The following is a 72,089-nucleotide window of genomic DNA, read 5'->3' as shown; positions in this document are numbered from 1 at the left end:
TTCTAAAGAGGTATTCTTTCAGTAAAATGTGCAGAATATATTATTTGTAAACTATTATTAAAAAAAAGCAAAATACGGTTACTTTCGTACAAATTTATTCTTTTGTTTAGACATAACCATCCAACTTGTGCCAGAATTAAATATTCTTCTCTAAAATTTCTGGCTATTTCTTCAACGTCATTCGAAAACCACCTAATAATCCTAAATTTTTTTTTTACATATCAAGCAAATATATCTTTCCAGTAAGATATATTTGCTCCTTCCTTCTATATTTTATCTTGTTAAGAGAGCAACAAAGCGTGTGCGAGGAAACGTTCTTAATTGCCAATCTTCATACTCGCTAAGCGGATCCTATCACACGATGATTTAAAATTACGCTTTCCGATAGCTTTACGTGATCAGATTAACAAAAGTTTTTAACAGTTAATTCCATCAAATTAAAGCGAAACTTTTTTTAGAATCATTTGGCAGGATGCTGCTGCTCGAAGTCAACTCCTGATAGTCAAAATTTACCACCATCAAGTGATTTTCTCAGATACTTATCCCTTTAAAGACATCGAAAAAACTTTTTTTTCACAGTATCTACATTAAAGCTTCCCAGTATTGATGCCCAATATACAGTTCATTCACCAGGAATTGGCACTTTACTCCAACTCCTCGGACGCAGAGTTCATTTCAGCGAGGGAGTTAGAAGAGAAGCATTTCCGCCCTTGAAATTGAGACAACCCTTCATGCTTGCCAAATACAAATTGTGACTTCTTTTTCTGTCACTTACTTCGCTTTATCATCTGCTAATATACGTTTCTCTAGCTATTTAAATATATTTTAAACTTAAAAACTGCTGTTTTTCCAGCAAAATGTCTCAAAAAGGACCAACTCTCTTCACTCAAAAGAGAGAAATACCATAAAAATGGCGCAAAATATCAAATTAATGAAATATACAACGTTAAAAAAATGCAGATAAAGTTTTCGAAACAAATATTTTTGCCATACGATCGCCAAATAGCAACCTTGTTCAGGATTGCTAAAAACCTCCCAAAAATAGCAAGTATAGTAGCATACCACACGATGAAGGCGTAGCCAAGGGCCAACTCCAGGTGAACGAGCTATGTTTATATAACTATTAAAATTGCATAAATTACCATATTACCAGCAGTGTCTATAATTAAAATGAAGCATCATTGGTGTCAATAATAATATTGCGATTGTTTTGAACTTCTCCTAAATCAATTAGTGGCATTTCTCTACTAATTTTGCAATAGTTCTTAAAATATGTAGCTATTTTTTTTTTCAATTTCATTTAGTTCTTATTACCAAAATTAAGTAGTATTGGCGTCATTAATAGTTGGATTTTTTACGTTTCTCTTAAACGAGCTACTACAATTTCTCCATTAATTTTTCATTTTAGTACACCGCTTATTTTTTTTTTTTTTAATTTGTACAGATTACCAAATTTAAGCTTCATTTTAGTCGATAATAGTATGGCAATTTTTCACCGTTCTCCTAAAAGTACAAGTACCCTTTCTTCATTTTGCGTCTTAGGACATACTTTTTTTATTTTAATAAAAACCTATTACCAAGTGCATCATGGTATTATTGGTGTCAGTAATAGTATGGAAATTTTTTAAGCTTTTCCTACATAAATTAGTACTATTTCTCCATTAATTTAGCCTTTCATAACTTAATATTTTTATTTCAGTTACTGTAGATTTTAAATTATTTAGTTTTATAGATTCAAGTCTTAAAAACATTGCTATAAATAAAATAAGCATAAATTAATTTTAAAACTTGTAGTTTATTATTCAAGGTTTAAGAAAAACATATTTTGACCATGCCTTTGTTAGCACTATCATTGGAAGTAATATTGAAATTTTTGTGGAAAAAAGTAGGTTAAAAATTATTTTGACTGTTTCTCTTTTTCTAGTTGGTTAACTAACGAAAATTTTTGTTGGGCTCCATATTTCTTGTAATGGTTTAAAAATTGGTGGCGAAATTTAAGATTGTGGTTTCCAAGCAATGAATTAGCTAAAATCTATTTTACCCAGTTTATTTTTGGTGGGTGAGCTAACGTACTCTAACGATTTTCTTCGATATGTTAATGTTAGACTGAAACATATTTTGGCTCGTGCATTTTTAGGTTGACTTTTTTTGCTCATTCAAAATCTGTTGGGGGGTTAAATTTTACCGTGTGGTCTTATAAGTCAAAAATTAGCTGAAATTTGTTTCGGAGGTCACTGTTTTTTTCGCATGTAAGCTGTCGAAAAAATATCTCAGATTATTGTGAATTTTCGATTTCTTACAATAAACTTTCTTATATTAACTTTCAAGGTTCAATGTAAGCTGAAACTTATTTCCATAACTCTTTATCGGGAATTTAAATAATGGAAAGTTTTTTTAGGCTAGCGTATGCTAGTGATTTCCAACAATGTGCTAAAATTGGTAACCTATTGAAAAGTTTCAAACTTTTTTTTATACGTCATTGAGTTGCTAATATTGCTTTTGCCATAACTATTTTTTTGGTGGCTGGGCTAACAACTTGCTAACATAGTCTAATGTATTTAAACAATATTTGAAATTTATGGTTTCCAGGTCAAAAATTTGCTAAGAGATATTTCTGCTTCAAACTTTTTTGCCGCTTATTTAAATAAAGTTTTATGGGACCATTCACATTCCTTTAGCTATTTGTAATTTCACAATTATCATAGATTATTTATATTCTGAAATTATATAATAAAAACCAGATTATATAATTAAATTTATATTTAAATTGAGTGGAAAGTTTAATTTCAAAAATTTAATAAATTCTAAAATAAATTAATTTTAAATTTTCATTATTTGTAATAATTAACACAATAAAGAACATAATTTAAAAATATTCAAATTACCTACTTCAACAAATATTTTTGAACTTTTTTATTCTCTGAAATTAATTGGAGAAATACTTACGTAACTATATTCTTTTAATATCTGAAATTATATTTAACAAAATTCCTGAAACAAAACCCAAACGCAAAGTAAAATTTTTTCTAGGGAATTAAACCAGGAAAGCATCTAATATTATGAAAATTGCCAGTAAATTTTTTAAATGCAGAAATAACTTAGAGGTATTATGTACTGAACCAACAATCTTAGCCAAATAAATTACATAATATTTTAATTTCAAAACCAAAAAAAGTAGTAAATATGTTTTATCTAAATTAAATTTGCACAAACATATAATTGCATAAGAGAATGAGACGAAAAAATATAAAATTTCCTATATTATCTTAAACAGCTGAATTTAGTATGAATGATCAAAATTTGACTACAATCAATTACTCCTTGAGAACGTTTCTATGATAAAATAGATTTTTGTTTAAAACAATTCCATTGGCGGTATTTCCCTGATAGTAGATAATGCATTATGAACATAAATAGGTTTAAGAAAAAGTGGGTTTAATATGTAAACATTTTAAACAAAGCTTTTCATTCAAAGAAAATTTTTTAAAAATTTAGAAGAGACTATTCAAGCTCCTGATATTGATGAATTAGTCATAAAAAAAACTATATTATGCTTTAAAAAAACCTTGTCTTTGAAAAAAATATACAGGACTTTACAGATGAAAATTTGAACAAGATTCTTTAATACATCAATTTAAATTTTTTGCACAATAATGTAAATGTTCTTCGTCCCGCAGTGGACTGATCATTAAGACACGGTTCCCAGCAGATCACCGAAGTCAAGCATCACTGTCTGCGGTCAGTGTGCGGGTGGGTGACCACTTGGATCAGTCTGCGAAGGGACCGAGAGTGTGCGGTATTGGTCCTCGTTAAACTGTGCTACCGTAAAGTGCTCGACTTCGCGCGCAGGTCGTCGGGCTACCGAAGCGGGGGTGCCATCCCCTCCACAGAGGATCAAAATTGCGATGGCATGTCTTCGGATCATCCTCCGGGATGTTTCCCAGACCCAATCGACTTCGCGCGCAGGTCGTCGGGCTACCGAAGCGGGGGTGCCATCCCCTCCACAGAGGATCAAAATTGCGATGGCATGTCTTCGGATCATCCTCCGGGATGTTTCCCAGACCGTCGCCAATAGCCCATTGTGCAGCTCTAGTGCGACGTAAATTAACAACAACAACAACAACAATAAATGTTCTTCAGTTAAATTTCAAATGTTGAGCAAAAGAAATTTTACTATTATCATTATTTTACTATTATCATTATTTTACTATTATTTTAAACATGATAAAAATAATATATATATAGATATTACTTATCTCAAATTCTCAAAGTTTAACTAAATAAATCAAAATTAAAGTAATAAATACTAGTAGTAATAAATATACTTTTAAACTAGAGTTAAAGTTTAACGACAATGTTAAAATGAAATTGCTCTCAGATATCTTGAAAATTTAAAAGTAACCAAATTTTAAATATACCCGTTTTCATGATACCTAAACATCACTCTAAAAAATTTTCAAACATTATATCTTATTATGTTTTATTAATGAAATTATCATATCTGCCAAACCCCACTTTCAAAAATTCTGAAGATGTTTAATGAAATTGCAGAATAAACTACACACTGCAGTAGTTAAGAATCAAAAAATAATTCAAGACCAACATTACTTCACAACATAATTATTTTACTTTAAAACAAAACACAAGATAAAAATAAACTTCATTTATTCTAAAGTCAATATATTCTTACCGTCATTGTTTAAGATTACCATATCGATAATCTTTTGGTAAAATGCAAGTTAAAAACGCATATTTGCTTTTAAATAAAATAAGTTTTATTCTTTAATATAAAAGGAAACAGTTGTACTATGTGCTTTTATTTTATTATTATTTTAAATGATAACATTTTCCGAGACTTTACCACCATTTCATGCAGTTTTATTCCATCAATGCAAGTTATTGCTTAGAGTTATTGTTACAAGTATTACGATTATCGTTACAAGTATTAACTATTATCGTTACAAGTATGTGTTGTAGCTATTGTTACAAGTATTGTTAATTCAATTTATTGTTATATTTCCGAGCGTTAATCTAAGGCACTGTTTCCCAAAGTGTGGTACGCAGATACCTCCTAGATGGGAAGAAAGCCGAAGGACGCAAAACGATGACTCATACAGTTAGGCCCAGATTCGCTGATCACTTCTGACGATGACGGGTTTTTTTTTCTTCCGTTTCTCGACACTTTTTCGTTACTCTTCTACTAATTTTTACTTGCTACAAATTATTATATATTTTCTTTTTGTCTAGATTAAATGTTCTTAAATTGTGCAAAAATGCTTAATTTATTTGTTTTCGGAAATGATTAACAATAAAAATAAAGCAACTCTAACAAAAATAACTGATGTGTGAATGAAAAAAAATATATTTTTAAGCATTAAATACCAGTTTTATTTTATAAATTGGAAAATTTTATCTAGCTTTTTGTTTTAAAATGTATGGATTAAAAACAAAGAAATATATTTTTCAAGGGATTTTGCGCATTTATTATTATTATAGTTTTGACATAAAACTAAGAAGGGATCTAATTTTTATAATACGATACTTAAATTTTTAGTAGATGATTATTTCGGATTTTAATGATTATGTTTTGCATGTTATTAGAACTAGAAATTGTATCTAAACAATGACATAAAATGAGCTTAGGAAAATTTAGAAAATCAAATGCAGTCTTCAAACAAGGTTTAGATAGAAAAAAAAAAACATATCAAAAGCATGATTATAATTTGTATTTTTTTCCTGTGGAAGTGTGATTGTTAGAAGTGATAAATTAAAATAAAGTAAGCAACCTTAGATAACAAATATTTTATTAAGTAGCAAATTCAAAAATCATAAATAAAAATGTAAACACAAATTTTACTGAAATATGTTAAACTTTGAGTAACATTTAAAAAAAGTATAATTTTTACCCATCACACTGATAAATTAAAATAAAGTAAGCAACCTTTGACAAATATTTTATTAAGTAGCAAATTCAAAAAATGATTAATAAAATGTAAACACAAATTTTACTGAAATATGTTAAACTTTGAGTAACATTTAAAAAAGTATAATTTTTACCCATCACAACCTTAGATAACAAATATTTTATTAAGTAGCAAATTCAAAAAATGATTAATAAAATGTAAACACAAATTTTACCGAAATATGTTAAACTTAGAGTAACATTTAAAAAAGAATAATTTTTACCCATCACAACCTTACATAACAAATATTTTATTAAGTAGCAAATTCAAAAAATGATAAATAAGATGTAAACACAAATTTTACTGAAATATGTTAAACTTTGAGTAACATTTAAAAAAGTATAATTTTTACCTATCAACTTAGATTTTTAGTGGATTTCATAAGTGTTTTTAATTTTCTTTCTTTAGCTTTTGAATGGGAGGCATAACAAATGCTATCATTTTTCAATTTACAATAGTTATTTAATAAGATGTTTACAAATTTCTTTACAATACAATGAATGACAACATCTGAAGAATGTTCATTATCACAATAATCAAAATTTAAGTGTTTCTCTTCATCATTCAATACAGCTTTGATTATGTTTAAAGAAATAATTCTCTGATTATTAACTTTTAAAAAATTTTCTTCAAATTCAGTTAATAGTTTTGAAATAATTACATAAGAGTACAAACCAATAGTTATAACTTCCTCCACAGGGTACTTTAGTCCACCACGATCTTGATGGTGAATCAAAATGTTATTTTCATGATAAAGAATTTCTTCATCTCTTGTTAATAATAACTTACAAAAAGGGCAATTTTTAAGGAATTTTAATGTTGAATGAACGGCATAACCAGCAAGGTAAACAATAACAGGCATAATTCTATTAGATTGTTGCAAATCCTCTTCTGTTACATTTATTTCAAATTTGTTATTGCATAGTAAATTACTGTTAAGAAATTCAGATTCGTTCTCAATATTGTTTAAATCTATTTTAACATAGCCAAAAACATTTGATTTTAAAATCAATGGCAAAGTAGATTGAAGCCTCAGCTTCATTTCTGATTCATATAATTGAGTTATTGATATATCATACTGGCCGCCAGCTAATTGTCTATATTTACCGAATCTTGCTTCTAAACTATCAGTTTGAAATTTACCTGCCAGTATAAATTTTAAACCTAACTCTTCAGTGCAATAGCGACAAATTTTTTGTATGCCTTGTGTTGTTAAAGATAAGGCTAAGTGAGTTTCAGAGGTTAATCTACCAGTATCAGAAATAGCTTTGCCCCATAATGATAACCATTCAAGAAATGCGCTTAAATATCTAAAAGAAAAATCGTTTAATCTCAAGGGCTTTTGATATTCATTCCTTTTATGAAATCCTTTAGTTACTGTTCTAACATTCATAATATCCCACCAATTTACAAAAATTTCTATATATTCTGCTGTTGATATTAGATCTAAAATATTACATTTTTCCTTAACTGACTTTATAGCTCCTATTAACTGTCTATTGAATATATTTAAAGCAAGTTTTACGTTTTGTCTTTCAATGTTAGAAGGAAAAAGAGATTTTGTAATCAATGTGGGTGCATACTTAACCAAATTAGACCTTTCAAATTCGTGTAACTTACGTAAAGCTTGAAATGAAGCAGTTTTTAATGGTACATTTTTTACATTATCATTAGTGTCAATATCATTAGTAACATTTACCTGAAATTCTGGATAAAACATACAAGAATTATAATTTTTTTGATTTAGCCAATTGTTCCTAACACACTTAATTATATGAACACTATCAATAATAAAAAATAATTTTCTACTGCTATCAAATGGGTGTGGATATTCAACCTGAACTTTAGGAGGTGTTGAAAATTTGGACATTGCCTTGCGGTTTATAGAATTATTATCACTTATGACACAAAATGTATGAAAACCTATAGTTTCAAGACCAATTAATGTCTTTTTAATAAACTCATAGAGTGCATCAGCATTCACGGTTTTTACTGGCATTATTGCTACAACATCTTTGAAACTTGATTCCACACTCTGCACCATATAAACATAGGCAGAGTTAGCAGCCTCAATAGAATTATATGATGCTCCTAATATATCGCCACCCTTAAAGTCAAAAAAAGGTTTTAAATGGACTTCATCTATCATAACAGTAACGGTTTTATCTGCATCAGTTAAATAATCAAATTTCTGTTTAATGTAAGATAAGAAGTTTTCCTCAGTGGATTCATTTTTAGGACTAATATCATATGACATAATCAATTTTTTTATAGTTGAATGATGCGGTAGAATAACATAACCACTGCTTCTCAAAAAATTATATGCATGAGGAGATATAGATAAAAACAATGAAGAAAAAATGAGAAAGTCTGTAGAGTATCGGTTTTGATTTTCTTGAGTAAAAAGTAAAGATAGCTGCTCTTTTAGAAAGTTAATACCTAATTTTTGATTATCTGAGCTTAAGTTTTCTAATTCTGTAAGTTGGACAGTTATAGAGTTAATAAGATTTGGAATATTATCAAACTTTAGATCATTAGACTTATTTAAATAACATAAAACATTTGAAATTTGCTGAGCATTACTGATGATTAGAGGAAATGTTAAATCATGAAGTTTCTTAATCTTTACATTATCAATAAAAACACTTAAAGATAGATTTTGATCAACTATTACAGTAATATATGTGGGAACCTGATCAACAAATTTGATTTTCACAAAAGAAAAACTATTTTCAATACTTACCGGATTAAAAACACCATTTAAATCCACTAAACTAGATTTTTCTATCAGTTCAATTAGAGTATCTACTTTAAATTTTACATTATGCTGTTCATAAAGTTCTAAACTTTCAGCAAGGACGCTTTCCAACTGGCACATTTCTATTCTTTTTCTCTTTGCCTCTGGCTCTTCTCGAATTGGCTCATTTTTGGTCATATATTCTGGACATCCAGGAAATATAGATGGAATAGCCTCCTTTGTTAACCTTGGTTGTTCATAGGGCACAACTGTTTTCTTTCCAGTTTTTTCACAAACGAATTCCACAGCTTTCCTAATGTCATTTTCCTTGAAATGCATCTCACATACCTATAACAAAATGAATACATTATTTATGTGTGCATTTAAAATAAATATTATATACTATATTCATGCATGAAAAATTAATAGATTTTTGTAGAAAAATTAAGAGATTTAAATTTCAAAATCAAATATAAAAAAAATTTGCTTTAAGCAGTTACATTATATTACGGTCAAACAAAAATGTTTTAAAGTTTGAGCAAAAATTTAATAAAATACTAAAATTATTAATATTTTTGTAAAATAAAACTCTATAAAAATAACTATATATATATATAAAAATAGCTATATAGTTATTTTGTCATTATACACAAAATTTATTACAATAGTTTCGATATGATTGATAAGAACAACTTAATTATTACGATTAATTTATCCACAATTTAAAATAATTTACTCTAAGTAAAAATATAATAAAGAATCATAATTACATTTTTAAAAATAAAAACAAATATTACTCACTTTAGAATTCTTTGTAACTTCAAAATCTCTTGGTATGGCGGCAAGCCATTTCTTACGTAATTCTTCATCTTTGGGAAATCCGAAAACAGATACTTTTGTACCATCAACTTTGTAATTTCCTCTACAGTTTGGTACACAACATTTAAATACCATTATTCATAACACTAAGAATTAAATTACTGCTGAAATTTATAACATTTGTAGAATAAATATAAATTTTACGAAGAACGTTTACATCATAACACCGACGGTTGTTTACAAATTCTAATCAAAAATATTCGCCAATTGGCTGAATGCGTACACAGGTTACAATACTTCAGAATATCGCCAATGGCTCGTTTGATCAGATTCGGATTTTTTCGAAAAAATAGCTACCCCGACTGGTTTTCCTCTGGGCCTAACTAACTCTACTACGTCATCATCGCCTATAGTAACCTGTTGTGGGGGCTTGATTCCTCTAGGAGGTATTGGGTACGCGTACCCCCAGGGGTATGGGAGCAGATTAGCAGGGGTACGCGTTCTTATGCGAAATATCTTGCAACAAACAAAAATTTCAAAAAATTTTATTTAAAAACAAAGCTAGCCATGAAAATTTACGATTACGTATTTTCTATTGGATATTTTTTGCAGAGTTAACTGTTAATAATTAGCGGTGTCAACAGCCAGTTGTGATTTTTACTCTTTGTGCTATTTTTCATAGTAAAAAATTCATTCATTTTTATATTAGGGGTACTCAGCGTTACGAAAAATTTAGGAAGGGTACACAAAAGTCATAAGTTTGGGAAACACTGATCTAAGGAATCTTTCAAGGTTTTCTGAAAGATTTCATAAAATGATCAGCAACAGTGATTATTGTGTAAATCACACACAAAGTAGGGATGAATCACGCAAGTATGTGCCTTTCTTCATACTTCTACACAACAACCAATAAAAGGACTTTAAGCTACAAGAGATTTAAACTACACAGTTGTTTTGTTTTCTGTCAGGATCGAACTTGCATCCCCCAATGCAGTGTCCTGAAGTACATCTCAAAATTAGATTATTCCTTTCTGGTAGATTAGCTTGCAAAACCCGCAGACGAAGCTAAAATTATAAGAGAAAAAAAAATAAAACACTAAATTGAAAACACATACATTGAAAACACTAAATTTAAAAAATATTAAGCATTTAATATTTATTTAAAACTTTGATTATTTGTTTTGAAAATATCTTTAAGAAATTGTGATATTCTTTATAATAAAATTCAATGGATAGATATTCCTATCAATACCTGTGCCAAAAAATCTCAGTATCACCCCACAAGAGTTGGAAAAGTAACAGAGGGAAAGTGATTAACTGAAAAAGTTCAATTTATAACCACTCTCAAATAAAAATTTCATTCATTCTCTTTTTAAATATATATATATATATATATATATATATATATATATATATATATATATATATATATATATATATATAGTACAAAACCCCTTTTATAGTATAAGCCCTTTTTATTGGAAATTAAGTTCTTTTTATTAAGTCCTTCTTATTTGCTGCAAATACGCACCAGTTTTGTTTTGTATCAGGATTGAACTTACAGTTTTTATCAGATTTCCATTTGCAGTATCCAGCATCTCAAAATTAAACTATTCCTTTCTGGTAGATCAGCTTGATTAAAAAAAAAGTGAAACTTTACATCGAAAACACTAAATTTAAAAATATTAAGCATTGAATATTTATTAAAACTTTGATTATTTAACTTGAAAATATCAAGAAATTATATCCTTTGTAATGAAATTCAAAGAGTAGATATCCCTAAGTCAAAAAAATAGGTATTTAGCTAAAAGAGTTTAAATTTATAACCACTCAAGTAAAAATTTTATTTTTTCTCTTTTTAAAAAATATATAGTACAAAATCCTTAAGCTCTTTTTATTTGAAATGAACATTCGAGCATATACTGATACAAGAATATCTCAAATTCAACACTTTAAAAAAAAAATTTTTTTAAAGATAAAACACCATGACGCTTAGCTATCAAAATATTTCTACACATTGCATAAACCCCTAGAGGCAATAGGAAATGTTCGCACTTTTTTTTTCAAACTTCCTGAATAAAATTTTTAACTCTTTTTTAGCACTGTTTTCATTCAACGAAAACACACTTTGATTAGACCTTATTGTTGTTTATATTTTAATAAGTCGCTGTCATTTACAAATTAATAGAAGTAATGATGTATCACAAACACGCAAATCAGTCTATATTCAAGAAAGTTAAATAAAGATCTTTAACTCATTATTTTACAATATTGTAAACAATAAGTTTTAACAAAGTAACAATATTGTCCGTCTTATGAATAAAATTTAAAACATTATAAAATGTAATGGTTTTAATTTCAAAAAAATCGATTAATTAATATTTACTTTATCATGCCAAACTTGTTTACAGAAAATATTTTTCATCTTTATCATTGTTCCAAAGAAATTTTATCAAATGCGAATAACTAAGTAAACGAGCATATTCTGAATTAATTACTTGTTTATAGTTAGACAATGCGTTTTAACAGAAAATTCAACTTAGTACGCAAAAACTACTCATTGTCAATAAGGAACACAATATTAATATTTATTGAATATTAAATACATGATCATTAAATTAATTCTTAAATGTTTTGATTAAGCAGTCAAGATTATTAAGTACCCTGAATGTTTCTACAGCATCATCCTCTCTAACACATCATGATTTGAAGTGTTTTATATTACTTTTCCAGCTGAATTTCAACCAAAGAAAAACCACTACATATGATACTACTTTAATTTTTTATGAAACTATCATTAAAATTTAAAAAGTTTACTAAATTATCAATGCCTTCGAAAATAAAGTTATTCATTCTAGCTGTCGACCACGAATAATATGGCGACTTTAAAAAGCGTGAACTCAACAGTTTAAAAGTTTTTCCAGTTTTATATCGCTCGTGGACAGAATTTATTTTCACTAATATTTTCTTACGTTTTCTGGCATAAAGTTGAATTGACTTAAAATGACATTTAACGTAATATTTAATTTATTGTTTTCTTTGTAAAAAAAAAGTTTATTTATTGATAATATGGAATGCCCTTTAAAAAAAATTGGTGCTGGACCAAAATTAATGGAATAGATGATAATATTAAAAATGTTAGATTGAACTCTATCTAATCATATATAATATAAGCTCTAATATTAGAAGATAGGTTTCGGGAGTCTAGCGTTTTCTAGCACGGCAGTATTATATTGTATCTTTCTAGTGTTAGAGAATATCTTTTTACTATCGAATTTCGAAATTTCAATTTTCCAGTAGAAACGAAATTTAAAGTTTCTTGGTCAAAAATTACCAAGAACTTGTTGTTCCCAAACCTTTTTTTGGTATGTTGGAGGACAAACTTTTTCTGGGCTAGCAATTTTCTACAATGAACTAACGTTTTATGATAAAATTCAAACTTGTTTATACTTAACTAAGACTTAGGCCATATTTTTCGATAAATGAATTTGCTTAAAAATTTTTTTGATTCGGTCTACAATTTCCTTTTATGGGTTAATGTATAAAAGCGAAGGTCAAACTTGCAGTTTCTAGGTCATAAACTAACTAAAACTTGATTCAGTCATGACTTTTTTGGAGGGTGGACTCCAAAAAAATTCTCGATTTCGGAGTTCCTATTTGGAATAAAAACGAATTTTTCTAAATCAAAAGTATGCTAAAAATTTATTTGGCATAACTCTTCTTTGATGGGTGTTCTAATGGGTGAAATTTTTGATTCAGCTACTGATTTCATATAATGGCTTAAAAATCGACAATTTTGAACATAAAATTTTGATAGGCTAGCATAGTACTAACGTTTTTGTGCAATGCTTGAACCTTTAAAGAAATATCAAACTTGAGGCTTTCAGATCATAAATTAGCTTTATTGTTGAATTATATAATTTGTAAAATGTTTTAGACTTAACTTCTTTTGGTGTTTAACTAATGAAAATGCTTACTGGACTAACGTTTGGTAGAATAATTTAAATCTGTGCTTTCTTGCTCGAAACTTAGCACCCAGGTTCTTTACAACACAATAGCACAATATGCTCTTAAAAAAGAAAAGAAAAAATGTGATTTTAAAAAATTTCAGACTAACAATTTTCTACTATGGGATACGTGTGTAAAAAGAATTCGTTGGATTCTTAGGTCAAACGGTGTTTAAAACTTGATTTAGTTTCAATTTTGTTTAGTTTGATAGGTTAATATTATTTATTAGCACTAACGTGTGCTGAAAAATTTATTAAGTATACTAGCGTTTGAATTCAAATTTCAAACTCTCTAACTTATAAGTTAGATCTGACTTTTTTTGGTGGGTAGGCTAACAGAAATATATTTTTAGGTTAACTATCGAAGATAAATTTTAATGCTTCTTATTATGCCATAAATTAACTGAAACTTATTTTTCTTAGTGAGCTAATTTTGATAATCAGAAACATGGGAGTGTAAGTGCTTCATATAATTCGTATATTCCTTCCTAACTTATAAATGATACTTACAGTCATTGCGTAAATTAACAGTGATTCTTTCTATTTAAATGTCTCTTTAGAAACGTTAATTTGTTTGGATTCTTATTTTTTATTTTTGCAATTTGCAGGACAGATTGCGCTGGTTTTCGTGAACATTCATGGCATTGACTTCATCTATATTTTGTGATACACCACTACTTCTGGTAAGAATTTTATTATGCTTTAGCAATTGTAATGATTTTCAAATATACAGAGCAATTCAAAATGAATCTAGCGTTTACAAAAGACTATAACTATTTAATGAAAAAGAATTTATCTATAAACTTAACTCAGAATGTAGAAGGAACTTCAAAAATTTGTATACACGAGTCACAGATTTTCTGTGTGACTTACCCTGGTCACACGAACAACATATAGGTTGTGATCCAATTCAAGCCCCACATTCTAAAGCATTTAGGCAGTTGCCGATGAAAGCACATTACAAATGAGTTTTTTTAGTGCTTCAATTGTTTTGGACATAAGAAGCTCATGCACCCTGTCTATCACATAACCTCATTGATAGAAATAGCGGGTTGTAAGTTGCGGTGATCTTGGTGGCCTTAACTCTTTTGTATTGGTGGGCGAATTAATGCAATTTTTGTTGAGCTACTAGTGCTTTTCTAAAACAATTTAACGTTTGTAAGCAAATTTAAAATTTGTCGTTTTCATCTCGCCCAACGGAAATTTAGTATGAACTCCGAGAGTTTGAAACGCAAGGAAACATTCGGACGTCTATAACTGTTCAAATGCCGGGGCTAAAACAAATGTTTAAGAAAAGATAAAAAGTACTTTCCACTATGAATTTTATCGAACAACGTGGAATTACGATTTTTACAGAGCACTCTCATTAGGAAGAAACATTACATTCTCTGGGCCAAAAGTAAATTTAATTAAAATTGTTTTGCAAGTTACTCATATTTGGTTGCTTTTCCAACAATTTTACTTGCTTTTGGGCTATATCTATTTTACATCTGTTGTTTGTGGGGAAAAGTTTGCTAAAACTTGTTTTAGCCATGACTTTAATGGATTAGTGGTCTAAATTAAATTTCTTTGCCGATGATGACTTTCGGAGACAAAAAGGAAAATTTAGGTTTGATAAAAGTTAGTTTTGACCTTTTCTTTTAATTGATGAAGGTAGAGGCGAAATTGTTTGTTGGGCTAACAAATTTCCACACTGGACTAGCGTTTGGAAGTGAAATTCAAACTTGTAATTAGGTTAGAATATCGTGCAAATGCTTTAACTGTTAGGGTAACAAAAGATTATTCCTCTAACATGGGGCTAACATTTTCTTACAATAAATTAACATTTGAAGGAAAATATGAACCTTGTGTTTTCTCGAGCATTAAGGAAAAAAATTTTTGAGCTAATGATTCATTAGACTAAGTTAATGTTTAGTGGAAAAATTAAAGCTTTTCATTTCTTGGTAAAAGTAAGCCAATTCAAGATTTGGATGCAACTTTTTTTTCAGGTGGAGTACTAACAATGATTTTTCTTGGATTAACGTATAATTACAATGACCTAACTTTTGAAAAGTTCAAATTTGCTATTTTCAAGTCATAAATTAGCTGAAATTTTTTTGACGGTAAAACTTTTTTTAGCTGTGTACAATCGAAAAAAAATTGATATTGTCATTGTAACGATATGATTTCGAGCTTACGATTCCAAAATTTGTGGGCTGATCTTTTGGAGGAAAAATTTTAACGTTCATGGTTAAAAAAGGCTGAAATTCTATAAAATGAACTTCAGCCCAACAGAGTTTAGTCACGTTTGAAATTGATCTAAAGTATTTTAGTGTTGAAAGGAGACGGTATACAGATATGAATTTTTAAAACAACGGAATTTATGTCTTCAATTCCTTGCAATCAATCAAAGATTTAAAGGATTTTTTTGTCTGATTTTTTTTAATTTTTTAACTTCCGACACTTTAGTTTTCCGGTTGCTGTGCCATTGCTTAAAACTAATGCTAAGCCTGACTCTACGAAGAGTGTTTCTATAAATTCAATTTATATTAATAACTAAATTTCAGAATTTAAAACAATAATGTATGGCATAAATTTGTGAAAAAATTTAATTCGCACTTGGTTAACAAGCTAATGTTTATTTTGGTTTCCAATTAAACATCTGAGATAGATTTAACACTTATTATTATGTAGTCTCAAGTCATGTAAGTTTCATGTTTGTGGTTATCTTATAACTTAGTTGTCTCAGGTCATGGTACTCTGAAGTATGAAAACTTGGAAATCTCAGGTAGTCTCGGGTTGGTCTCAGGCTTTGTTCGCAAGTCGAATCAGTCTCAGTTTGTGTTAGTCTCAAGTTACGGTAGTTTCAGGTCGTCTGAAACTCAAGTCATGAAAGTTTCAAGTGAAGGTAGTCTCAATGCGTAGTAATCTCAAAGAGTGGAAGTCTTTAGTTTTGTTACTCTCACTACGTGTCTGATCACATATTGAGATAGTCTCAACTCTATGTACAGTTTTGATCAAATACTGGAACTCTTGTGTCTTATATGGTCAATGTGCTTTTAGTAAGTAAAATCACAATTTTCGAAGGCTTGTTGTATGGACACCAACGAATTTTAAAACAGTAAAAAAAAGTTTTAGTATTTTTTTAGTTGTAATAAATTTCTTCTTATTCTTTTTTTGTATATTGCTCAGCTAATCAATAGAAAAACGTATTTCCCTAAAAAGCATGTTTGTCGTAATTTTATCAGTAACTTGGAAATGTATCGTAATAGCGACTTTCTTGTTACATGCCGTACTTGTTTTATCGAACTTTTCCTGTACTTAACACTTTATTTACCAAATTATCAAAAAATTATGAGAAGTGTGAAGAAAAAAATTTCCCTTTAAATATAGCCTATTTTACACGTTAACAAATGTTCTTTTTTAAAAATTAAATGTCATTTTCTAATTTTCCTAACATTTTTAATATGGATTTGATACCACGTAATAAAATTTTAATTAAGTCGAACATTTAATACTTTGTTTTATAACTATTGTAGTTGAAAATCTAAATGAATCAAAGAAAATATGAAGGATTTACTTGTAAAATTGATCGAGATAGAAAGCTGAGAGCTGAGGAATGAAATTCAGGAAACATAAAATAGTGTCCTAGAGCGAATTATCTACATCTAAGTGGATACATTAGTGATGTTCACCTTTAAATAATCGTGTGTTGTTCACTTACTTACTTAAATTCTTATCCTCTACGTGCCTTTGGGCACTTAAGGCCTCTAGCATATCCCTCCAACTCCTCCTGTCTCTAGCAATAGATCTCGCTTCCTCCCAGCCAGATATTCTACATTCTTTTAATTCGTCCAAAAACATGCCCTGGATGGTAAGTCTTCCTCTTGTTCTTTTACCATCAGGGGCCCATGTAAGCGCAACTGATGTAATTTTTTCTTTGGGCATTCTAAGGATATGTTGTTCACTAGTAATCATAAATGAAAAGTCGTATTACAGAGAGAGACAAGTTCCAATGGGATAATTTGCTCCATTTTTTTAATGATTTATGGAAATAGTATTAGTTGAACGAGCAGCCTTTATGTCCCATTGGCACATAAAGGCTTATACAGTGTCAAACATTTATAAATATTATTTTTTAAATTATTTAATATGATATGATGATAACTTCATTCAAATCTTATTACTTTTTTTCAGTTTTACTGATCAGATTCTTGTCCTTATGATGAGGAAGATTTAGGCATGAAAGTCTTTGTGATGAGGATGGCTTATCATCGGTAGATATTTTGCGATGCACCATAGTTCAGGTAATAATGTGATTCGCTAATTATTTTCAGACATATTGGGTGGTGGGGTTATAAACAAGGCTAACGTATGACATTGTAATAGCCTACGGCAGGGAAGATTCATACTTTGAAGTTTCTGAGTCATAAATTGTAATTTGTGTCAAAAGTTAAGTAAAACTAGTTTTGGTGGCATTTTGACACGTTTGCTAACGAAAATAAATTGTGGGTCTCGCGATTTCTTACGATGAACTATCGCTTGAAGGCGAAATTCAAACCTCTTAATCGTAAGAAAACTAAAAATTGCTTTCTCTGCAGCTTTTTTTGATGGTTTAGAGGGGTGGAGCCTTTGAATGAGGTGAACCGGCTCGAATCCCAGCAATGGCTGGTTGATACGAATTCCGCATCCGGCTTTGCTCCGACAACAGTGCTGAAGTAAAATATCCTCAGTGGTAAACGGATTATGGGTTAGAGTCCCCTTGCCGGCAGATTAACCGTGGAGGTTTTCCTGTTCATGTAACGGAAATGCAGGTTTATTCAACCATAAAGTCCTCCACGAATGCAAATTTCTTCCAATACTCAATCCTGGAGTTCCCTTGTTTTCTGGATTGAGTTCAAAATTACAAGGCTACGAAGCTGAACATTAATAGCCGTAAACCCGAAAAGTGGGTCGGCTGTTCAACGACTCTTATAACATATAAAATGAAATAAATATAAAATCTCTTTTTTGATGATAAAATAGCATATACTAGGGTTAACAATTTCCTACAAAAGGCAAACGTTCAGTCGTAAAATTCAAACTTGTTGCTGACATGAGATATAACATGAAATAATCACATGAGATATGTGCAGAGATAAAAGTGTAACGTTTTGGTAGAAGAAAACATCAATTTTATATTGTTTTACACAATGTTTAACTATTTATTTTTTTTACTTACAATTTGTTCTGCAGAAGTCTTAAGAGTCCACGTTGAGAACCTAATTGCTAAAGATTGGTGGCAAGGTTCAAACTTTTTCCTACTTCATCAAGTAGTTTTTTTTTTTGGGGGGGGGGGGGGAGGCTATATCTTTTTCTGTGGCTTGCCGTACGAAACTTTTGGACGAATTCTAATACGAGTTTTGGACGAATAATAAGCTAACATTTCGTAGTAGGGTAAACTAACCAGTGAAGGAACACTTAAGCTTCGCTTGCCTTTTAAAAAATCATATTAATTTCAAAATTCGTAATTTTAGTTAAATGACAGTGTCAACATTTTTCTTACTAATTGAAAATTATGTAAAAAAAAATTTAAAGAACTTACATAATATTGTTTTAAAGTTTTGGAGGTTCAAATAACAAGTAGTAAGAATACCCAGTGAAGGAACAGCTTTTACCAGTGAATGAACACCCAGTAAAGGAATACTTAATTTTGGTTATTTTTAATGCTCTTTATGAATTTATAAGTCATACAAATATTTAAAAACAAGCCTATTCTTGAAATTTAAACAAATGAATACTTGGAAAATGTTAACTTTTTTTTCTAATTATGAATTGAAAATTAAAGTGTCAACATACGAACACATACTGTTCATTCACTGGGAAATCTATGCCCAGTAAAGGAACATGCCTGTTCCCTCACTGGTTAGAAGTTGTTTTTCGTATTTTTAACATACTTTTGATGAGGAACATCACTAAAGGTACAAGAAAATTAAAGTTTATCTTTTATTTTCATTAACTTAGAAAGAAAACAGTAAAGGAACAATTGTTCTTTCACTGGTTTTTCATCGTTTGGTGATCCAGTGAATAAACACCCCCTTATCTCTGCACTTTATTATGCTATGACGCTTTAAAAAAATAAAACGTAACTTCAATAACTGTATTTTGAATTCTCTTTTTCACAGTGAGAAAAATAAAACTATTACATGTAATTAATTCCACTTCAAACATATAAATACAAACACTCACCTTATAATTTTTTCAAAGAAACAAGGTGTTGCAGAGATAATAACAAATTCAAAACTTTTTCCAGAGAAGTCTATTTGACCAGGTAATCCAAAACATTACTAGATGACTTCCTATTGTTTGGAAGTAAGCTATTGTTACCAATCTATCTAAAGAAAAACTTTCAAATTCTTATTTTTAATCAATATATATCAAATGCTCCTTCACTGGTTGGTTTACCCTAAAATTCAAAATTGGAGATTCGATGACAAAATTTAACCAAAAGTAATATTTGGCTTAAACTTTATGCATTTTTGGCTGAGCGAAATAGGACGAAATTAGTAATACTTTGTTACCAGCTAGAGTATTTGTAGAGGGGCCACTTTTTTTCAAAAATTGAAAAATTGAAACAAGTAAAATAGTTATTTCGAGAATTTTTTTACATAAATAATATGTATATCATATGCACTACACAACTTAGTACTAAAATGCAGAAAAATGTTTCTGTACTTTTTCAGTAATATTATGTAAATTTTAAGTAGAGTATAAATAACGTTTTTATCTTACGATATTTATGGTTTTACCTTTTAAACCAATAATGCTAGATGAAATTTGTGTTAGTTTAGAATTTCAAAATTTATTAGATATTAAACAAAACTGATATTATTGGGGCTAATATAGCGAATTATTTTGTGTAATTATTCTTAAATATTATCAACCATAACTTAAAAATTAAATTTAATATGAAATTAACTTGATTTTAAAATGAATGTTTGATAATGAAATTCAGTTTCCTTAAAATACTGATCCATAGTAAAATAAAGCTGTTCAGAGTTTAGTTATTCAAAAATAAAACTAATAAGTAGACTCCAAACTGACAGGAAACTGTAACGTATCATAAGCTATATCAAGAACTATTCAGTTTTTTTATTATAAAAAAACTTTTATTAACAAACACAAACATTAAGAAATATGCAATACCCGTAACGGGATAGTGAAAACATCATAAACAACTGGAAAACCCGTAACGGGATATAAGGAAACTCAAATTCCACAATAAAACTAATCTAAAAAGAATCAACAACTCTGTCGTTCTAAATATTGACTTCTAATTTAATCGTCTGCTTTTATTTTAAGTTTATCTCTTTATGCGTTTACTTTATTTTAATTATGATTTTGCAAACCCATTATTTCTTTAATATTTTTAGACTTTACAATCGTCTGCTTTTATAAATTCTTTAATATTTTTAAACTTTACAAAACTTATAATAGATCATTGCAAATAAAACATGTAAGAGAAAGAAAGACGATCAGATATCCATATTACAGTAAAAACTCCTTAATCCGTTATAAGCTGTAATCTGCAAATTCCAGACATGCAAAAGGTTTCGAAAAATGTAAATCTCGTTTCTTTAACGTTACTCAATTTTCCGAAGAAAAAAGAATGTTGCACTAACACAATTTACGCTTATAAAAAATTGTAACGATCGAGATAGAAAAAACTATAATAGTAGTCTTTAAATATTAAGTTAATTATAAGAATTGAAATCATTAAATGCAGGGAAAAAAGTAGAATATACACATAATACCTTACAAAACTTTCATCTATTTTTATTAAAAAATTTCGAGCAAATTATCAGCGTTTCATGTTAGCATACGTATGTACAGGAAAAAAAAGTTTATATATTTATAAGAAAAAAATGAAATGGCAAAATGAAAAAAAAACTCAAAAAAATAGAAAATATATATATCAGAATCGTGACTTACAGCAAAATAATAAAGATAGGAAGGAATAAAATGAGTATGAAACAAATATAAAAACAGTTGCTAACAGTATTTCTGACAGTTATAAAAGAAGCAAACAGAAAAATAGATCGTTTTGAATTCAAAGGAAAATTTTGTTTCTCCATATTATCTAGGAAAAAAGAGGCGATAAAAGAATAAATCATCGGAAATGCTCTTAAAAAATACCGCGTCGTAATAAAAACGTCTATGGAAACAAAAAATTACAAATAAAAAATAACAGGAAAAAAAAACAGTTCTAAAAATCGCGGTTTTTCATATTAGTACAATTTTTGTAAAAACTAACCATAAAAAAAAATTTCTAGTAGAAACAGTTAAAAAATATCGCGCCCTTTCATAAACAAAGGTAAAAAAAATTATAGAAAAAGAAAAAATGGAAGCAAATTGTTCTTAATTCTCAAAGCAAAGCTTTAAAACCTAATATTTTTGTAAAAAGCAACGATAGAATAAGTCTTTCAAAAAAACACCTAAACTATGCGCCTGAATAAAATCGCCGTTGAAAACAATAATTTAGAATTTAATTCTTATAAGAAAAATGTTTTAAATTCTCAAAGGAACCATTATCACTACAAATTTCTCTTTTTCGTATTGCATTTGGATAAGAGAAAACAAATAGTTTTATTCATAATTAAAATCTTATTTAGTAATCTTGTAACGTAAACGAATGAAGGAATGCGTGTGAGGCTGGCGTAGTCTGGTTGGCCCCTGTGCTACACGTCGTGAGTTCCCTTTCACGCAGACCGAAGACTCCCCGTGTAGTAAATGGTGACTGGTGCACGTTAAATCTGTCGGAGCACAAAATCCTCCAAACTTCCAGAATAAACCATACTTTTGGGGGAACTGAATTAGAATAGATCGTTCTCTGGTGCAAGTCAAAATTATAATTTGTGGATGTATGAATGGGACCAATTTTTAAACAGACTGTGACGTGTGTGTGTCTGAAGTCGCACTCTTGGTCATAGATGGCGCCACTGAAAAACAAGAAACGCACTCTCTGCTTATTCATACATATTCATATGTGTCGTAAATTTATTATTATTTTAAAAGGCTTACATTTTATTCATATCTTATGATCTTAGGATGTTGTCTTCATGGTGGAGAATAGTATTTTGTGATTCATCATAGCTCTGGTAAGAATTATACTCTTGTGCTTAAATGAATTTTTAGGCTGCTCAATTGTAACGAAAGCACCTAAAGTAGGAAAGACATTTGGGATTTGATCACTTTTTCGGGCAAAGAGGGAGGAGGGTTATGAGTGATAACAAAAATTGAAATCATTTCAAGTTCAAATTTACTCATATATCATAATTTACTTATGAGTATTTCATGCGCATCTTGTATATAAATAACGTTTAAATTTGGTTTAAAGTTCCGAGAGGAAAACCCCCTGCCAGTTCCTACAGATTTCTAACTCAGTCCTTAATTATAAGCTTTGTTAACATGCGGCATTGAAATCCCATTATTTTTAGTTGGGATACTACAATGGACTTACGTTTAGAGGTCAAATTCCAATGTGTCGTTTCTAGGTCACAATTTAGCTAAAACATTTTAGTCGAAATATTTTGGTGGAAATATTAAAGGAACTTTTTCTCTTGTTACCTCTCATTTGATACCAACTGTATATATATCCTACAACTTTTGAACCTTTATAGTTTTAAAGAGGAAAGTTACCTAAAACTTGTGTTGCAAAGCTTTATTCTTTTAGGACTACAAACGTTTTCCCAAAATGGTCAAAGTTTTTGGTCGTATTTGCAGTTTCGTACACATTAATTTGTAGAGCCACGATAGCTCAGGAGACAGAGCGTTCACCTTCCAAGCAATGGCTGGTCGGAACGAATTCCACATCCAGCTTGCACCGACCTCAGTGCTGGCAAAAAACAACCTTATTGGTAGACGGATCATGGGTTAGAGTCCCCTTGTCTTATGACTAACATTGCGAGGTTTTGTGGCTTTCCTCTCGATGTAAAGAAAATATCGGTTAGATCCATCAAAAAGTCTTCCACGAAAGGCAAATTTCTCCCAATACTGGATCCAGGAGTTCCCTTGTCTTCTGGATCAAAAAAATTACAAGACTACGGAGTTGAACATTTGTTGTTTAAAGATTCGAAATAAACACTATGGAAATTTATAAAATGAAAACGCTTTAATTGCGATATTTACAATAATTTTGGAAGCCTAATTACAAATTCGAATAACAGCATATCTTAATCAAAATATACAACTATGATAGAGTTGAGTTGTTGGCTGCTGATACTTCAACAACCTCCCACCTTGCAATTCAGGCGATGGCAACATTTTGTAAGTTTAGTCTATTGGAAATTTTATCACGTCGACCAATTCTAGTGACGAAATCTGTTACTAATTTGGTGGTACAGTTTCATTCACTTCACTGCTTCTGGTACATTTTTCTTTTTCTTCTTCTTACGCTTCTTTTTCTTTTCTTCAGTGGGCTGTTCTCCATTTCCTTGTGGAGTATTGACTTCAAGTTTTTCGGTTAAAACAGTATTTTTTAATTTTTTCTCAATTTCCACTATCTGATTATTTAATTTGCTAGTAAGGTTAGTCAATTCGCTCTGCAATGTAGACAGTTCTTGCAAATCACCATGATCTTTAAATCTTTCAAGTTTTGCAACTAGATCTTGGGCTACCTTAACCATTTCAGTAGAACTTTCTTCAGATTTTACCTCTTCTTCCATAACTGAGCTTTCAACTTTGGCTTCTTTAGTAACAGCGGGTTGAGCCTTTGCAGCCTTGGATTTCTTTCTCTTTTTCTTATGCCTCTATCACACGAGAGAAAAATATGTGCAACTGCAAGTGTAACTGCAAGTGTAAGTGCAACTGTAAGTGAAATTCCTCCGTTCGGAGTTGCCGAAAGGGTTGCTTAATTGCCTGAACGGTTGCATGTAATTGGGTTACCATATTTTGTTATTTATCTTTACTTTTGGCTCATATTTAATTTTATCATATGATTCTATTATATCATAGTTTCTCAACGATGTTCGTAAAGATGCTGTAGAATATTGATTGATTTTGATTTAATTTTTTACATTTGTATTTGTGTTAAGTCTTTTCTTCAGCAGCAAATTAAAATTCTGAAAACTTTATTTCCCCATTAGTGAAGTAGCATAGTATAAAAAGGATTATGATTTCTACCTCATAATATGAGATAATATTAAGATGTCATTGAATTTCATGCTGCGTCCCTAAAAAGATAAGGGGGTGAAAGGGGGATGGACTTAAATACTATCTAGAATTTTGACGATTTTTTTACGTTGATTTGAGTGACTAATGTATAAAACATGGTGCGTAGCATTTTTAAAAAGTGCTTTTTAAGTGAAGTAGCATAGTATAAAAAGGATTATGATTTCTACCTCATAATATAAAATGATATTAAGATATCAATGGATTTCATGTTGTGTCCCTAAAAGGATAAGGGGGTGAAAGGGGGATGGACTTAAATACTATCTAGAATTTTGACGATTTTTTTTATCTTGATTTGAGTGACTAAGGTATAAAACATGGTGCGTAGCATTTTTAAAAAGTGCTTAAAGGTGCTTATTTTTGATTTTCATTTTTTAAAGGCCCTTAAAGGTGCTTTTCTTAATAAGTGTTTTTAAAAAGTGCCTTATTTTCCGTTTTCGAAAATGAGATTTATGAAAGGGAATGTCGATTTTCGCCACATATTATGTAAAAACGTACTTTTCACATTTTTCTATTTCACGTTTTCAGAATTCATTCGTCCCGCACTGAACTGATCGTTAAGACACGGTTCCCAGCAGATCACCGAAGTCTAGCATCACTGGCTATGGTCAGTGTGCGGGTGGGTGACCACTTGGATCAGTCTGCGTAGGGACCGAGGGTGTGCGGTATGGGTCCTCGTTAAACTGTGCTACCGCAAAGTGCTCAACTTCGTTCGCAGGTCGTCGGGCTACCGAGGCGGGGGTGCCATCCCCTCCGCATAGGATCAAAATTGTGATGGCATGTCTTCGGATCATCTTCCGGGATGTTTCCCAGACCGTCGCCAATAGCCCATTGTGCAGCTCTAGTGCGACGTAAATTAACAACAGCAGAATTCATTCAACCATGATCAATTTCAGCGTACCGTCAGTCCATAGCGTATGAAAGCGCCAATCATTTTACAGGTTTGGTGAAATACTTGCGAGTCCGCATGTGCGTCTAGTGAGCTGGGTTCGGTGAGATTCTTGCTCTCTCATGCTGTATTTTGCAAGATATTCTCAATTTCAAGCTTTATTTTCCACCCTCTGAAATCGAACCGAAAAATCTCTTGATCATTTTTTTAATGGCTAATATAATCAAGAAAACAGTTCTTTGTCAAATTCTAGTTATTTTATCATGATCATGCAAAGTCTGAGAATTATTTTGCATTTTGTCAATTTACCTAGAGCTTTAAAATATTTTTTGAATGCCTAAAATGTTCTTAAAAGTTGCTTATTTTTTGTTGAAAGATCCGCACCCTGTAAAAGCATAGTTTATTTATATATATTTACTATGTAACATGCTAGCTAGGCAAGTGCGGTATCATTATCTATGTAAACACTAAATCGAATGAGAATAAAAACAAGCTGTCTGATTTAATAGTTTAACAATTCGAAAATTTATAAAAAGTTTCATGTGTAGAAAGGACAATTTTATGACTTATACCACTTTATGCAACTGACATTGCTATCTAATCAAGTAAGGCATTTCTTCAAATTTATTTTTTAAGCTTAATTCAAAAACATAGTCCTTTGAAATAATTCTGTAGAAGAAATGATGGTTTAATGTATGAAATATAAAATTTTTGAATTACCTTTCACTCATAAAATATTTATAACATCAAAACTATTAGATCTATCAAATCAATTCTATTTTTTAAATTGAGTCTAAAAAATACATAATAAATAATGTCAGACTTGTCTATACTACAATGTCTCAGAATTTTATTTTCATCAAATTAATTTACATTACATGAAGGGATCATCAATTTTATTCGTTTACACATTGCATATCAGGAATATCACTTTTATGAAAATTATTTTTTCCACTTTCTTAGTAAAATTGCTTTTAAATATAAGAGGATTTTCAATGTCATACTTACATTTTATTATTGTAAAATTTAAAACATTCATTATTGGTATAAGATAATTTAATTAAAAATTGTAGGATTTATTTTGGGACAAATTTATTGTAATATACAGTATATAGATTAAAATTTATTAATAACTAAGAAAAAAACAATATTTTATTAAGAACATACTTTTTATGTATCATATTATTTTGTTATAGCCTTTTACGTGTTTTGTTTTGCATTTTAAATAATACAAGAATCAATTTAAAAAATAAAACATTTATTGTCAAGTGAAACATTTAGAACATTATTCATTTTTATTTCTTATTTTTTAATTTCTTCCATAAAAACAGTATTACATCTCTTTCCTTCTTTACCAGATAAACCTTACAGGATTATACGAAATATCTGAAATAAAAGAAAGAAATCACTTTCATGATAAAATTTTACCAACACATTATTAGAATAAGGAAGATTAAATGCCATTAATTTGAAATCATTTAAGTCCTTAGGTATCCCTTTTAAACTTATTTTAAGTTTGACAGATATTTTGATTATAGTTCTGAGATTATTCTATACACTAATGAAAGATGGCAGGTGTGTTTAGTTTTGTAGTTCTTATGTTTGGATTGAAATTTGTTTCAAGAAAAATAAATTGTATTTATAAACGAAGACTCTTAAAAATGTAAGTATATTGAAAAATTAGTAAGGTACACTTACATACTTACTGTCATTATAGAAAAGCTAAGTATCAAGAGATAAATGTGAAGTATAAATAAAAAGTAAAGTATCATTAGTTAACTTTGAATAATTATAAACAAAATATTATGCAAATCATCATACGCAAAAAAAAAAATAGAAGAGATGAATGTAGAAACAGACAAGGAGATTGGGAATTTGCATTTTTAATAATTACTTTTTATATATAATATACTACCTTTCTTGTAATACTTTTCAATAATTACTGGAAAATGGGGTAACTTTGTGAGAAACAAGGTAAATATTTACCACACATATTTTCTAACTTGTTTTAAAATGAGATTTTCAAAAATTAAAAGAATTCTTAGGGAAGAATAAAATAATTATTTCACTAATAATTATAAAATTTTCAAATAATCGGACACATGCTTTTACAATCAACAGAAACAAAGATTAAAATTTAAAAATAAAGAAATATAATCATTATTATATTTTATGTTATAATACTGAAACAAAGTTTGGCGAGTTGCTTGGCGAATATTTCAAAGTAAAGCTTTTCGCCAGTATAATTCTTTACATATATAAAAGTAGAAATTATTTCTATTTAAAGTAATTAAAACTTTGATCGGAACAAATTATAATAAGTTTTAATTTTATTAGTTTAAAATAAATAAATATTTTAAAAGAAAATTTATCGCGAAAATAATGTACTATACTTACCGATACTAAAATCGTGTGCAGGTTCCTGTTATGGTAGTACATCAACTGCATTGAGATGATCATCTCATAGTGCGAAAGTATTTTTAATGCTTTCATTTTAAAGGAAATGTTATTATTAAACTAAAAACTTGTTCCGTCTCATCTATAAAAAAATTTCATCCGATCATCCTCTTCCTAACGTCGCCGCCATTTTTATTTACATTTGTATATGTCATCACATAAAATTGAAACGTCATAAAAAGCAAACGATCTGATTGGTTCATGAAAGAAATTGCCTGAACGGTTGCAGATATTTCGTGCAACCGTAATTTCTATATCACACGAGCAATTTTTGGAGAAATTTCACTTACAGTTGCACTTACACTTGCAGTTACACTTGCAGTTGCACATATTTTCTCTCGTGTGATATAGCCATTAGACGTAACAGAAGCACTTGGAGAAACTGAATTCGTATTGCAATAGGAAGCCTGGTACCGGTGCGAAGAATTTGAGCAGTTTCTTTGTTTACCTTGGAGTGTCCATCCGAATTTTGTTTTAATAGCTACCAAGTTCTTGTCAATTGGCTCAATTTTTCCTGTCAATAATGCGCCAATGTAATCTGCTCCTATTAGTAAGCCTATTTCCGGTACATCTTCCCCCGTATCACTTAAATTAATATCTTTCCTTTTCAAAATAGGATATATATTAGAATTTTGTATGCGTGGAATATAACCACAAATTTTTTCTTTATCCAAAACGGAAATGTTTTCCTTGAAATCTGAACATAAACTTTGCAATGTAATGTTATACACTTGGTGTGATTCTTGTTTAGTTTCACTTCCCCCGAAAAGTCCATGACTCAATACTTCTTGATCTACAGGTTTTAATCCTAGTTTATTTGCAATATCTCTTCTTATAAAAGATCTCTGTGCTCCAGTATCCAACAATCCACGTACAATTCCAGACCTCTCATTATTGACAATTTTCACTAATACAGTTAACAACAAGGTTGAGGAATTTTTCGGCGATAAGAGAACCTTTGCTTCTGATTCTGGAGGCTTATCTCGGTCTTCTTGTCGTATTACGGAACACATAAAATTGTGATGCCTTTTCTTGCAAAAAAGGCATTTGATATAGGCTTTACAAAACTTTGATTGGTGACCTGGTTTAAAACAGATGAAACACGCATGTTTCTTCTTTAAAGCTTCCTTCCTCTCCTCCAGCGACATGTCGATAACCTTAAAACATTCCATTGAATTATGAGAGAATTTATTACAAAATAAACATTGCTTGACATTTTTATCAAGCCTTTTCTTTTCACTTGCTACAATGCAAGATGCAGTAGGAATTTTATATCTCATGGCGAACATAGGTAATTCTTGATTTCTTCCAAAACCTGATCGTGCAAGTTGCAGCCTCTCTTCACTTTCAACTTCCGTTCGAAGAAATCCTAACAAGCTGCTTAAAATATTTGCATCGTCCTTATCGTCAACTCTACTACGCGTTCGTTCCCACTCCTTGATGAGATCTTCCGGCAAGGCAGACTCAACTAATGGATATAACATAGCTTCGTATTTTTCAGACGTTACTCCTAAAGTCTCCAAAGCTCGTAGTTGAGTTTCTAATTTATCATAAAGAACACGCAATGTAAAATTTTCACCACTTTTTGCTTGGGTTAAAACAAGATTCAACAGTTCCCGAACATAAATTTGGATTAATAATTCATCTTTGGCGAAACGAGATTTTAATTGCTCAACCGCTTTATAATAATTGGTACCAGATGGCGGAAAACTTTCGACTAAATCTCTCGCCGAAGTGCCGATTTCTGTTGCTTGCAGAAGATATTGGAACTTATCGTCTGAATCAATGCTATTATCTTCATGAATTTTGTTGAACTGTCCCCAGAATCCAAGCCAATTTTTAATATTTCCGTCGAAACGTTTCAATTCTAATTTGGGGAGACGAAAATTTCGTTTTGTTTCATTTAACGCATCAAGAATTTCCTCGTTTTTTTCAATTTTCACCAAATTCAAATCTACTTTTGCTTTCATGGAAACCCATTTACCGCTGTAATCTTCTGTTAAATCTGTTTCGTTAGCAAATTCGGTTTCATCAAAATTTTCTATTTCTAGCCAAATTACTTCTATTTTTTCGTCTATTATAAATAAACTTTCAGCTTGATCTTGTAAAGTATTGAAAACAGATATCAAATCCTCTTTAGTTACCTTTTCTGTCTTCAAGACGGTTTCCATTTCGTTCAAAGATCTTGTAAATAATCGCCGAAGTTGCGTTCTCTCACGTTTCAAATTTTCCATAGTCCTGTCGCGGACGCCACTTGTTTAAAGATTCGAAATATACACTATGGAAATTTATAAAATGAAAACGCTTTAATTGCGATATTTACAATAATTTTGGAAGCCTAATTACAAATTCGATAACAGCATATCTTAATCAAAATATACAACTATGATAGAGTTGAGTTGTTGGCTGCTGATACCTCAACATTTGTAGTCGTAAACCCCAAAAAATTGGGTCGGCTGTTCATCGACGGTCATAAATATAAATATTAAGTCGTACATTTTTAGAAACTTGTACTGGCCATAACTTTTCCTGGTGGGAGAGCTAACGATACGTTTTGTTTAAGCAGCTCTAATAATTTTGTGAAGGGAGCTTATGTTTTGAGAGACAAAATTTCTTTTTAGATTAAAAGTTTGCATAAACTTGTTTTAGCTATATTTTTTTCTAGGAGGGATAATGAACATTTTTGTGGTGCCAACAGTTTTATACAACTTTTGGCAAAATTTTACGGTTTTTATGTTATAAATTAGCTAAAACTTGTTTTGGTCATACTTTTTTTTTTATTGATGGGTGGGCGAACAAAATTTTTTGTTAGGATTTCCTACAATGTATGAATATTTGAAAGCAGTATTCCAAATTTCTAAGGCAAAAGTTATCTTAAAGAAAAAGTCGCTTTTTTTTCTATAACCTAATTTTGGTAGATGGGATGATGAAACCTTTCGCTAAAATGACAATTTTGTTCAATGGGGTAACTTCTGGAAGTGAAACTTGCTGATTCAAGGTAAAAATAAAGGTAAACTTTGTTTTGATTGTTTTTGGATGATTCTTATAATTTGCTATAATGAGAAAACATTTGAGTGCGAAATTGAAGATTGAAGTTTCCAAATAATAAATTGCTTGAAAATGTTTTTTAGCCAAAACTAATTTTGTGGATATGAATTATGATGCTTTTAATAGATAAAGACTGTAAGTAGAAAGTTCCATCCTTATTTTTCTTGACTGTTTTGTAAATTGTAATTTTTAAATTTTACACACCAGTCATACAACAGTTTTTTAATAACTTATTGGAGATTCTAACTGTATTAAGATCTCCAGAAAGATTACTAAACGCACTCCTTAAAAGCATCATGCGCAAATTATCCTCCACGCAAAAGGATTTTCAACCCCTCCATCTTCTTTTTAAAGAAGAAATTATTTTTAAAAATGATCGCAATCAGAATTTTTGAACTCCGTATAAATTTTTTCAGTACTTTTTTCCATTTTACATTAATAGCTTTTCCAGTAAAAAAGCTGGTTTTCATATTTTATTACTTTAATTTTATTTGTTCATGCAAGTGAAAAATTTTTACTTATTACTTATGAATTTATTATTTAATGAAACAAGGTTAGTGACTTATACTTAACTATAACGAAATAATTTTCGTTTGCCTGTTTGGTGGTTAACTTTGTTCCAAACTAAATTAAAATGATATTTTTGCATAAATAAATAAATGGCTTAACTTTACAGTGTCTCTTTTTAAAAACATTTTAGGGGGCCTTGTAACTGATTCCTATCGAATTTTTAATAGTGATTGCAATATTAAAAAAATTATTTTTTTATTAACAATTTGCTTTAGTGTCGCTTTTGATGAAAAAATTTGATCAATATAAAATATATAAATACGAGATATTAAAATTAATATAAAATATACTAAACAATTATGCGAAATTTAGTAACAGTTTCAGCTTACAACAATTAAACTGGATAGATTATTTGCCTTAAAATCACGTGACACGAGGTATTTGACAAGTCCGTTAGAAATCATAAGATGTCTGTCCTCTGGCAGAATTTCCGATTATGCCAGAGGCTGAATATGAACTTATGGTTCAAAAAAACCAAAAAATAAAATTTTTTGAAATTATTATACATGGTGGTTCCGAAATTGTAGTACAAACTTTAAGGTTAGATACAGGACATTGTAACAATAATTTATTAGTTAGGAATGTAAGAGCGCAAGTAACGCGGTGAGACGCTAACATTAGAAATAAAGGAGAAATGTAGTTATCGGTTGGTTGCGTTGCCGGTAGAGGGCAGTAGGTGCTTAGCCACCGTTTAACATGATGCATCTCAGTAAAGAAAAGCACCATTCGCAATTATGCAATTTTCTACGATGGGGCACATTACGTATGTCGAAAAAGCAGACATGCATTGCATGTACGGCGATGCAAATGGTAACGGCAGAGTTGCGCTACGAATGTTATCACACGCAGTTTCCTGATCGACGAAAGCCGGATCACGGAATTTTTCAGCTGTTACGTCAACTTCGTGAAACAGGTTCGTTCCACGCCACCAGACATGAAGCTGGTGGCCGACGAAAAATTGTAAGTCGTCCAAGCCTGGAAAACAGCATCTTCAACGTTATGGCTGATAGACACGAGTTAAATACAAAAGCTGTTGTTCATCACGTAGGGGTGAGTCATCAGACCGTTTGTAAACTTTTAAGCGATAATAGCTTACAACCCTTCCATTTGAAGCGAGTACAAGCTTTGAATCCGGCAAACTATCCTCTCCGCCTGAACTTCTGCCAGTTCGTGGTACAACAATGCGCGCTGTAGCCGTACTTCATTTACTGTTTACAGATGAGGCGACGTTTCCACGCGAGGGTTCTTTAATGAGCACAATTCCCATGTGTGGGTAACCAAGAATCCACACGCAACGTGACCACATGCGTATCAGCAATGATTCTGTATGAATGTATGGTCTGGTATTATAGACAACTTTTTGATTGGTCCATACTTACTACAGACGTAACTTAATGGCGAATGTTATCCTATTTTTTTGGGGCTAGGTGTTACAAGAACTACTGCAGGATGTTCCGATCGCCATTAGTAACTGCATGTGGTTTCAGCAGGATGAGGCGCCAGCCCACTTCAGTTGCTCGAATGTCCTAAGCTGCTTCACGGACGCTGTCAAGCATATATCGATGGCGAACGCAATTTTGAGCAGTTATTATAAACCTTACACTAGTCAAAGACGCTTTCAATAAACAATTTGTCTTTCCTTTCGTCTCGTTTCTTTTGTGTTTGCGCCTCAACGCGTCACTTGCTCCGTTACATTCCTGTACAATAAATGATTGTTTCAATGCCCTGTACCTATCCTTAAAGTTTGTGCTATGAATTCGGGACCACCCTGTATACTGGGTGCTTGTACTAACCACCCTTAGTATAGAGTTTTTAGTAGCCTTCTCAAGAAAAAAAAGCAATAACTTAACAAATTGGGAGATGCAAATTACTCTTAATTTGGAGATAATTTAATATTTAGAGAATAAAGAAATGCGTCATCAAACTTCGTCGAATTTCTTACGAAGGCAGAAAAATAAAAACAACAAAACCAGTTTGATTGTCTGATAAAAGTAAATATTCACAAAAATCACATTTCAACTCCTCTCCATTTTCTTTGGCAATCAAACAGGTTTAGATGCTTTTAACCTCGCTTTCCTTTTTAAAGTGATTCGCTGGACTTGGATAGTGTATTTTAATTCTTTCTTCACTAAAATATTTATTGACGAGCACCAACTTGTCATTATTTTTTTTTTACTTCAATGTTGACAAAGATTTTAAAATATATATTAAGAGTGGTAATTACAGAACACCTTTCAAAATTAATTAACAAGCAGCTACGCATACAGATTAAGCTATAACGATTACCCTTTATATATTTTTTTCTTTAATTCTTCTTAAAATTTAAACAAAATAGTATATAACATTAACATAACTATTATTTCAGAGAAGAGAAAAAATCGATCAAAATTGAAGATGGTACTTACTGAAAAATCAAAACATGTTTGAATACCGTAGGAAAGAATGAGTAGTTTGAATGTGATTTAGAAATTCCTCCTAATTCAATCAGGTACTGGTTTTGATGTTTTTCAACTTACTTTTGATTTTTATCGCATGTTTTCTTTCTTCCTCACCTAAATAATATGATTCCACTAATAAACATACATATTTGCATTTTGTCCTTCCGAGTAACAATCCCCTTCCTACATGAAATATAAATCTGCTCCTTTGCAATATTAATAAAAAATTGGTGAATTTTTGGAATAGCCTTTCATATACTTGATGCAATAAATAAAATGTAAAAATAAATGTCTTACTTTTTGACTTATATTAAAAGATTTAATAAGATTTAGAGCATTTGATTGGAGTAAAATTTTCAGATTATTAATAAAAACAATTGGAATATTCATTTCGATGAAACAAAAATAAAATATGTGCACAAAAAAAGGAATTTAATAAATTATATGTCATTTACTTTTAGATGGTTCACATGTGATTATTTTTGCATTATGATAAATTTAGGATTATGATTTAAAGTTAAATGGCACTAGTATATGCATATCTTACTAATGACGCCAATTCTAAGCTCACAACTTTTTTTATTTTTAAAAAATATTTAATATATTTTCCTATAATGTTCAAAATATTATTCAGAATGTTAATTTATGGAATAAAAACACTAATAACTATTAACAAAATAACTAGCTGACAATTAAAGCAGCATAATAGGATTTAAGCTGATATTGTAGAAAAAGGACTATACAACCTAATTTTTTAAACTACGTTTATAATTACTTCATCTATATCAACTATCAAAAAATAAAATAAAAGGAATATTTTAAATACGGGCTTCTTCTTCTTCATTCGTTGTATTATTAATCATGAATTAAAATCATAACGCAATCATTCATACGAAAAATGTCATAACCGAATTAGGTAAATATTTCAAGACCACGCTAAACAAAACTTTTTACATAGTTAGATTTAATAATCACAGTTGTTAAAAAAAAATACAAACATTAAATTTAGATACAGCTAAGAGAATACAATTAATACATTTAAATACAGACTATAGTTGTTCACATCCACGATTTTATTCTGTTAAAAATAGAACAAGCGTGGAATTGGATAACAAATTCGAAAAATTAAAATAAAAAAAAAAATAGATTAAAAAAAAAAAATCCCATTGTTTATTCGAAGGTTCATTGGCTTTGTTTATAGTTAGTGATGTGAATTAAGAACTAATACGAGTTATAAAAATGAAAAGAAAAACATTTCTAAAGAGGTATTCTTTCAGTAAAATGTGCAGAATATATTATTTGTAAACTATTATTAAAAAAAAAAGCAAAATACGGTTACTTTCGTACAAATTTATTCTTTTGTTTAGACATAACCATCCAACTTGTGCCAGAATTAAATATTCTTCTCTAAAATTTTTGGCTATTTCTTCAACATCATTCTAAAACCACCTAATAATCCTAAAAATTTTTTTTTACATATCAAGCAAATATATCTTTCCAGTAAGATATATTTGCGCCTTCCTTCTATATTTTATCTTGTTAAGAGAGCAACAAAGCGTGTGCGAGGAAACGTTCTTAATTGCCAATCTTCAGACTCGCTAAGCGGATCCTATCACACGATGATTTAAAATTGCGCTTTCCGATAGCTTTACGTCATCAGATTAACAAAAGTTTTTAACAGTTAATTCCATCAAATTAAAGCGAAACTTTTTTTAGAATTATTTGGCAGGATGCTGCTGCTCGAAGTCAACTCCTGATAGTCAAAATTTACCACCATCAAGTGATTTTCTCAGATACTTATCCCTTTAAAGCAGTGATTATCAAACTTATTTCTTTTACCGCCCCCTTTGAAAATCAATTATTTTTCAGCGCCCCCCATTTTTTATACACCCCTAAAACTTAAAAACCACAATTTCATTACTTCAATTAATTTAGTTATTAGTAGGTTCTGATGTTTAAACTTACATTCTAAGCTAGAAATTTTTACCAGTGAGAGCAAATAAAACCCAACTTTATAATATTAATAATATATTTTTTAATCAAATTAAACGAAACAATATAAATATGTAATCAGTTTTCGTTTTTATACTAATCTAATGAGATGGATGAATTTGATGATATTTAATAAGTTTGTTGATATCAGGTTCGATTTTACTCAAAAGCAGTCGTAAGTTGCCGCGTTTGGTAACTTGCAAATGATTTCTCTTTTTAGTAGGCAGCGTTGTCACAGCGCTAAATCCACGTACCACGTTCACACAAATATGACGATGGGAATGCTATCAAAAATCGTTCAACGATAGACCACAATCCAGGGTACAACTGCGGAATTGACTTTTGTAGCCAAAATTGTTGGTAGCCATTTTTGTATTTGATTTTTATTTCCTCGTTCGCTGTCAGTTCTGTAAGTTCTTCTTCCAACTGGGGTGATATTGCTATGTTGACATTTGAACCATCAACAGATGGCGATACCAAGGAGTTTGACGTCATTCCTTTTCCTCACCTCTACCAGGGGGAACGCCACTCTTCATTCCTGCTCGAGCACCTGACGATGGCGGATCTCAACGATCAGCTCTGACGCTAGAGACTCTCGCTATTTCCTTCGCGTCATTTCTGAAGCTGTATTACAATTATGTTTAACTACACAGTAGTTACTTATATTCATTAAATCTGTTATATGTTTAATATCATCGTTTGAATGGACTATCATTCTCCAGCATAAATCAACACACGCGCTAAAATATCATTCTTTGATGTGATGAGATTTTCGCACAATTCTGTCTCTTTGTTTTCCAAGAACTCTGTGACAGAGTCAAACAGATTGTAAAATTGAGTCAGACAATTTCCTTTTGATAGCCAACGCACTTCTGTGTGAAAGATCAATCTGTTGAAATCTTCATCATTATCAACCATATATGGCAGTACTTTTACTTTCGTTACTTGTACCGCCGGAACAAGTAAAAAGTACGTACTTTTACTTGTACTTCGTTACTTTTTAAATTTAGTACTTTTACTTTTACTTTCGTTACTTTTATAGGGAAAAAGTACAAGTATTTGTAACGGAAATATCGAACGAAATCGTTACTTTTTTTCTAAAACTCTGTAAGCTTTCTAAAAAAAAATATTAAATTGAAAACAAATGCTTATGTTTTTTTTAATTAATAAAATTAATGTGCAATATACATGCATTCACAGCTAACTTCGTGTTTAAATACCTTCTGTTTCAACTTATACTGCACATTCAATTATTTTTTACTAGCTCAAAGATCACAAAGCTATCAGAAACCCTGTGTTTGCTTTGTTTACGTTTGTGCTTTTGAAACGCGTCTCTAAAGAGTAAAACAATCTTAATTCAATGGTAATTTAAATAAATAAAAATAATAAACTAAAAATTAAAATCAATAGATAAAATTTCTTTTTCGTGCAAATCCATAAAAAGTTTGAAATTAAAACTATATTTGATTTTAAAATTATATTATACGATTATATTATAAAATTATATTATAATATTCTTTCGAATTTAAAAATAAATTTAAATCCATAACTTTCAAAATTAAAAATAATTAAATAAATGACAACAATTTGGCAAAAACTTTAAAGAGCATAAGAATATTATTCAATAAAATTTTAGGTTACTTTGAATTTTCGATTTCCTAGAAATGTACTTTTAAATCGTTACTTTTTTTGCTTAGTACTTGTACTTTTACTTGTACTTTTTACTCGTTACTTTTTAAAATATGAACTTTTTACTTTTTACTCGTTACTTTTTTTAAAAATACTTGTACTTTTACTCGTTACTTTTTAAAAGTAACGTTGCCATATATGTTATCAACACAAAGCTGATTAAATAATCTGTCAGTTAAAGAGTTGTTTCGGATTTTATTGACTGCTCTGATGACATGTTGCAATGATTGAAATAGTCTTTCCACTTAAATTTCTAGCAACTGAATGCTATCGATGAATAACGCAATGTACAGCAAGCACATCAGGAATTTTCTTTTTTAAGTACGATATGAAGCCTTTTTGAGACCCCATCATAGCTGGAGCACCATCTGTAGCAGCTGATATAATATTCTTCAACGGAATTCCTTTTTCATCACAAAACTTTTCCAGTGTTTTAAATACGGTTTCTCCTTTCGTATCTGTCTCTAAATTTCTAGCAAATAAAAGTTCTTGACATATTTTTTCATCTTTAATAAATCTCACGTAAGACAAAAACAAATGCTTCATTAGTTGGTAAAGTGGACTCATCCAGCTGAATTGAAAATTTATTAGTCTTCAGATGATTGCGCAATGACTTTTCAATGTTTTCAGCCATTTCATCAATTCGTCTTTGGACAGAACTATTGCTCAAAGGAATTTTTCGAATTATATCTGCCGCCGGTTTGTGGAGCACAGTAGTTATAACTTCTTTTATCGCCGGCAAAATTAACGTTTCTCCGATGGTGTGTGGCTTACCTGTTTGAGCAATTAATAGAGAGATATTGTATGAAGCTCGTAGTCCGTCATCGTCTTGCTTAGCAGCCATCGAAAAAAGTTTCGATACACTTGGCTGAGCATTATGCTTCTTTTCCAGATCTTGAAAATAGGCTACATTTTTGTCCTTCTTATCCGGATGCATTTTATTCAAATGGTCTTGAAGGCTTCATCGCTTCGTTTGAAAATGTTTTTGAACAAAGAAGGCACAATGGCAAATATGGGTTTGTCGAATTTTCTATGAATCCATATTTAATATACTCTACTCTACACTGTATTGCCGTCTTTTTTACTTCCGACATGGCTTTGTTTTCAAACATATGTAAATAAAGTGTTAAACTTAAATACTTGTTTAAAGATAGCGCTCGAAACCATAAATGAAAATATAAGAAATTAGTTAAGGTAAGGAAAATATAAGAATGTAATTAAGGTACAATTGCTCTAATTTTTTTTAACTATCATCGATCATGTTCCTTTATCTATCCGCAGAAACTTGTTACAACTTGATTGCGTACGGCGTGCGGGCCATCCTACGAAATCTGTGTTAAGTATTTTAAGTTTTTATAACATCATACAGGGTAGAAATCTAAACTAATTATTCGTTATTGTGTAGTAGGTGGGTTTTAATTTTAGTGAAATTTAAAATACTATATAAAGTAAATGAAATTACAAATTATACATCGCCCCCCTAACCCACATCAACGCCCCCCATTTTTTCTGGGCCCCTTAACGCCCCCATCTTGGTTTCAAACGTCCCCAAGGGGGCGTTATCGTCCACTTTGAGAAAGACTGCTTTAAAGACATCGAAAAAACTTTTTTTTCACAGTATCTACATTAAGGCTTCCCAGTATTGATGCCCAATATACAGTTCATTCACCAGGAATTGGCACTTTACTCCAACTCCTCGGACGCAGAGTTCATTTCAGCGAGGGAGTTAGAAGAGAAGCATTTCCGCCCTTGAAATTGAGACAACCCTTCATGCGTGCCAAATACAAATTGTGACTTCTTTTTCTGTCACTTACTTCGCTTTATCATCTGCTAATATACGTTTCTCTAGCTATTTAAATATATTTTAAACTTAAAAACTGCTGTTTTCCCAGCAAAATGTCTCAAAAAGGACCAACTCTCTTCACTCAAAAGAGAGAAATGCCATAAAAATGGCGCAAAATATCAAATTAATGAAATATTCAATGTTAAAAAAATGCAGATAAAGTTTTCGAAACAAATATTTTTGCCATACGATCGCCAAATAGCTAATACGATCGCTAAAAACCTCCCAAAAATAGCAAGTATAGTAGCATACTACGCGATGAAGGCGGAGCCAAGGACCAACTCCAGGTGAACGAGCTATGTAATATAACTATTAAAATTGCATAAATTACCATATTACCAGCAGTGTCTATAATTAAAACGAGGCATCATTGGTGTCAATAATAATTTTGCGATTGTTTTTAATTTCTCCTAAATTAGTAGCATTTCTCTACTAATTTTGCAATAGTTCTTAAAATACACTGGTTATCATAAATTAAGGAAAATTCACAAAAATCGCGATAACTCAAGAAATTACACATGGAATTTTATGAAACTTACCCACAATATACAACACATAGTAAGGTATTAAACAACATAAAAAGAAATTATCAGACATTAATAGTAGTATAGAAATTAGCACATGTATAAAATAAACAAATTGGAAGTATCGGTTTGCAATAGAAAAAGTACCTTTAATATGGAATATGATTGCCTCTAGAAGCAATACAGCACATACAGCGATGTGTGATGCTTTCAATTATGCGGTCTATCAGTTCAATAGGAAGTGAGAGCCATTGCTCTTGTAAAGCAGTTGCAAGCGTGGCAAGGGTCTGAGGGGGCGGATTGATGGCAGATACACGCCTCCCTAGAGCATCCCAAACGTGCTCGATAGGATTCAAGTCCGGGGATCGAGCTGGCCACTCCATGCGAGTAATTGTTTCCTGTTGAAGATAATCATCAACAATGCGAGCTCTGTGTGGTCTTGCATTATCGTCCTGTAACAGGAAGCAATCACCAATTGCCCCGGCATATGGGCGCACATAAGCATCAAGGATGTTGTCTCGATAAACCTGAGCATTCACGGTTCCCCTTGGAAAGACATGGAGGTATGTGCGCCCTCCTAAGGATATGCCTCCCCAAACACAGACACTGCCTCTTCCGTATGCATCTCTTTCACGGATGTTTGATGGATGATAACGGGTCCCAGGTTCTCTCCATATCAAATAACGTCTACTGTCACTTTCTAGACTAAACCTGGACTCATCCGTAAAGAGAACAGGCCTCCATTGATCTGACGTCCAGTGGACATGTTGTCGGGCCCACTGCAAACGGTCTCTCCTATGGCGTGATGTGAGCGGCACGCAAATGGCTGGTCGTCTCGCATACAGACCACCTTCGTGGAGCCTTCTGCGCACAGTTGACGTTGACACCAACCTTCCGGTGGCTGCAGCAAGAGAGGATCTAAGATGTGTCGGAGTAGCGGTTCTATTCCTGCGTGCACTTAATGTCAAATATCGGTCATCGGCACTGGTCGTAACAGTTGGCCGTCCTTGACTGAACCTCCTAGATGCCGAATCTGTGGTTTGAAATTGCCTCCAAAGTCTATGAACCACAGATGGACTCACATTTAGCCATCTGGCCACTTCTGATTGACTCTGCCCTGCCTCTAGTCTCCCGATGGCTCTCCATCGTAGTTCTTCAGGCAAATGATGCCTAGAGGTCATTATTACGAATTGGCTATCTCAGATTTTCAATGTCGCAATCACAGTAAAATTTGTGTGCTTTCTCTCAAACTTGGACTTTTATGCTCCAGGCAGATGACGTAAGCCGAGTGCAGCGCCACTAATTTGCATATTGCAATTTTACTCAGCTACTCTTAGTGGACAACATATGCAAATTTTGCATGGTTTGGCTTACTTTTGAAAGAGTTATCGCTATTTTTGTGATTTTTCCTTAATTTATGATAACCAGTGTATGTAGCTATTTTTTTTTTCAATTTCATTTAGTTCTTATTACCAAAATTAAGTAGTATTGGCGTCAATAATCGTTTGATTTTTTACGTTTCTCTTAAACGAGCTACTACAATTTCTCCATTAATTTTTTATTTTAGTACACCGCTTATTATTATTTTTTTTTTAATTTGTACAGATTACCAAATTTAAGCTTCATTTTAGTCGATAATAGTATGGCAATTTTTCACCGTTTTCCTAAAATTTCAAGAACCTTTTCTTCATTTTGCGTCTTAGGACATACTTTTTTTATTTTAATAAAAACCTATTACCAAGTGCATCATGGTATTATTGGTGTCAGTAATAGTGTGGAAATTTTTTAAGCTTTTCCTACATAAATTAGTACTATTTCTCCATTAATTTAGCCTTTCATAACTTAATATTTTTATTTCAGTTACTGTAGATTTTAAATTATTTAGTTTTATAGATTCGCGTCTTAAAAACATTGCTATAAATAAAATAAGCATAAATTAATTTTAAAACTTGTAGTTTATTATTCAAGGTTTAAGAAAAACATATTTTGACCATGCCTTTGTTAGCACTATCATTGGAAGTAATATTGAAATTTTTGTGGAAAAAAGTAGGTTAAAAATTATTTTGACTGTTTCTCTTTTTCTAGTTGGTTAACTAACGAAAATTTTTGTTGGGCTCCATATTTCCTATAATGGTTTAAAAGTTGGTGGCAAAATTTAAGATTGTGGTTTCCAAGCAATGAATTAGCTAAAATCTATTATACCCAATTTATTTTTGGTGGGTGAGCTAACGTACTCTAACGATTTTCTTCCATATGTTAATGTTAGACTGAAACATATTTTGGCTCGTGCATTTTTAGGTTGACTTTTTTTGCTCATTCAAAATCTGTTGGGGGTTAAATTTTACCGTGTGATCTTATGAGTCAAAAATTAGCTGAAATTTGTTTCGGAGGTCACTGTTTTTTTCGCATGTAAGCTGTCGAAAAAATATCTCAGATTATTGTTAATTTTCGATTTCTTACAATAAACTTTCTTATGTTAACTTTCAAGGTTCAATGTAAGCTGAAACTTATTTCCATAACTCTTTATCGGGAATTCAAGTAATGGAAAGTTTTTTTAGGCTAGCGTATGCTAGTGATTTCCAACAATGTGCTAAAATTGGTAACCTATTGAAAAGTTTCAAACTTCTTTTTATACGTCATTGAGTTGCTAATATTGCTTTTGCCATAACTATTTTTTTGGTGGCTGGGCTAACAACTTGCTAACATAGTCTAATGTATTTAAACAATATTTGAAATTTATGGTTTCCAGGTCAAAAATTTGCTAAGAGATATTTCTGCTTCAAACTTTTTTGCCGCTTATTTAAATAAAATTTTATGGGACCATTCACATTCCTTTAGCTATTTGTAATTTCACAATTATCATACATTATTTATATTCTGAAATTTTATAATAAAAACCACACTATATAATTAAATTTAAATTTATATTTAAATTGAGTGGAAAGTTTAATTTCAAAAATTAATAAATTCTAAAATAAATTAATTTTAAATTGTCATTATTTGTAATAATTAACACAATAAAGAACATAATTTAAAAATATTCAAATTACCTACTTCAACAAATATTTTTAAACTTTTTTATTCACTGAAATTAATTGGAGAAATACTTACGTAACTATATTCTTTTAATATCTGAAATTATATTTAACAAAATTCCTGAAACAAAACCCAAACGCAACGTAAAATTTTTTCTAGGGAATTAAACCAGGAAAGCATCTAATATTATGAAAATTGCCAGTAAATTATTTAGATGCAGAAATAACTTAGAGGTATTATGTACTGAACCAACAATCTTAGCCAAATAAATTACATAATATTTTAATTTTAAAACCAAAAAAAGTAGTAAATATGTTTTATCTAAATTAAATTTGCACAAACATATAATTGCATAAGAGAATGAGACGAAAAAATATAAAATTTCCTATATTATCTTAAACAGCTGAATTTAGTATGAATGATCAAAATTTGACTACAATCAATTACTCCTTTGAGAACGTTTCTATGATAAAATAGATTTTTGTTTAACGCAATTCCATTGGCGGCATTTCCCTGATAGTAGATAATGCATTATGAACATAAATAGGTTTAAGATAAAGTGGGTTTAATATGTAAACATTTTAAACAAAGCTTTTTATTCAAAGAAAATTTTTTAAAAATTTAGAAGAGACTATTCAAGTTCCTGATATTGATGAATTAGTCATAAAAAAAACTATATTATGCCTTAAAAAAACCTTGTCTTTGAAAAAAATATACAGGACCTTACAGATGAAAATTTGAACAAGATTCTTTAATACATCAATTTAAATTTTTTGCACAATAATGTAAATGTTCTTCAGTTAAATTTCAAATGTTGAGCAAAAGAAATTTTACTATTATCATTATTTTACTATTATTTTAAACATGATAAAAATAATATATATATAGATATTACTTATCTCAAATTCTCAAATTTTAACTAAATAAATCAAAATTAAAGTAATAAATACTAGTAGTAATAAATATACTTTTAAACTAGAGTTAAAGTTTAACGACAATGTTAAAATGAAATTGCTCTCAGATATCTTGAAAATTTAAAAGTAACCAAATTTTAAATATACCTGTTTTCATGATACCTAAACATCACTCTAAAAAATTTTCAAGCATTATATCTTATTATGTTTTATTAATGAAATTATCATATCTGCCAAACCCCACTTTCAAAAATTCTGAAGATGTTTAATGAAATTACAGAATAAACTACACACTGCAGTAGTTAAGAATCAAAAAATAATTCAAGACCAACATTACTTCACAACATAATTATTTTACTTTAAAACAAAACACAATATAAAAATAAACTTCATTTATTCTAAAGTCAATATATTCTTACCGTCATTGTTTAAGATTACCATATCGATAATCTTTTGGTAAAATGCAAGTTAAAAACGCATATTTGCTTTTAAATAAAATAAGTTTTATTCCTTAATATAAAAGGAAACAGTTGTACTATGTGCTTTTATTTTATTATTATTTTAAATGATAACATTTTGCGAGACTTTACCACCATTTCATGCAGTTTTATTCCATCAATGCAAGTTATTGCTTAGAGTTATTGTTACAAGTATTACGATTATCGTTACAAGTATTACTATTATCGTTACAAGTATGTGTTGTAGCTATTGTTACAAGTATTGTTAATTCAATTTATTGTTATATTTCCGAGCGTTAATCTAAGGCAGTGTTTCCCAAAGTGTGGTACGCAGATACCTCCTAGGTGGGAAGAAAGCCGAAGGACGCAAAACGATGACTCATACAGTTAGGCCCAGATTCGCTGATCACTTCTGACGATGACGGGTTTTTTTTCTTCCGTTTCTCGACACTTTTTCGTTACTCTTCTACTAATTTTTACTTGCTACAAATTATTATATATTTTCTTTTTGTCTAGATTAAATGTTCTTAAATTGTGCAAAAATGCTTAATTTATTTGTTTTCGGAAATGATTAACAATAAAAATAAAGCAACTCTAACAAAAATAACTGATGTGTGAATGAAAAAAAATATATTTTTAAGCATTAAATACCAGTTTTATTTTATAAATTGGAAAATTTTATCTAGCTTTTTGTTTTAAAATGTATGGATTAAAAACAAAGAAATATATTTTTCAAGGGATTTTGCGCATTTATTATTATTATAGTTTTGACATAAAACTAAGAAGGGATCTAATTTTTATAATACGATACTTAAATTTTTAGTAGATGATTATTTCGGATTTTAATGATTATGTTTTGCATGTTATTAGAACTAGAAATTGTATCTAAACAATGACATAAAATGAGCTTAGGAAAATTTAGAAAATCAAATGCAGTCTTCAAACAAGGTTTAGATAGAAAAAAAAAACATATCAAAAGCATGATTATAATTTGTATTTTTTTCCTGTGGAAGTGTGATTGTTAGAAGTGATAAATTAAAATAAAGTAAGCAACCTTAGATAACAAATATTTTATTAAGTAGCAAATTCAAAAATCATAAATAAAAATGTAAACACAAATTTTACTGAAATATGTTAAACTTTGAGTAACATTTAAAAAAAGTATAATTTTTACCCATCACACTGATAAATTAAAATAAAGTAAGCAACCTTTGACAAATATTTTATTAAGTAGCAAATTCAAAAAATGATTAATAAAATGTAAACACAAATTTTACTGAAATATGTTAAACTTTGAGTAACATTTAAAAAAGTATAATTTTTACCTATCAACTTAGATTTTTAGTGGATTTCATAAGTGTTTTTAATTTTCTTTCTTTAGCTTTTGAATGGGAGGCATAACAAATGCTATCATTTTTCAATTTACAATAGTTATTTAATAAGATGTTTACAAATTTCTTTACAATACAATGAATGACAACATCTGAAGAATGTTCATTATCACAATAATCAAAATTTAAGTGTTTCTTTTCATCATTCAATACAGCTTTGATTATGTTTAAAGAAATAATTCTCTGATTATGAACTTTTAAAAAATTTTCTTCAAATTCAGTTAATAGTTTTGAAATAATTACATAAGAGTACAAACCAATAGTTATAACTTCCTCCACAGGGTACTTTAGTCCACCACGATCTTGATGGTGAATCAAAATGTTATTTTCATGATAAAGAATTTCTTCATCTCTTGTTAATAATAACTTACAAAAAGGGCAATTTTTAAGGAATTTTAATGTTGAATGAACGGCATAACCAGCAAGGTAAACAATAACAGGCATAATTCTATTAGATTGTTGCAAACCCTCTTCTGTTACATTTATTTCAAATTTGTTATTGCATAGTAAATTACTGTTAAGAAATTCAGATTCGTTCTCAATATTGTTTAAATCTATTTTAACATAGCCAAAAACATTTGATTTTAAAATCAATGGCAAAGTAGATTGAAGCCTCAGCTTCATTTCTGATTCATATAATTGAGTTATTGATATATCATACTGGCCGCCAGCTAATTGTCTATATTTACCGAATCTTGCTTCTAAACTATCAGTTTGAAATTTACCTGCCAGTATAAATTTTAAACCTAACTCTTCAGTGCAATAGCGACAAATTTTTTGTATGCCTTGTGTTGTTAAAGATAGAGCTAAGTGAGTTTCTGAGGTTAATCTACCAGTATCAGAAATAACTTTGCTCCATAATGATAACCATTCAAGAAATGCGCTTAAATATCTAAAAGAAAAATCGTTTAATCTCAAGGGCTTTTGATATTCATTCCTTTTATGAAATCCTTTAGTTACTGTTCTAACATTCATAATATCCCACCAATTTACAAAAATTTCTATATATTCTGCTGTTGATATTAGATCTAAAATATTACATTTTTCCTTAAGTGAATTTATAGCTCCTATTAACTGTCTATTGAATATATTTAAAGCAAGTTTTACGTTTTGTCTTTCAATGTTAGAAGGAAAAAGAGATTTTGTAATCAATGTGGGTGCATACTTAACCAAATTAGACCTTTCAAATTCGTGTAACTTACGTAAAGCTTGAAATGAAGCAGTTTTTAATGGTACATTTTTTACATTATCATTAGTGTCAATATCATTAGTAACATTTACCTGAAATTCTGGATAAAACATACAAGAATTATAATTTTTTTGATTTAGCCAATTGTTCCTAACACACTTAATTATATGAACACTATCAATAATAAAAAATAATTTTCTACTGCTATCAAATGGGTGTGGATATTCAACCTGAACTTTAGGAGGTGTTGAAAATTTGGACATTGCCTTGCGGTTTATAGAATTATTGTCACTTATGACACAAAATGTATGAAAACCTATAGTTTCAAGACCAATTAATGTCTTTTTAATAAACTCATAGAGTGCATCAGCATTCACGGTTTTTACTGGCATTATTGCTACAACATCTTTGAAACTTGATTCCACACTCTGCACCATATAAACATAGGCAGAGTTAGCAGCCTCAATAGAATTATATGATGCTCCTAATATATCGCCACCCTTAAAGTCAAAAAAAGGTTTTAAATGGACTTCATCTATCATAACAGTAACGGTTTTATCTGCATCAGTTAAATAATCAAATTTCTGTTTAATGTAAGATAAGAAGTTTTCCTCAGTGGATTCATTTTTAGGACTAATATCATATGACATAATCAATTTTTTTATAGTTGAATGATGCGGTAGAATAACATAACCACTGCTTCTCAAAAAATTATATGCATGAGGAGATATAGATAAAAACAATGAAGAAAAAATGAGAAAGTCTGTAGAGTATCGGTTTTGATTTTTTTGAGTAAAAAGTAAAGATAGCTGCTCTTTTAGAAAGTTAATACCTAATTTTTGATTATCTGAGCTTAAGTTTTCTAACTCTGTAAGTTGGACAGTTATAGAGTTAATAAGATTTGGAATATTATCAAACTTTAGATCATTAGACTTATTTAAATAACATAAAACATTTGAAATTTGCTGAACATAACTGATGATTAGAGGAAATGTTAAATCATGAAGTTTCTTAATCTTTACATTATCAATAAAAACACTTAAAGATAGATTTTGATCAACTATTACAGTAATATATGTGGGAACCTGATCAACAAATTTGATTTTCACAAAAGAAAAACTATTTTCAATACTTACCGGATTAAAAACACCATTTAAATCCACTAAACTAAATTTTTCTATCAGTTCAATTAGAGTATCTACTTTAAATTTTACATTATGCTGTTCATAAAGTTCTAAACTTTCAGCAAGGACGCTTTCCAACTGGCACATTTCTATTCTTTTTCTCTTTGCCTCTGGCTCTTCTCGAATTGGCTCATTTTTGGTCATATATTCTGGACATCCAGGAAATATAGATGGAATAGCCTCCTTTGTTAACCTTGGTTGTTCATAGGGCACAACTGTTTTCTTTCCAGTTTTTTCACAAACGAATTCCACAGCTTTCCTAATGTCATTTTCCTTGAAATGCATCTCACATACCTATAACAAAATGAATACATTATTTATATGTGCATTTAAAATAAATATTATATACTATATTCATGCATGAAAAATTAATAGATTTTTGTAGAAAAATTAAGAGATTTAAATTTCAAAATCAAATATTAAAAAAATTTGCTTTAAGCAGTTACATTATATTACGGTCAAACAAAAATGTTTTAAAGTTTGAGCAAAAATTTAATAAAATACTAAAATTATTAATATTTTTGTAAAATAAAACTCTATAAAAATAACTATATATATATATAAAAATAGCTATATAGTTATTTTGTCATTATACACAAAATTTATTACAATAGTTTCGATATGATTGATAAGAACAACTTAATTATTACGATTAATTTATCCACAATTTAAAATAATTTACTCTAAGTAAAAATATAATAAAGAATCATAATTACATTTTTAAAAATAAAAGCAAATATTACTCACTTTAGAATTCTTTGTAACTTCAAAATCTCTTGGTATGGCGGCAAGCCATTTCTTACGTAATTCTTCATCTTTGGGAAATCCGAAAACAGATACTTTTGTACCATCAACTTTGTAATTTCCTCTACAGTTTGGTACACAACATTTAAATACCATTATTCATAACACTAAGAATTAAATTAATGCTGAAATTTATAACATTTGTAGAATAAATATAAATTTTACGAAGAACGTTTGCATCATAACACCGACGGTTGTTTACAAATTCTAATCAAAAATATTCGCCAATTGGCTGAATGCGTACACAGGTTACAATACTTCAGAATATCGCCAATGGCTCGTTTGATCAGATTCGGATTTTTTCGAAAAAATAGCTACCCTGACTGGTTTTCCTCTGGGCCTAACTCTACTACGTCATCATCGCCTATAGTAACCCGTTGTGGGGCTTGATTCCTCTAGGAGGTATTGGGTACGCATACCCCCAGGGGTATGGGAGCAGATTAGCAGGGGTACGCGTTCTTATGCGAAATATCTTGCAACAGACGAAAATTTCAAAAAATTTTATTTAAAAACAAAGCTAGCCATGAAAATTTACGATTACGTATTTTCTATTGGATATTTTTTGCAGAGTTAACTGTTAATAATTAGTGGTGTCAACAGCCAGTTGTGATTTTTACTCTTTGTGCGATTTTTCATATTAAAAAATTAATTCATTTTTTTATTAGGGGTACTCAGCGTTACGAAAAATTTAGGAAGGGTACACAAAAGTCATAAGTTTGGGAAACACTGATCTAAGGAATCTTTCAAGGTTTTTTGAAAGATTTCATAAAATGATCAGCAACGGTGATTATTGTGTAAATCACACACAAAGTAGGGATGAATCACGCAAGTATGTGCCTTTCTTCATACTTCTACACAACAACCAATAAGAGGACTTTAAGCTACAAGAGATTTAAACTACACAGTTGTTTTGTTTTCTGTCAGGATCGAACTTGCATCCCCCAATGCAGTGTCCTGAAGTACATCTCAAAATTAGATTATTCCTTTCTGGTAGATTAGCTTGCAAAACCAGCAGACGAAGCTAAAATTATAAGAGAAAAAAAAATAAAACACTAAATTGAAAACACATACATTGAAAACACTAAATTTAAAAATATTAAGCATTTAATATTTATTTAAAACTTTGATTATTTGTTTTGAAAATATCTTTAAGAAATTGTGATATTCTTTATAATAAAATTCAATGGATAGATATTCCTATCAATACCTGTGCCAAAAAATCTCAGTATCACCCCACAAGAGTCGGAAAAAGTAACAGAGGGAAAGTGATTAGCTGAAAAAGTTCAATTTATAACCACTCTCAAATAAAAATTTCATTCATTCTCTTTTTAAATATATATATATATATATATATATATATATATATATATATATATATATATATATATATATAGTACAAAACCCCTTTTATAGTACTAAGCCCTTTTTATTGGAAATTAAGTTCCTTTTATTAAGTCCTTCTTATTTGCTGCAAATACGCACCAGTTTTGTTTTGTATCAGGATTGAACTTACAGTTTTTATCAGATTTCCATTTGCAGTATCCAGCATCTCAAAATTAAACTATTCCTTTCTGGTAGATCAGCTTGATTAAAAAAAAAGTGAAACTTTACATCGAAAACACTAAATTTAAAAATATTAAGCATTGAATATTTATTAAAACTTTGATTATTTAACTTGAAAATATCAAGAAATTATATCCTTTGTAATGAAATTCAAAGAGTAGATATCCTTAAGTCAAAAAAATAGGTATTTAGCTAAAAGAGTTTAAATTTATAACCACTCAAGTAAAAATTTTATTTTTTCTCTTTTTAAAAAATATATAGTACAAAATCCTTAAGCTCTTTTTATTTGAAATGAACATTCGAGCATATACTGATACAAGAATATCTCAAATTCAACACTTTAAAAAAAAAATTTTTAAAGATAAAACACCATGACGCTTAGCTATCAAAATATTTCTATGCATTGCATCAGCTCATAGAGGCAATAGGAAATGTTCGCACTTTTTTTTTCAAACTTCCTGAATAAAATTTTTAACTCTTTTTTAGCACTGTTTTCATTCAACGAAAACACACTTTGATTAGACCCTATTGTTGTTAAATTTTAATAAGTTGCTGTCATTTAAAAATTAATAGCAGTAATAATGTATCACAAACACGCAAATCAGTCTGTATTCAAGAAAGGAAAATAAAGATCTTTATCTCATTGTTTTACAAAATTTTAAACAATAAGTTTTAATAAAGTAACAATATTGTCCGTCTTATGAATAAAATTTCAAGCATTATAAAATGTAATGGTTTTAACTTCAAAAAAAATCGATTAGTTAATAATTATTTTATCATGCCAAACTTGTTTACAGAAAATTATTTTTCATCTTTATCATTGTTCCAAAGAAATTTTATCAAATACGAATAACTAAGTAAACGAGCATATTCTGAATTAATTACTTGTTTATAGTTAGACAATGCGTTTTAACAGAAAATTCAACTTAGTACGCAAAAACTACTCATTGTCAATAAGGAACACAATATTAATATTTATTGAATATTAAATACATGATCATTAAATTAATTCTTAAATGTTATGATTAAGCAGTCAGGATTATTAAGTACCCTGAATGTTTCTACAGCATCATCCTCTCTAACACATCATGATTTGAAGTGTTTTATATTACTTTTCCAGCTGATTTTCAACTAAGAAAAACCACTACATATGATACTACTTTAATTTTTTATGAAACTATCATTAAAATTTAAAAAGTTTACTAAATTATCAATGCCTTTGAAAACAAGTGATTCATACTAGCTGTCGACCACGAATAATATGGAATAATATTTTCTTGGTCAAAAATAACCAAGAACTTGTTGTTCCCAAACCTTTTTTTTTGGTATGTTGGAGGACAAACTTTTTCTGGGCTAGCAATTTTCTACGAAGAACTAACGTTTTATGATAAAATTCAAACTTGTTTATACTTAACTAAGACTTAGGCCATATTTTTCGATAAATGAATTTGCTTAAAAATTTTTTTGATTCGGTCTACAATTTCCTTTTATGGGTTAATGTATAAAAGCGAAGGTCAAACTTGCAGTTTCTAGGTCATAAACTAACTAAAACTTGATTCAGCATGACTTTTTTGGAGGGTGGACTCCAAAAAAATTCTCGATTTCGGAGTTCCTATTTGGAATAAAAACGAATTTTTCTAAATCAAAAGTATGCTAAAAATTTATTTGGCATAACTCTTCTTTGATGGGTGTTCTAATGGGTGAAATTTTTGATTCAGCTACTGATTTCATATAATGGCTTAAAAATCGACAATTTTGAACATAAAATTTTGATAGGCTAGCATAGTACTAACGTTTTTGTGCAATGCTTGAACTTTTAAAGAAATATCAAACTTGAGGCTTTCAGATCATAAATTAGCTTTATTGTTGAATTATATAATTTGTAAACTGTTTTAGACTTAACCTCTTTTGGTGTTTAACTAAGGAAAATGCTTACTGGACTAACGTTTGGTAGAACAATTTAAATCTGTGCTTTCTTGCTCGAAAGTTAGCACCCAGGTTCTTTACAACACAATAGCACAATATGCTCTTAAAAAAGAAAAGAAAAAATGTGATTTTAAAAAGTTTTCAGACTAACAATTTTCTACTATGGGATACGTGTGTAAAAAGAATTCGTTGGATTCTTAGGTCAAACGGTGTTTAAAACTTGATTTAGTTCCAATTTTGTTTAGTTTGATAGGTTAATATTATTTATTAGCACTAACGTGTGCTGAAAAATTTATTAAGTATACTAGCGTTTGAATTCAAATTTCAAACTCTCTAACTTATAAGTTAGATCTGACTTTTTTTGGTGGGTAGGCTAACAGAAATATATCTTAAGGCTAACTATCGAAGATAAATTTTAATGCTTCTTATTATGCCATAAATTAACTGAAACTTATTTTTCTTAGTGAGCTAATTTTGGTAATCAGAAACATGGGAGTGTAAGTGCTTCATATAATTCGTATATTCCTTCCTAACTAATAAATGATACTTAGTCATTGCGTAAATTAACAGTGATTCTTTCTATTTAAATGTCTCTTTAGAAGCGTTGATAAATTTGTTTGGATTCTTATTTTTTATTTTTGCATTTTGCAGGACAGGTTGCGCTGGTTTTCGCGAACATTCATGGCATTGACTTCACCTATATTTTGTGATGCACCACCAGTTCTGGTAAGAATTTTATTATGCTTTAGCAATTGTAAGGATTTTCAAATATGCAGAGCAATTCGAAATGAATCTAGCGTTTACAAAAGACTATAACTATTTAATGAAAAAGAATTTATCTATAAACTTAACTCAGAATGTAGAAGGAACATCAAAAATTTGTATACACGAGTCACAAATTTTCTGTGTGACTTCCCCTGGTTACCCGAACAACATGTAGGTTGTGATCCAATTCAAGCCGCACATTCTGAAGCATTTAGGCAGTTGCCGATGAAAGCACATTACAAATGAGTTTTTTTAGTGCTTCAATTGTTTTGGACATAAGAAGCACATCTATCACATAACCTCATTGATAGAAATAGCGGGTTGTAAAGTGCGGAGATCTTGATGGCCTTGTATGGCTCTTTTGTATTGGTGGGCGAATTAATGCAATTTTTGTTGAGCTACTAGTGCTTTTCTAAAACAATTTAACGTTTGTAAGCAAATTTCAAATTTGTCGTTTTCATCTCGCCCAACGGAAATTTAGTATGAACTCCGAGAGTTTGAAACACAACGAAACATTCGGACGTCTATAACTGTTCAAATGCCGGGGCTAAAACAAATGTTTAAGAAAAGATAAAAAGTACTTTCCACTATGAATTTTATCGAACAACGTGGAATTACGATTTTTACAGAGCACTCTCATTAGGAAGAAACATTACATTCTCTGGGCCAAAAGTAAATTTAATTAAAATTGTTTTGCAAGTTACTCATATTTGGTTGCTTTTCCAACAATTTGATTTGCTTTTGGGCTATATCTATTTTACATCTGTTGTTTGTGGGGAAAAGTTTGCTAAAACTTGTTTTAGCCATGACTTTAATGGATTAGTGGTCTAAATTAAATTTCTTTGCCGATGATGACTTTCGGAGACAAAAAGGAAAATTTAGGTTTGATAAAAGTTAGTTTTGACCTTTTCTTTTAATTGATGAAGGTAGAGGCGAAATTGTTTGTTGGGCTAACAAATTTCCACACTGGACTAGCGTTTGGAAGTGAAATTCAAACTTGTAATTAGGTTAGAATATCGTTCAAATGCTTTAACTGTTAGGGTAACAAAAGATTATTCCTCTAACATGGGGTTAACATTTTCTTACAATAAATTAACATTTGAAGGCAAATATGAAACTTGTGTTTTCTCGAGCATTAAGGAAAAAATTTTTTGAGCTAATGATTCATTAGACTAAGTTAATGTTTAGTGGAAAAATTAAAGCTTTTCATTTCTAGGTAAAAGTAAGCCAATTCAAGATTTGGATGCAACCTTTTTTTTTCAGGTGGAGTACTAGCAATGAATTTTCTTGGATTAACGTATAATTACAATGACCTAACTTTTGAAAAGTTCAAATTTGCTATTTTCAAGTCATAAATTAGCTGAAATTTTTTTGACGGTAAAACTTTTTTTAGCTGTGTACAATCGAAAAAAAATTTATATTGTCATTGTAACGGCGTGATTTCGAGCTTACGATTCCAAAATTTATGGGCTGATCTTTTGGAGGAAAAATTTTAACGTTCATTGTTAAAAAAGGCAGAAATTCTATAAAATGAACTTCAGCCTTGCAGAGTTTAATCACGTTTGAAATTGATCTAAAGTATTTTAGTGTTGAAAGGAGACGGTATACAGATATGAATTGTTAAAACTACGGAATTTAGGTCTTCAATTTGCTCTACCTTGCAATCAATCAAAGATTTAAAGAATTTTCTTATCTCTGATTTTTTTTTTTTATTTTTTAACTTCCGACACTTTAGTTTTCCGGTTGCTGTGCCATTTGCTTAAAACTAATGCTAAGCCTGACTCTACGAAGAGTGTTTCTATAAATTCAATTTATATTAATAACTAAATTTCAGAATTTAAAACAAAAATGTATGGGATAAATTTGTGAAAAAATTTAATTCACACTTGGTTAACAAGCTAATGTTTATTTTAGTTTCCAAATAAACATCTGAGATAGATTTAACACTAATTTATTATGTAGTCTCAAGTCATGTAAGTTTCATGTTTGTGGTTATCTTATAACTTAGTTGTCTCAGGTCATTGTACTCTGAAGTATGAAAACTTCAGGCTGTGGTAGTCTCGGGTTGGTCTCAGGCTGTGTTCGAAAGTCGAATCAGTTTGTGTTAGTCTCAAGTTACGGTAGTTTCAGGTCGTCTGAAACTCAAGTCATGAAAGTTTCAAGTGATGGTAGTCTCAATGCGTAGTACTCTTAAAGAGTGGAAGTCTTTAGTTTTGTTACTCTCACTACGTGTCTGATCGCATATTGAGATAGTCTCAACTCGATGTACAGTTTTGATCAAATATATCTTATGGTCAATGTGCTTTTAGTAAGTCAAGTCACCATTTTCGAAGGCTTGTTGTATGGACACCAATGAATTTTAAAACAGTAAAAAAAAAATTTGTATTTTTTTAGTTGTAATAAATTTCTTCTTATTCTTTTTTTGTATATTGCTCACCTAATCAATAGAAAAACGTATTTCCCTAAAAAGCATGCTTGTTGTAATTTATCAGTAACTTGGAAATTTATCGTAATAGCGACTTTCTTGTTACATGCCGTACTTGTTTTATCGAACTTTTCCTGTACTTAACACTTTATTTACCAAATTATTAAAAAATTATGAGAAGTGTGGGAAAAAAATTTCCCTTTAAATATAGCCTATTTTACACGTTAACAAATGTTCTTTTTTAAAAATTAAATGTTATTTTCTAATTTTCCTAACATTTTTAATATGGATTTGACACCACGTTATAAAATTTTAATTAAGTCGAACATTTAATACTTTGTTTTATAATTATTGTAGTTGAAAATCTAAATGAATCAAAGAAAATATGAAGGTCTTACTTGTAAAATTGATCGAGATAGAAAGCTGAGAGCTGAGGAATGAAATTCAGGAAACATAAAATGGTGTCCTAGAACGAATTATCTACATCTAAGTGGTTACATTAGTGATGTTCACCTTTAAATAATCGTGTGTTGTTCACTTACTTACTTAAATTCTTATCCTCTACGTGCCTTTGAGCACTTAAGGCCTCTAGCATATCCCTCCAACGCCTCCTGTCTCTAGCAATAGATCTTGCTTCCTCCCAGCTAGATATTCTACATTCTTTTAAATCGTCCAAAAACATGAGCTGGATGGTAAGTCTTCCTCTTGTTCTTTTACCATCAGGGGCCCATGTAAGCGCAACTGATGTAATTTTTTCCTTGGGCATTCTAAGGATATGTTGTTCACTAGTAATCATAAATGAAAAGTCGTATTACAGAGAGAGACAAGTTCCAATGGGATAATTTGCTCCATTTTTTTAATGATTTATGGAAATAGTATTAGTTGAACGAGCAGCCTTTATGTCCCATTGGCACATAAAGGCTTATACAGTGTCAAACATTTATAAATATTATTTTTTAAATTATTTAATATGATATGAGGATAACTTCATTCAAATCTTATTACTTTTTTTCAGTTTTACTGATCAGATTCTTGTCCTTATGATGAGGAAGATTTAGGCATGAAAGTCTTTGTGATGAGGATGGTTTATCATTGGTAGATATTTTGAGATGCACCATAGTTCAGGTAATAATGTGATTCGCTAATTATTTTCAGACATATTGGGTGGTGGGGTTATAAACAAGGCTAACGTATGACATTGTAATAGCCCACGGCAGGGAAGATTCATACTTTGAAGTTTCTGAGTCATAAATTGTAATTTGTGTCAAAAGTTAAGTAAAACTAGTTTTGGTGGCATTTTGACACGCTTGCTAACGAAAATAAATTGTGGGTCTCGCGATTTCTCACGATGAACTATCGCTTGAAGGCGAAATTCAAACCTCCTAATCGTAAGAAAACTAAAAATTGCTTTCTCTGCAACTTTTTTTGATGGTTTAGAGGGGTGGAGCCTTTGAATGAGGTGAACCGGCTCGAATCCCAGCAATGGCTGGTTGATACGAATTCCGCATCCGGCTTTGCTCCGACAACAGTGCTGAAGTGAAATATCCTCAGTGGTAGACGGATTATGGGTTAGAGTCCCCTTGCCGTCAGATTAACCGTGGAGGTTTTCCTGTTCATGTAACGGTAATGCAGGTTTATTCAACCATAAAGTCCTCCACGAATGCAAATTTCTTCCAATACTCAATCCTGGAGTTCCCTTGTCTTCTGGATTGAGTTCAAAATTACAAGGCTACGAAGCTGAACATTAATAGCCATAAACCCGAAAATTGGGTCGGCTGTTCAACGACTCTTATAACATATAAAATAAAATAAATATAAAATCTCTTTTTTGATGATAAAATAGCATATACTAGGGTTAACAATTTCCTACAAAAGGTAAACGTTCGGTCGTAAAATTCAAACTTGTTGCTGACATGAGATATAACATGAAATAATCACATGAGATATGTGCAGAGATAAAAGTGTAAATAACGTTTTGGTAGAAGAAAACTTCAATTTTATATTGTTTTACACAATGTTTAACTATTTATTTTTTATTTACTTACAATTTGTTCTGCAGAAGTCTTAAGAGTCCACGTTGAGAACCTAATTGCTAAAGATTAGTGGCAAGGTTCAAACTTTTTCCTACGTCATCAAGTAGTTTTTTTTGGGGGGGGGGGCTATATCTTTTTCTGTGGCTTGCCGTACGAAACTTTTGGACGAATTCTTTGCTATAATAAGCTAACATTTCGTAGTAGGGTAAACTAACCAGTGAAGGAACACTTAAGTTTCGCTTGCCTTTTAAAGAATCATATTAATTTCAAAATTCGTAATTTTAGTTAAATGACAGTGTCAACATATTTGTTACTAATTGCAAATTATGTAAAAAAATTGTAGAGAATTTACATAATATTGTTTTAAAGTTTTGGAGGTTCAAATAACAAGTAGTAAGGAGAACAAGTGAAGGAACAGCTCTTACCAGTGAATGAACACCCAGTAAAGGAATACTTAATTTTGGTTATTTTTAATGCTCTTTATGAATTTATAAGTCATACAAATATTTAAAAACAAGCCTATTCTTGAAATTATAACATATAAATACTTGGAAAATGTTAATTTTTTTTTCTAATTATGAATTGAAAATTAAAGTGTCAACATATTAACACATACTGTTCATTCACTGGGAAATCTATGCCCAGTAAAAGAACATGCCTGTTCCCTCACTGGTTAGAAGTTGTTTTTCGTATTTTTAACATACTTTTGATGCGGAACATCACTAAAGATACAAGAAAATTAAAGTTTATCTTTTATTTTCATTAACTTAGAAAAAAAACAGTAAAGGAACAATTGTTCTTTCACTGGTTTTTCATCGTTTGGTGATCCAGTGAATAAACACCCCCTTATCCCTGCACTTTATTATGCTATGACGCTTTAAAAAAAATAAAACGTAACTTCAATAACTATATTTTGAATTCTCTTTTTCACAGTGAGAAAAATAAAACTATTACATGCAATTAATTCCACTTCAAACATATAAATACAAACACTCACCTTATAATTTTTTCGGCGAAACAAGGTGTTGCAGAGATAATAACAAATTCAAAAATTTTTCCAGAGAAGTCTATTTGACCAGGTAATCCAAAACATTACTAGATGACTTCCTATTGTTTGGAAGTAAGCTATTGTTACCAATCTATCTAAAGAAAAACTTTCAAATTCTTATTTTTAATCGATATATATCAAATGCTCCTTCACTGGTTGCCTTACCCTAAAATTCAAAATTGGAGATTCGATGACAAAATTTAACCAAAAGTAATCTTTGGCTTAAACTTTATGCATTTTTGGCTGAGCGAAATAGGACGAAATTAGTAATACTTTGTTACCAGCTAGAGCATTTGTTTAGGGGCCACTTTTTTTCAAAAATTTAAAAATTGAAACAAGTAAAATAGTTATTCATATTATTTATGTAAAAAAAATCTCGAAATATCATATGCACTACACAACTCAGTACTAAAATGCAGAAAAATGTTTCTGTACTTTTTCAGTAATATTATGTAAATTTTAAGTAGAGTATAAATAACGTTTTTATCTTATGATATTTAGGGTTTTACCTTTTAAACCAATAATGCTAGATGAAATTTATGTTAGTTTAGAATTTCAAAATTTATTAGATATTAAGCAAAACTGATATTATTGGGGCTAATATAGCGAATTATTTTATCTAATTACTCTTAAATATATAAGTAATTAAAATTTAAATTTAACGTGAAATTAACTTGATTTCAAAATGAATCTTTGATAATGAAATTCAGTTTCCCTAAAATACTGATCCATAGTTAAATAAAGCTTTTCAGAGTTTAGTTACTCAGAAATAAAACTAATAAGTAGACTCCAAACTGACAGGAAATTTATAATAGATCATTGCAAATAAAACATATAAGAGAAAGAAAGTCGATCAGGTATCCATATTACAGTAAAAACTCCATAATCCGTTATAAACTGTAATCTGCAAATTCCAGACATACAAAAGGTTTTGAAAAATGTAAATCTCGTTTCTTTAACGTTACTCAATTTTCCGAAGAAAAAAGAATGCTGCACTAACTCAATTTACGCTTATAAAAATTGTAACGATCGAGATAGAAAAAACCATAATAGTAGTCTTTAAATATTAAGTTAATTATAAGAATTGAAATCATTAAATGCAGGGAAAAAAGTAGAATATACACATAATACCTTACAAAACTTTCATCTATATTTATTAAAAAATTTCGAGCAAATTATCAGCGTTTCATGTTAGCATACGTATGTACAGGAAAAAAAAGTTTATATATTTATAAGAAAAAAATGAAATGGCAAAATGAAAAAAAAAAACTCAAAAAATAGAAAATATATATATTAGAATCGTGACTTACAGCAAAATAATAAAGATAGGAAGGAATAAAACAAGTATGAAACAAATATAAAAACAGTTGCTAACAGTATTTCTGACAGTTATAAAAGAAGCAAACAGAAAAATAGATCGTTTTGAATTCAAAAGAAAATTTTGTTTCTCCATATTATCTAGGAAAAAGAGGCGATAAAAGAATAAATCATCGGAAATGCTCTTAAAAAATACCGCGTCGTAATAGAAACGTCTATGGAAACAAAAAATTACAAATAAAGAATAACAGAAAAAAACAGTTCTAAAAATCTCGGTTTTTCATATTAGCACAATTTTTGTAAAAACTAACCATAAAAAAAAAATTTCTAGTAGAAACAGTTAAAAAATATCGCGCCCTTACATAAACAAAGGTAAAAAAAAAATTATAGAAAAAGAAAAAATGGTAACAAATTGTTCTTAATTCTCAAAGCAAAGCTTTAAAACCTAATATTTTTGTACAAAACAACGATAGAATAAGTCTATCAAAAAAAAACCTAAACAATGCGCCTGAATAAAATCGCCGTTGAAAACAATAATTTAGAATTTCATGCTTATAAGAAAAAAAATTTTAATTCTCAAAGGAACCATTATCACTGCAACTTTCTCTTTTTCGTATTGCATTTGGATAAGAGAAAACAAATAGTTTTATTCATCATTAAAATCTTATTTAGTAATCTTATAACGTAAACGAATGAAGGAATGCGTGGGAGGCTGGCGTAGTCTGGTTGGCCCCTGTGCTACAGGTCGTGAGTTCCCTTTCACGCAGACCGAAGACTCCCCGTGTAGTAAATGGTGACTGATGCACGTTAAATCTGTCGGAGCACAAAATCCTCCAAACTTCCAGAATAAACCATACTTTTGGGGGAACTGAATTGGAATAGATCGTTCTCTGGTGCAAGTCAAAATTATAATTTGTGGATGTATGAATGGGACCAATTTTTAAACAGACTGTGACGTGTGTGTGTCTGAAGTCACACTCTTGGTCATAGATGGCGCCACTGAAAAACAAGAAACGCACTCTCTGCTTATTCATACATATTCATATGTGTCGTAAATTTATTATTATTTTAAAAGGCTTACATTTTATTCATATCTTATGGATTACTTTTCGTTTTATAGGACAGGATGTTGTCTTCATGATGGAGAATAGTATTTTGTGATTCATCATAGCTCTGGTAAGAATTATACTCTAGAGCTTAAATAAATTTTTAGGCTGCTCAATTGTAACGAAAGCACCTAAAGTAGGAAAGACATTTGGGATTTGCTCACTTTTTCGGGCAAAGAGGGAGGAGGGTTATGAGCGATAACAAAAATTGAAATCATTTCAAGTTCAAATTTACTCATATATCATAATTTACTTATGAGTATTTCATGCGCATCTTGTATATAAATAACGTTTAAATTTGGTTTAAAGTTCCGACAAGTAAACCCCCTGCCAGTTCCTACAGATTTCTAACTCAGTCCTTAATTTTAAGCTTTGTTAACATGCGGCATTAAAATCCCATTATTTTTAGTTGGGATACTTCAATGGACTTACGTTTAGAGGTCAAATTCCAATGTGTCGTTTCTAGGTCACAATTTAGCTAAAACATTTTAGTCGAAATTTTTTGGTGGAAATATTAAAGGATCTTTTTCTCTTGTTACCTCTCATTTGATACCAACTGTATATATATCCTACAACTTTTGAACCTTTATAGTTTCAAAGAGGAAAGTTACCTAAAACTTGTATTGCAAAGCTTTTTTCTTTTAGGACTACAAACGTTTTCCCAAAATGGGCGAAGTGTTTGGTCGTACTTGCAGTTTCGTACGCATTAATTTGTAGAGCCACGATAGCTCAGGAGACAGAGCGTTCACCTTCCAAGCGATGGCTGGTTTTGTGGCTTTCATCTCGATGTAAAGAAAATATCGGTTAGATCCATCAAAAAGTCTTCCACGAAAGGCAAATTTCTCCCAATACTGGATCCAGGAGTTCCCTTGTCTTCTGGATCAAAAAAATTACAAGGCTACGGAGTTGAACATTTGTAGTCGTAAACCCCAAAAAATTGGGTCGGCTGTTCATCGACGGTCATAATTACGACCGTCATCGACGGAAATATAAATATTAAGTCGTACATTTTGAGAAACTTGTACTGGCCATAACTTTTCCTGGCTAACGATACGTTTTGTTTAAGCAGCATATGCTCTAATAGTTTTGTGAAGTGAGCTTATGTTTTGAGAGACAAAATTTCTTTTTAGATTAAAAGTTTGCATAAACTTGTTTTAGCTATATTTTTTTCTAGGAGGGATAATGAACATTTTTGTGGTGCCAACAGTTTTGTACAACTTTTGGCAAAATTATACGATTTTTATGTTATAAATTAGCTAAAACTTGTTTTGGTCATACTTTTTTTTTATTGATGGGTGGGCGAACAAAACTTTTTGTTAGAATTTCCTACAATGCATGAATATTTGAAAGCAGTATTCCAAATTTCTAAGGCAAAAGATATCTTAAAGAAAAAGTCGCTTTTTTTTCTATAACCTAATTTTGGTAGATGGGATGATAAAACCTTTCGCTAAAATGACAATTTTGTTCAATGGGGTAACTTCTGGAAGTGAAACTTGCTGATTCAAGGTAAAAAATAAAGGTAAACTTTGTTTTGATTGTTTTTGGATGATTCTTATAATTTGCTATAATGAAAAAACATTTGAGTGCGAAATTGAAGATTGAAGTTTCCAAATAATAAATTGCTTGAAAATGTTTTTTAGCCAAAACTAATTTTGTGGATATGTTATGATTATCTAATATGTTTCATAATATTTCATTGAATATCCTTCAAATTTTTTCTCTCATATGTGATTTTCAGTATCATTCCGTTTTCGGTCTTTTGCTTTAATAGATTCAAATATTCACTTCACATTTTCTCTTTAATTTATTTTCACTTTTCCTGTAATCAGAAAAAACAAATTTGTTATATTTCAACTTTTAAGGATCCCACAGAGAAGTGAAAGCGTGCTGCCAGATTAAAACATTTCCTGACTCCTTTTCTTGAAGCAGAATACGAAGAAGTGTTGCTTTTAATAGATAAATAATGTAAGTAGAAAGTTCCATCCTTATTTTTCTTAACTGTTTTGCAAATTGTAATTTTTAAATTTTACACACCAGTCATACAACAGTTTTTTTAATAACTTATTGGAGATTCTAACTGTATTAAGATCTCCAGAAAGATTACTAAACGCACTCCTTAAAAGCATCATGCGCAAATTATCCTCCACGCAAAAGGATTTTCAACCCCTCCATCTTCTTTTTAAAGAAGAAATTATTTTTAAAAATGATCGCAATCAGAATTTTTGAACTCCGTATAAATTTTTTCAGTACTTTTTTCCATTTTACATTAATAGCTTTTCCAGTAAAAAAGCTGGTTTTCATATTTTATTACTTTAATTTTATTTGTTCATGCAAGTGAAAAATTTTTACTTATTACTTATGAATTTATTATTTAATGAAACAAGGTTAGTGACTTATACTTAACTATAACGAAATAATTTTCGTTTGCCTGTTTGGTGGTTAACTTTGTTCCAAACTAAATTAAAATGATATTTTTGCATAAATAAATAAATGGCTTAACTTTACAGTGTCTCTTTTTTAAAAAATTTTAGGGGGCCTTGTAACTGATTCCTATCGAATTTTTAATAGTGATTGCAATATTAATAAAAATAATTTTTTATTAACAATTTGCTTTAGTGTCGCTTTTGATGAAAAAATTTGATCAATATAAAATATATAAATACGAGATATTAAAATTAATATAAAATATACTAAACAATTATGCGAAATTTAGTAACAGTTTCAGCATACAACAATTAAACTGGATAGATTATTTGCCTTAAAATCACGTGACACGAGGTATTTGACAAGTCCGTTAGAAATCATAAGATGTCTGTCCTCTGGCAGAATTTCCGATTATGCCAGAGGCTGAATATGAACTTATGGTTCAAAAAAACCAAAAAATAAAATTTTTTAAAATTATTATACATGGTGGTTCCGAAATTGTAGTACAAACTTTAAGGTTAGATGCAGGACATTGTAACAATAATTTATTAGTTAGGAATGTAAGAGCGCAAGTAACGCGGTGAGACGCAAACATTAGAAATAAAGGAGAAATGGAGTTATCGGTTGGTTGCGTTGCGGGTAGAGGGCAGTAGGTGCTTAGAAACCGTTTAACATGATGCATCTCAGTAAAGAAAAGCGCCATTCGCAATTATGCAATTTTCTACGATGGGGCACTTTACGTATGTCGAAAAAACAGACATGCATTGTACGGTGATGCAAATGGTAACGGCAGAGTTGCGCTCCGAATGTTATCACACGCAGTTTCCTGATCGACGAATGCCGGATCACGGAATTTTTCAGCTGTTACGTCAACTTCGTGAAACAGGTTCACACGCCACCCGACATGAAGCTGGTGGCCGACGAAAAACTGTAAGTCGTCCAAGCCTGGAAAAAAGCATGTTCAACGTTATGGCTGATAGACACGAGTTAAGTACAAAAGTTGTTGTTCATCACGTAGGGGTGAGTCATCAGACCGTTTGTAAACTTTTAAACGATAATCGCTTACAACCCTTCCATTTGAAGCGAGTACAAGCTTTGAATCCGGCAGACTATCCTCTCCGCCTGAACTTCTGCCAGTTCTGTGGTACAACAATGCGCACTGTAGCGGTACTTCATTTACTGTTTACAGATGAGGCGACGTTTGCACGCGAGGGTTCTTTAATGAGCACAATTCCCATGTGTGGGTCACCGAGAATCCACACGCAACGTGACCACATGCGTATCAGCAATGATTCTGCATGAATGTGTGGTCTGGTATTGTAGACAACTTTTTGATTGGTCCATACTTACTACCGACGTAACTTAATGGCGAATGTTATCTTATTTTTTTTGGGCTAGGTGTTACAAGAGCTACTGCAGGATGTTCCGATCGCCATTAGTAACTGCATGTGGTTTCAGCATGATGAGGCGCCAGCTCACTTCAGTTGCTCGAATGTCCTAAGCTGCTTCACGGACACTGTCAAGCATATATCGCAATCAAGCATATATCGATGGCGAACGCAATTTTGAACAGCTATTATAAACCTTACACTAATCAAAGACGCTTTCAATAAACAATTTGTCATTCCTTTCGTCTCTTATTTTTTGTGTTTGCGCCTCAACGCGTCACTTGCTCCGTTACATTCCTATACAATAAATGATTGTTTCAATGCCCTGCACCTATCCTTAAAGTTTGTGTTTTGAATTCGGGACCACCCTGTATACTGGGTGCTTGTACTAACCACCCTTAGTATAGAGTTTTTAGTAACCTTATCAAGAAAAAAAAGCAATAACTTAACAAATTGGGAGATGCAAATTACTCTTAATTTGGAGATAATTTAATATTTAGAGAATAAAGAAATGCGTCATCAAACTTCGTCGAATTTCTTACGAAGGCAGAAAAATAAAAACAACAAAACCAGTTTGATTGTCTGATAAAAGTAAATATTCACAAAAATCACATTTCAACTCCTCTCCGTTTTCTTTGGCAATCAAACAGGTTTAGATGCTTTTAACCTCGCTTTCCTTTTTAAAGTGATTCGCTGGACTTGGATAGTGTATTTTAATTCTTTCTTCACTAAAATATTTATTGACGAGCACCAACTTGTCATTATTTTTTTTTTTTTACTTCAATGTTGACAAAGATTTTAAAATATATATTAAGAGTGGTAATTACAGAACACCTTTCAAAATTAATTAACAAGCAGCTACGCATACAGATTAAGCTATAACGATTACCCTTTATATTTTTTCTTTCTTTAATTCTTCTTAAAATTTAAACAAAATAGTATATAACATTAACATAACTATTATTTCAGAGAAGATAAAAAATCTTTCAAAATTGAAGATGGTACTTACTGAAAAATCAAAACATGTTTGAATACCGTAGGAAAGAATGAGTAGTTTGAATGTGATTTAGAAATTCCTCCTAATTCAATCAGGTACTGGTTTTGATGTTTTTCAACTTACTTTTGATTTTTATCGCATGTTTTCTTTCTTCCTCACCTAAATAATATGATTCCGCTAATAAACATACATATTTGCTTCAATTTCGGCAAAAAAATTTTAAATCAATATTAAAGGTCAAAACGTATTTGAATGCCGTGAAAGAAAGAGTAGTTTAAATGTGAATTAGAAACTCTTAGTTTAATAAAGTACTGGTTTTGATGTTATTCATCCCATCTTCGTTACTTTTGATTCGACATTTTCTGATCGTATATTTTCTTTCTTTCTAGCTTAAATCATAATGTGATTTCATTAATATGCATACATATTTACTTCACGTTGGACAGGAAATTTTACGGTCAGTATTAAAGGTGATGACTATAAAAAACTGCAACACAACAATCTTCTAAACTTTACAACTCTTTTATAAAAAATGCTTTACAACGTTAGTTTCTTTAAAAAGGAATAATTAACTAACATATTTAATTAGTTCTGTAGAAAAAAAAGTAGTACATGTCTAGATGAAATATATATATATATTATATATATATATATATATATATATATATATATATATAGGATCTATGAAAATACCTCCAAAAGCTTAATTGTAAAAAAATTCTTTTCTTCAATTATTAATAATTTTATTCCAATAGCTTTAACTCAAAAATCTAAAGATAATAGATCAATTTTGAAAAACACACAAATTTTTAAAGAATATTTTGTCCTTCCGAGTAACAATCCCCTTCCTACATGAAATATAAATTTGCTCCTTTGCAATATTAATAAAAAATTGGTGAATTTTTGGAATAGCCTTTCATATACTTGATGCAATAAATAAAATGTAAAAATAAATGTCTTACTTTTTGACTTATATTAAAAGATTTAATAAGATTTAGAGCATTTGATTGGAGTAAAATTTTCAGATTATTAATAAAAACAATTGAAATATTCATTTCGATTAATATAAAATATGTGCACAAAAATAAAATATGTGCACAAAAAAAGGAATTTAATAAATTATATGTCATTTACTTTTAAATGGTTCACATGTGATTATTTTTGCATTATGATAAATTTAGGATTATGATTTAAAGTTAAATGGCACTAGTATATGCATATCTTACTAATGACGCCAATTCTAAGCTCACAACTTTTTTTATTTTTAAAAAATATTTAATATATTTTCCTATAATGTTCAAAATATTATTCAGAATGTTAATTTATGGAATAAAAACACTAATAACTATTAACAAAATAACTAGCTGACAATTAAAGCAGCATAATAGGATTTAAGCAGATATTGTAGAAAAAGGACTATACAACCTAATTTTTTAAACTACGTTTATAATTACTTCATCTATATCAACTATCAAAAAATAAAAGAAAAGGAACATTTTAAATACGGGCTTCTTTTTCTTCATTCGTTGTATTATTAATCATAAATTAAAATCATAACACAATCATTCATACGAAAAATTTCATAACCGAATTAGGTAAATATTTCAAGAGCACGTTAAACAAAACTTTTTACATAGTTAGATTTAATAATCACAGATGTTAAAAAAATACAAACATTAAATTTAGATACAACTAAGAGAATACAATTAATACATTTAAATACAAACTATAGTTGTTCACATCCACGATTTTTTTTTTCTGTTAAAAATAGAACAAGCGTGGAATTGGATAACAAATTCGGAAAATTAAAAAAAAAATAGATTAAAAAAGAAATTTCCCATTGTTTATTCGAAGGTTCATTGGCTTTGTTTATAGTTGGTGAAGTGAATTAAGAACTAATACGAGTTATAAAAATGAAAAGAAAAACATTTCTAAAGAGGTATTCTTTCAGTAAAATGTGCGGAATATATCATTTGTAAACTATTATTTAAAAAAAGCAAAATACTGTTACTTTCGTTCAGATTGATTCTTTCGTTTAGACATAGCCATCCAACTTGTGCCAGAATTAAATATTCTTTTCTAAAATTTCTGGCTATTTCTTCAACATCAAATTTAATTCTAAAACCACCTAATAATCCTGAATTTTTTATTTTACATATCAAGCAAATATATCTTTCCAGTAAGATATATTTGCGCTGTCCTTCTATATTTTACCTTGTTAAGAGAGCAACAAAGCGTGCGCGAGGAAACGTAATTGCCAAACTTCAGACTCGCTAAGCGGATCCTATCACACGATGATTTGAAATTACGCTTTCCGATAGCTTTACGTCATCAGATTAACAAAAGTTTTTAACAGTTGATTCCATCAAATTAAAGCGAAACTCTATTTAGAATCATTTGGCAGGATGCTGTTGCTCGAAGTCAACTCATGAATCAAAATTTACCACCATCAAGTGATTTTCTCAGATACTTATCCCTTTAAGGACATCGAAAAAACTTTTTTTTCGCTGTATCTACATTAAAGATTCCCAGTATTGATGCCCAATATACAGTTCATTCACCAGGAATTGGCACTTTACTCCAACTCCTCGGACGCAGAGTTCATTTCAGCGAGGGAGTTAGAAGAGAAGCATTTCCGCCCTTGAAATTGAGACAACCCTTCATGCGTGCCAAATACAAATTGTGACTTCTTTTTCTGTTACTTACTTAGCTTTATCATCTGCTAATATACGTTTCGTTTCTCCAGCTATTTAAATATACTTTAAACTTAAAAACTGCTGTTTTCCCAGCAAAATGTCTCAAAAAGGACCAACTCTTCACTCAAAAGAGAAAAATACCATAAAAATGGCGCAAAATATCAAATTAATGAAATATTCAATGTTAAAAAAATGCAGATGAAGTTTTCGAAACAAATATTTTTGCCGTACGATCGCCAAATAGCAACCTTGTTCAGGATTGCTGAAAACCTCCCAAAAATAGCGAGTATAGGTAGCATACCACGCGATGAAGGCGGAGCCAAGGGCCAACTCCAGGTGAACGAGCTATGTTTATATTAAAATAGCATAAATTACCATATTACCAGCAGTGTCTATAATTAAAATGAAGCATCATTGGTGTCAATAATAGTATTGCGATTGTTTTGAACTTCTCCTAAATCAATTAGTGGCATTGCTCTACTAATTTTGCAATAGTTCTTAAAATATGTAGCTATTTTTTTTTTTTTTCAATTTCATTTAGTTCTTATTACCAAAATTAAGTAGTATTGGCGTCATTAATAGTTTGATTTTTTACGTTTCTCTTAAACGAGATACTACAATTTCTCCATTAATTTTTCATTTTAGTACACCGCTTATTATTTTTTTTTTTTTAAATTTGTACAGATTACCAAATTTAAGCTTCATTTTAGTCGATAATAGTATGGCAATTTTTCACCGTTCTCCTAAAAGTACAAGTACCTTTTCTTCATTTTGCGTCTTAGGACATACTTTTTTTATTTTAATAAAAACCTATTACCAAGTGCATCATGGTATTATTGGTGTCAGTAATAGTATGGAAATTTTTTAAGCTTTTCCTACATAAATTAGTACTATTTCTCCATTAATTTAGCCTTTCATAACTTAATATTTTTATTTCAGTTACTGTAGATTTTAAATTATTTAGTTTTATAGATTCAAGTCTTAAAAACATTGCTATAAATAAAATAAGCATAAATTAATTTTAAAACTTGTAGTTTATTATTCAAGGTTTAAGAAAAACATATTTTGACCATGCCTTTGTTAGCACTATCATTGGAAGTAATATTGAAATTTTTGTGGAAAAAAGTAGGTTAAAAATTATTTTGACTGTTTCTCTTTTTCTAGTTGGTTAAGTAACGAAAATTTTTATTGGGCTCCATATTTCCTATAATGGTTTAAAAGTTGGTGGCGAAATTTAAGATTGTGGTTTCCAAGCAATGAATTAGCTAAAATCTATTTTACCCAATTTATTTTTGGTGGGTGAGCTAACGTACTCTAACGATTTTCTTCGATATGTTAATGTTAGACTGAAACATATTTTGGCTCGTGCATTTTTAGGTTGACTTTTTTTGCTCATTCAAAATCTGTTGGGGGGTTAAATTTTACCGTGTGGTCTTATAAGTCAAAAATTAGCTGAAATTTGTTTCGGAGGTCACTGTTTTTTTCGCATGTAAGCTGTCGAAAAAATACCTCAGATTATTGTGAATTTTCGATTTCTTACAATAAACTTTCTTATATTAACTTTCAAGGTTCAATGTAAGCTGAAACTTATTTCCATAACTCTTTATCGGGAATTTAAGTAATGGAAAGTTTTTTTAGGCTAGCGTATGCTAGTGATTTCCAACAATGTGCTAAAATTGGTAACCTATTGAAAAGTTTCAAACTTTTTTTTGTAGGTCATTGAGTTGCTAATATTGCTTTTGCCATAACTATTTTTTTGGTGGCTGGGCTAACAACTTGCTAACATAGTCTAATTTATTTAAACAATATTTGAAATTTATGGTTTCCAGGTCAAAAATTTGCTAAGAGATATTTCTGCTTCAAACTTTTTTGCCGCTTATTTAAATAAAGTTTTATGGGACCATTCACATTCCTTTAGCTATTTGTAATTTCACAATTATCATAGATTATTTATATTCTGAAATTATATAATAAAAACCAGACTATATAATTAAATTTAAATTTATATTTAAATTGAGTGGAAAGTTTAATTTCAAAAATTTAATAAATTCTAAAATAAATTAATTTTAAATTTTCATTATTTGTAATAATTAACACAATAAAGAACATAATTTAAAAATATTCAAATTACCTACTTCAACAAATATTTTTGAACTTTTTTATTCTCTGAAATTAATTGGAGAAATACTTACGTAACTATATTCTTTTAATATCTGAAATTATATTTAACAAAATTCCTGAAACAAAACCCAAACGCAACGTAAAATTTTTTCTAGGGAATTATACCAGGAAAGCATCTAATATTATGAAAATTGCCAGTAAATTTTTTAAATGCAGAAATAACTTAGAGGTATTATGTACTGAACCAACAATCTTAATCAAACAAACTACATAATATTTTAATTTTAAAACCAAAAAAAGTAGTAAATATGTTTTATCTAAATTAAATTCGCACAAACATATAATTGCATAAGAGAATGAGACGAAAAAATATAAAATTTCCTATATTATCTTAAACAGCTGAATTTAGTATGAATGATCAAAATTTGACTACAATCAATTACTCCTTTGAGAACGTTTCTATAATAAAATAGATTTTTGTTTAAAACAATTCCATTGGCTGTATTTCCCTGATAGTAGATAATGCATTATGAACATAAATAGGTTTAAGAAAAAGTAGGTGTAATATATAAATGTTTTAAACAGAGCTTTTTATAAAAAGAAAATTTTTAAAAAATTTAGAAGAGACTATTCAAGTTCCTGATATTGATGAATTAGTCATAAAAAAACTATATTATGCCTTAAAAAAACCTTGTCTTTGAAAAAAATATGCAGGACCTTACAGATGAAAATTTAAACAAGATTCTTTAATACATCGATTTAAATTGTTTGTTTTTGCACAATAATGTAAATGTTCTTCAGTTAAATTTCAAATGTTGAGCAAAAGAAATTTTACTATTATCATTATTTTACTATTATTTTAAACATGATAAAAATAATATATATATCTATATTACTTATCTCAAATTCTCAAATTTTAACTAAATAAATCAAAATTAAAGTAATAAATACTAGTAGTAATAAATATACTTTTAAACTAGAGTTAAAGTTTAACGATAAAGTTAGAATGAAATTGCTCTCAGATATCTTGAAAATTTAAAAGTAACCAAATTTTAAATATACCTGTTTTCATGATACCTAAACATCACTCTAAAAAATTTTCAAACATTATATCTTATTATGTTTTATTAATGAAATTATC

The 72,089-nt window shown here is 29.9% G+C and overlaps 2 long non-coding RNA genes and 1 pseudogene across 2 annotated transcripts in view; 2 read left to right on the top strand and 1 right to left on the bottom strand.

The window, feature by feature from the left end:
• LOC147816124 (uncharacterized) overlaps nucleotides 1-17,813 on the top strand; it is a 19,140-nt gene extending 1,327 nt beyond the window's left edge. The window contains exons 2-3 of the long non-coding RNA XR_015431057.1: nucleotides 14,135-14,209; nucleotides 17,703-17,813. This is a non-coding gene — a long non-coding RNA (uncharacterized LOC147816124). The remainder of the gene's footprint in view (nucleotides 1-14,134; nucleotides 14,210-17,702) is intronic.
• Nucleotides 17,814-38,063: 20,250 nt separating this feature from the next.
• On the bottom strand, nucleotides 38,064-38,890 carry LOC147816123 (protein FAM200C-like; annotated as a pseudogene).
• Nucleotides 38,891-56,828: 17,938 nt separating this feature from the next.
• LOC147816122 (uncharacterized) lies at nucleotides 56,829-63,289 on the top strand. Its single transcript, XR_015431062.1, has 3 exons — nucleotides 56,829-56,943; nucleotides 61,337-61,392; nucleotides 63,185-63,289. It is a non-coding gene; the product is annotated as an uncharacterized LOC147816122 (long non-coding RNA).
• The last annotated feature ends 8,800 nt before the right edge of the window (nucleotides 63,290-72,089 follow it).

The sequence above is a fragment of the Parasteatoda tepidariorum genome, chromosome 2 (genome assembly GCF_982258835.1).
Source record: "Parasteatoda tepidariorum strain Cologne lab strain chromosome 2, Ptep-v5.0, whole genome shotgun sequence".
NCBI classification, from domain to species: Eukaryota; Metazoa; Arthropoda; class Arachnida; order Araneae; family Theridiidae; genus Parasteatoda; species Parasteatoda tepidariorum.
This window is presented reverse-complemented; position numbering and strand designations above follow the sequence as displayed.